Raw genomic sequence first — 72,089 nt, 5'->3', positions numbered from 1 at the left:
TATAAAATGACTAGTGTTTGCCTACAATATCAATGTGGCTTCACCAGTAATATTTTTTCAATAGCAAATTTATTTATTTATAAATAAAAAATAATTTAATAAGAATATTGTGTACAAATTTTCATTAAATCCTGATAAAACGGTAAATAAAGATTATTACTAAAAATGTATAGAAATATACGATAAACAATGAATTGTTGCCCAACACTTAAATATATATGATTCTGATAAAGACCAATTTAGAGTGTAGCACTGAAAAATGCTGTTTGAGATATTTTTATTTCATGACTTTCTTGTAATGCATATAGTACTTGAGATGAGAAAGAGATCATCAAAAAAAAAATGCACCATCTCCTACAATGCATATAATTGTGTTAGGTAACAGTTCTCAATTAACATGTTAATATTCTATGCGAAATTTTGTGCATTAAATTATCTAATTAATTTTAACATTCCTAGCATCCCCGTCGTAGCTTTGCCCGTGTTATGTGGTTATTACATTTCTCGTAGCAGTCAGGGGATATTTAGCCAGTCATGGCTCGCCTTGCCAGAAGGCTCTACCATTTGTTCCCCACTCTGTTCATTAAACTCTTGCTTGTGAGAATAATAATGATAAGTAAAAATTAAAACTGTTTAATTTATTAAAAAAATCAGTGTGTTGTAATTTCTTCAGAGCAATAGTTTGGTCAGTACAGGACCCAAAACTTCGAGTGATCTAAGAATGTGGGTTTCAAAACAGTCAGCCTCCATATTAAAAATATTAGTTATAACTGATTACCCATACTTCATACAGTTAAAAATGTATTTTGTCCGGTTCTTGGCAAAACCCGATGAACACCACTAGGAAGTGACTGTGTTTCTTTTTTTTTTTTCATTTTTTAATTACATTTATTTTATGTTTTTTTAGTGAAGTAGCCTAAGCCAGGTGCAGCCAATCATATTGTACATATAGTAGCAGTGACTGTGTTGGTTGAACCATTGCACCCCTTAAAAAATCAAAATTCAAAAAACCTGAAAATGGTTTTTATATATCTATCTGAAGAGTATTTGCAAATACCAGTCTAGTGAATATCTCGTTTATTACAGTCGGAAATGGGTAAAATTTGCAGTCATTGTTCAAATGTTTTTTACCTTTATCACCCCCTTTCAATTCAAGATTGAATTTTGAAAAATCTAGAAATTGGTTTTTAGATATTTGCAAGAATATATTACACACACAAAAATTTTGTTACTGAGAAATTCAGTCAGGACAAGTTGCATTATAGGCATAGATTTGTTTCAATCAGCAAAGAATATTTATTTTTTTAAATAAATATTACTTTATTCAAATCCTTTAAATACCGATGATAAAAAAAAGATATACTGATATAGACTTTTTTTAGAATTATTAAAAAACAAATGTGGTACAGTTTCATTTATGAATAAAACCATCTTTAAAGTTGAATATTTGTAAACATTTGTAATTGCATAAGAAATTGCGTAAATGATTACTTGGTTTACTTAATTCAGTAAAGTTAGATTAAATTTTCTAAATAAATTTGGTATAATTTTTTTAAACATTATTATCTGTTGATTATATAACAGTTAGTGAAAAATTTGAACATTACTAATAAATTTAATAACTTTAAACACTAGATTGTCATTAGGAATAACTTTGCATGATTGTGTAGGAAATATGCATCTTGTTTAAAAAAAATAATTTAAATACTATCACACAAGTCATTCAACAACTTTATTTGACATAACTACTACATTTTATTATATTATGTAACATAAAAAATATGAAATGAAAAAATATGTTCCAACATCAGAATTTAAAAAAAAATATATCACACATTACTTATTCAAATTCTCAATAATTATTTGTTATACTCATTATAATCCATTTTTATTTTGGTTTGTTAATTATCTATTTTCAAACTAAAAATTTTTCAAACATTATTTTTAATTTTATTAAATTTGGTCTGTTTCAAATTATGTTTGTATTTCAACTTTATTTTAATTTCTATATTTCAATCATACCAGCTGTAGGGTTTTAATAAACTTACAGCTACATAATATTGTTTGATTTATGTTGTAGTATTCCTATTTTATCTCTATTTGGAAAATATTTATTTTAGAAAATTCATTTTTATTTCTTCTGTAGGAAGTTTTTCTTGAAAATGAATTAGTGCTGAAATTACTTGGATAATTTAATTGATTTTCTTGTTAATGTTGAATTTTTCCATTATTTATATAAATTCGGTATAATTTATTAATTTAACTGTTTCCCTAAGGAAACAATTATATTTTATATAACATTATTATAGTAAAATTTCTAGATTTTAAAATCTAGATTATTAATCATGCATTAATTGTAAAATATTTAAAAAAGATTTTTGAAGTATTTAACAATCTTACACTTTATGAAGATAATTTCATTTAAAATTTATTTTAGGGATGGTGAGTTTTTTTTATATTGAATTGTTTATTATTATTAATTAACCTTGTTTTATTGGGGAAGAAATCTGTTTTTACATTAAAGGCTGTGAGTTATGCTCAAATTTTATGAACTATAATTTCCTAACATAACTAAATAGTAAATGTTTACAAAGATTGATATTATAAAAACTGTATTTTCTTTGTGTAGATTAAACCCACTTGTGTAGCTGTATTAGATTCAATTTTCTTTTAGAGTATGAATCTTGCATTTCATTTTTGTAACTGACTGACTGCATTGCTGTTCCTGTATAAATATTATATTTATTAACTATTCTTAAGAAATGTGCATATTTTAAGTTATATTACTTGTAATTGAAATGTAAATGTATTTATTTATTTATTGCTGTACTGTATTTCTTTTACATGTTCAATAAATGGTTTGTGGTTTAGTATTTCTCATTTACTATTTTCACACTTAGCACAGATAGTCTTGCAAATTTATTTACCTGCTATATTACATAATCCTAGCACTATAAGCATAAAAGTAAAAATATCTATTATAGTAATTATATTTATTAAGTACTAATGGTATCTGTATTTTTTAACTAGCATAAAAAAATGAGTCTCAATCTGATATTTATTTTTTTTTAATCTGTTCAACCCATACCTTCACTAACCAAATCCAAAAATTTCAGAACAAGTCATTTTTATTTTCTTGAGGAAATTCCTTTGGCCGTGAATGCTGTTTTTATCAGATTGACTGAATAGATAATTTCTCCAAAAAAAATTACATTGTCTGTACAGGTAATTTGGAGATATTTTCCATTTTTTTATCATCACTGCTTAATAGTGGATTCTCAACACAATGATGCACACAAATTGATTTCATTCTGAATTTCATATCATTTGAAAATTCAATTTGGTCTTTCTACTTTTATACCTTTCCTTTTTTTACTTCCATGTATTTAGTAAAGGAGTATTGTGATCGCAAAAAATTTCGGTTCTCAGGTTTCAACGGGAATATCCATTTTGACTAGTTTCATTGTGATGTCTGTAGATATGTACTGCCGCCGAATGGCTTAGACGGCATGTGGCACTTTATAACTTTGTAGTAGCCCTGAGAAGGACTGTGGTTGTCGTCGATTGGCCTCGACGAACCATTGTAATTTATAACATGGTAGCCCTGAAAATTACCATTTTTTGCGTTAGCAGAGAGAAGAGGGGTCCGGAAGCTGCTCTCCGGCGAAGTCAACTTGGCTGTAATTGGAGAGTTGCAGCTCGTCCATTGAAATCAGACCAGGCTTCCCCTCTATGGCAGTTAGGTCCCCACTGCAGCTTGGCAGAGGTGGCTTTCAGAGCCTCGCAGTGTCGGGTCGGCGTCGGTCGTCTTTTGCTGGTACGGCTCAACCCGAGCGATCCATTGCTGGACCAGCTCCTGCTGCTGAGCCCGCCGGCCAGGACAATTTAAGCCTGGCAAGCTGGAGCATGAAGTTAGCGGCTCCCTCGGCAGGCCAGCTAGGCCTGCTGCTCCGGCAAGGAATGAGCCACATTGAGGTGACCAGAGAAGTTCTGTTTTCTTCCATCTTCTTGTTGATCTTCTCCAGGTAGTGGTTGACGATGAATTAAAAATTCGGAATAGAACGTAACGGTCCCTTGCTGTTGTGTCTTTCTTTTATCGATCGGGTTATTGGTTATTTAGTGGCAGTTATAGATTCTCATTTTTTACTTATGGAAGGATTTATTGTTTTGCGTTCCAATCCTAAAGACAAGTGTGGAATGATTTACAGGGGCTGATTATGGGAGACCAAGCATATTTGAGCCTCACATTCCCAGCGTAATTCCCCTACAGTCGGTCCGCTGAAATCCTTTTGGGCTAGCAGGAATGTGCCTAGTGTGGGCTCTAGTTTTTAGAAGAAGCAAGCGCTCCCTTCTCCGGAGGGAGTCGCATTTGCTGGCTGAAATAAAATTGTAAGGTAGGTAGATAAGGAGAATTTGGGAACTTCTTCTTTGTTATGGCTGTCCTTCGTGCTGCTTCTCTGCTGGGTTTTCTACTGGACTCCAGTCCATGGCGGTGAATCACGTTGAGGTTCTTATTCTTCTTCTGTATTATTCTTCTTTGGCCTGCACTTTCCATGAACCGGCAGTAATCGAATTACACACCATTAACCTCAAAATGTCCCATGGCCTTGAAAAGGGTAGCACGGGGGAAAGTGCAGGTTTCTTCATTCTTCGGCTGGTGGCTTTCTTTTCTTTTTCATGTTTAGCCTCCGGTAACTACCGTTTAGATAATACTTCAGAGGATGATATGTATGAGTGTAAGTGAAGTGTAGTCTTGTACATTCTCAGTTCGACCAATCCTGAGATGTGTGGTTAATTGAAACCCAACCACCAAAGAACACCGGCATCCACGATCTAGCATTCAAATCCATGTAAAAATCACTGGCTTTACTAGGACTTGAACGCTGGAACTCTCGACTTCCAAATCAGCTGATTTGGTTAGACGCGTTCAGCACTAGACCAACCCGGTGGGTTTCGGCTGATGTGCGTTAGTTTCACGGTCGCCGGTTGGGAGTGGCGATCGCCTTTGGAGTTTGTGGGTTGCAAGAAGAGAATTAAAAGTTCACTCTTGTGCATGCTCTTGAGCCTGAGAGTGCAGCATCGCTATGGTGAGAGAACTGCACTGCAGGAGTGATGCTGTGCAAGTGCGTATGTGAACTGTACTCCCGCTGACATCTGAGCTGCTACCATTGCCATCTGCCGATATTAAGTTAGGCACATATGTGGAAACAGTACGTATGTACGTTTCTCGTATAAATCAAAAATGATTAGTTGTAGGATGTTAAAATTTTGAATTTGGATTGTTGTAACATGTAGTTGTGTACCTCCCATTTTGAATGTAATCAACTGAATCAAACTGAAAATTGTCAAAAAAAGACTAAAATGCCAAAACCTTTAGATTTTGCACTTTTTCTTAACTGCGGTAATAAGCCCTTATTGAGAGCTTTTTAACAATATACTGTAAGTGGTACTTATTTTCATGGGTTCCAGAGTTATAGCCAAATAAAATCTTAATGAAATGTTGGAATCTTACAAGGGAAGGCACATCGGTTTGAATTTGACTTCATTTTTTTTTACTTTCTTTTAATTTAAATATATTGATTTAAATTAATAATTATTAACCTGTGATTGTAAAAGATTTTTTCAGTAAATAATAATTCAATAACAATAAAAAAAAAATATGAAACAAAATTAGAAGTTAGTGAAATATTATAGACTTTTAAAAATGTGTATATATATGTTCGTTAAATATTGTGTATTATGGATATTTGTATTTAATAGGCATTATTACACGTGTATATGTAATAGATTTGGTGAAACATGTGATTACTTAATATTAATTGAAAATTATGAGAATAACACACACTTGAGGCATACATGTCCGATCTGTAATAAATTGCAAAAAATTCTTTTTTTTACTTCATTACTCTGATATTGTCAGATAATATTCTCCCTAAGTCAGATTTGATCATCATTTCATTTATTTGTTTTTTGTTGCCAATAACTTAATTGCTCTTTGGTTTGATGTAATTCTTCTGATCTTAATTTGTGTACACGTTCTCTAGTTTTCAAATTTTCTCTCTCTTTATATTTATCATCCTCTCTTAATCTTTTTATTCTTTCTTCGGTTTTAACATTTTCTTTCTTTTTATATTTATCATCTCTTAATTCTTAACTATTATTAACTTTTATTTATATGACACACCAAAAATCTGAAACTTTTGTTAATCAGCAACTCACGAAGATATGAATAATACTGATCCAATAATACGAGTAATAAAGGGATTTTTACTTTATCCTAATATTTCATGTAAGATTCTTGAATTAATAATTGTATAAATATTTGATTTTATGAAAAACCAATATTTCAGCAGTTTTGTAACTGTCCACTTTATTAAAGAATTGGATGATCGTATCTCACTTTCAAATTAATTATGTTGGTGCAGCAAAAAATGTGTATATGTAATTTAATAAGCGTATAAGAAAGTCATGTGGTCCACTTCAGATTTTTTATTTTTATCTAGGTGTTGGTATCTTGATTCTATGAATAGCATTTCATACAAGGAGTCTTTCTGCCGACTGATCCACATTTTAAATAAAAATAAAAAATAGAATTGCCATTGAAAAACCTATAATGATTGAGTAAAGTAAAAGTGACTAAATAAAGTCACCATTTTTCAATTATTTTACTAAGTTTACACCAAACCATAAGGATAATTAAAGTGCTGTTTTTTCCTGGCTCATTTGGAACTGTGTAATTAACAAGTTTTTCACAACAGAAAGGGCGCATTAATTTGTTGCTTTATATTGTCTGCCCAAACTTATTATGGCTGTGACATTTAAAACAACTGAGGTACAAGAGAGATCGATCGGAGCTTTTTTTCTGAGCTAATGATGTTCACTAGACAGTCAGTTCTTGGAGTGAATGTCATTTGCATAGCTAAAGAACACTTGGATTTTGATAGATTTGAAGTAGTGGTACACAACTATGGCTGTACTGGTTGGTTAATACAAAAGGCAACTGAAACTAGTTTGTTCCTCACTTTTCCTAATAAATTTAGCATGTTATGCTGGTTTATGTCATTTTTTAGGAGTGACTTTTCGATTCATGTCTGGTCACATGCAAGTATGACGTTCAACAAACAATCGGGTGCTGTGTACGGTGCCCAAGTCAAAAAAAAACATATCACTGCCTGAATTAAGTCGGCAGGGAGATTATCTTATAGAAAGGACCAAGTGGTAGATTTAACAGCAAGCCCTGAATCTCACAGGCATGCCAAACTTAAAGAAAAATTACTCATATTGCCTAATATTATGATAAAACGTTAACAATATGTATTTTTGATTGGCTCAACCAGTATATGGAAAATTATGTTACAAAGATTTTAAATTATCTCTTGAATACATGAAAGTTCAATTTTTACCAAATCTGTAAAAAAATTAAACGTGTACTTATTAAAATAACTAGAATGGTCTTCTGGTAAAAATGATTTAGTATACTCGTACATTATTTACATATTTTTATTATGAGTGATGATGACTTTCCAGATGAAACACAGATTGAGTTCAGAAGATCATGCTTTAATAGAATTTGTATAAATATCTACATTATATAAAAAAAAGTATTACATAAGTTGTTCACATGATCTAATAAAAAAATGTTAACTTTTGATTATGTACTAGTTGAATCTATTTCAACAAATACAATTTCTTTTCTCTGATTAAACACATCCAAATAAATCTCTGTGTATTCTCATAATCTCACAAATCATTCATCATATTAGCTTGATAATTGTTTTCATAGATTTTTTTGCTTAATATGGGTCACAATCATTATTAATCTATTTTACAGAACTATATATAAATTCTATTTGAATTTCTATAGTATTTTACTTATTGTAGCAGATTCAACTCAAAATCTTTTGTAGTATTAATAAATTAGATATTAATCAAAAAAATAAATTAAGGAATTAATTTTTAATATTCAGTATCAAATTACAATCTCAGTTGCCACAATATCCAGTGTAGCTTTATTTAGTTACTACCTGCAAATAGCTTTGTTTTAGATTCATATAAAGATTAAACAAATAGATAGCCATAGCATTCCAGGTGGTGATGATAGTCAGCAAAAAAAATACATGACTAAATAAATTCATAAAATTACAATTTAATTAATATTGCTGTGATCTGTCAACCTATTAAATGGCATAAAGTACCACAATTACTTGGTGGTTACAATGTTTTTATTTGAGATAACAGAAAAGGTATTGAAGCATATGAAAAAAATAATACTTCAAAGAAGTAGTAAGAATGAGTAAATTTTTTATATTGCTGCATAAATAATGATCATCGCTGTATATAATTAAAACTAGCTTTTTAAGTCTGCAGTTAAGGGTCAAGCAAATGGCAACCAATATATATCTATATCAGCAAATGAAATTTAATCATAGAAATAAAATGAATGGTTTTTAGGTTGCAAGTGATATTTAAATCAAGGTTTTTTTGTTTTATTAGAAAATTTTTTATGGTAATAAGAAATTGACTTGTATAGTACAACTTGTTACTTTTTTCATAAGCCTTTGCTTGCTGAAACAAATTGAGCTAGATTAATCTTCCAGATAAATTCTAATTTAAAATTAAATACTTCAAGGTGGTGTAAATATGATATAAAGAAAACTTTAGTACATTAATCGCAAATACAATTTAAAAATTTGCCCTTATAATGAAGTATCTAAAAAACTCGTAACATAGGCAAATAATTTAAAACTAATGTTATATTTTGTTAAAGAGATTACATTGAAAATATAAATTTACAAATAACATTTATGATATTGTATCAGCTAGGAATATGTTTAATATTAAGCTTAACACATGTTATATTTAACATTACTTTTTACATCCTACTGCGATGCAGTATATACAAGTTCTTTAGTCTTCATATTTTTTATTTTATTTTGTGTTTGGTGTAAACAGCAACCAAATTAAATGTTGTTTACCTTCATTGTGGAGTATTATTTTCTTAAATTAATCAATTTATAAATCAATCAATGTTTTTTCTTACTTTCCATCTTTCTTTTACAAAAACTTGAAATATTATTTGTATACCATTTTGATATCCAGTGTAGCTATTTAGTTACAAGCTGTATGTACTAGCTGCATTCCGTATTCATATAAAAAATTATATTAGAATACACAAGTATGGTAGAGCTGCTTGCATTTGTAAAAAAAATCATTTTTGGTTTATTAATTGCATATTTTTTTAACCTTCCTATTTTCATTACAAAAATTTTAAATACTATTTTTTTACTGGTTTTTTCCCTGTCAATAATTTTTCCATACTAAAAACAATATAATAAGCAATAAAAATTTTTTCTCTTTTAACTGGTACTTTTGAAGGTAACATAGATTTTGTTGCAGGCTTTTTATTAATGTATGCCTTCCATGAAACTACCCATCTAGGGTACTTCATGAAATTTTAAGCCACGTCCACAATTTTAACGATTAGAAATTACTATATGTATGATTTTTTTTTTTTTGTATTTGTCTCTATAGAAACTAGGCAAAATTATTTATTACATGATATTGAATGAAATGATTTTGTGATGTAACAGTGAACAAAAATTTTATTTTATTTTACTTTTCAGGTCTTCTAGTAGTTTTTTTTACTGAACTAAGTTATTTCAGTGATTTATTTAATAATGGAATATATATGAAAGATTAAATAAATTCTGAGTAAATTAAATTCTATTGATAAACTTTATAAAAAGGATAAACACAAAAATATCCTGCCAAATTTTAATGTAAGACAGTTAAATATGGTTGAACTACAAGCAAGTAGTTACCTGGCATCAGGTAACAGAAAAAAATCAACACAACTGTATTAATCAAAACCAGCCCTTAAAAAACATTTGGCAAAAATCTTGCTAAATTTTGCAGCATTTAAATGCAGCTAAACTTTAACCTTTTCCTCAGAGATTTAGTGGCTAATTATCTTTACTTTAAAGAACTTGTTATATGTTGTTGTTTCTTATAAAAAAAATTAATACTAGAAGTTCTATAATGATTACCAAGAATTGTCACCCAATTGCATAAGTAAGATGCTTATTTTATATGCATATGCAATTTTACACATTCTTTATTATTATAGCCAAAGTATGTTCATATATATATGGAGAGAATTGAAAGTAATGTTCTTGAATAATTATTTATAGATGCTGAGTCAGTCTTTTGAGTACCATGCCCTTTCATGTATGATTTGTGTTCTGTTGATTCACAATCTTGCATAAATTATATTTGATAAAATTAGGTTTATTCCTGTTGATAAAATATTTATATTTTATGATTTTAAATTCAGTAAGATTGTACCAGCTTTATTCAGTCAAATCATGTGGGATTTATAACTTATGATTGTAGTTTCCACAGTTTGTATTCAATTGAATTAATTAGTTTTGTTTGTAATGAAAAGTTGAGTTTTGTAAAGAGAAGGGATGGAGTCTTGCTGCAAAAAAGTCAGAGGTGATCATCTAAGCTGGAAGGGGGAAGCTTTTGCGAATCCAGATATGGGTGGGAGAAGTAGTTGAGCCTGTTGGAACAATAAAATATTTGGGAATCTGGAAAGACAAAAGTCTAAGGTTTGGGAGGGACATAGAGGAGCTTGCTCAAAAAGTGCAGAGGACTGCCACAGCATTTTCTAGGTTGATGTCAAAGTGGGTCTTCTATAACTAAAAAGAAAATTGCCCTTAAAACTGTATCATTCTATATGGTCATTTTGAGTGAGCAATGTTTGTAGATGCTATGATGCCACCGATGGACCAGGGTCACTGAATGACTGGAAAGATGACTCAAAGGAGAAAATGTGGGAAAGATTGCTCGCCAAATGGCAAGAATGTTGGGATCTTTCCACAGTAGGAAGGTGGACCCACGAGCTAATACCAGACTGCCATCTGGACTAGGTGGAAACAGGGTGAGGTTGATTTTCAGATTACCCAAATCCTCACAGGTCATGGCACATTCAATGAGTGTCTCTGGAACAGAAGGTGAAGAGAAGTTAGCGATTGCCTACTGCAGTTTATCAGATATGGTTAAACATGCGAAGGTATATGGACAGGCTTAACCCTGCTAATCATATGCAGATGATGGTCCAAAGTGAAGGCTGTTGGAAGAGAATAGCGAAGATGGCTTAGGATATACTGCAGTCCAAGATGGCAGACAAGTGACAATAGTAATGAGTGCTATAAGGAGGCAAGGGGATAACTTGGACATGGAGGTAACTGGGGACCCCATGAAGGGTCACCTTTTGCTGTTTGTGTGTCTGGGACTCTTTGAACCACCCTCTTGAAGTAGTTTCCCACATTGTACAGTGAGCCTGTGTAATGCCAACCAACAGGTATCAGGTTATGCTATAGTAAATGGGGAGTAGTTTAAGTGGGTGATAGACCCACTCTCCTCTTCAGTATGGGCTGTTGGGGGTCTGTAAAATTTCCCCTCTACAAAAAAAGTTATAGTTAAAAGAAAGGCAAAGTATTTTTCTTTTATTAATTTTAAAGTATACATTATTTTTTCTTTAAATAATGATATTTTACAATATTGGAAAAAGAAAGACTTTTTGAAACAATGTTAATCTAATTATCAAAAACTGAAAGTCAAAATGAATATTTATATATTCTAGTGAATGCGACAGGTATAAAAGACATATTCCAATCCAGATCTATCTAAAAGACAAAAATGTTACCATTATTTATAGTGCAGTAACTATTTAATTACTTTTTAATGAAATAAAAATAATTCATCTATCTTCATCACCAATTTTTTTTATTTTGATAACTCCTTAATTGGAATTTAAGGCTAGTAAAAATTGTAAATATTCAAGATTGGATTATTTTCATAAGAATGAAAATTTTTTTTTAATAATTACTGTACAGTTGGCTGGGAAGTCACCGTACCCTTAAAGCTAATGAAAAATATCGGTTAGAATATGTGTTTAGAACATATAGTATTTTCGTTGGGGTCAGTTGCCAACAGTTTTTAAAATCACACACTCTCAGTAAAACACAGTTGTTAAAATGGCTGACACGAAGAGTTACAGCGTTGAGGAGCGGTTAATGACAAGTTTATGGGTTCATGAACAACATACGAATCAAACAATGAAGCTAATTGGCGATATGTTTTAGCAACATTTTAATAAGTCACCACAAAAAGCAACAATGTTGGGTTGGAAAAACATGTTTAAATTAGGCAGTGTTAAAGATAGGTGGCTGGATGAAAGTTAACGCGGTTAGAAACATGTGCTGTTGTTTCAGCTGAACAATCCCCAATGAAATCAACTCGTAAATGGTTAGCTGAATTTCATAAACAAAGGACGACAAAGCAAGACAATATGAAAAAGGACTTAAAAGTTAGGCCATTTCATCTGATGTTCATCAATGAAATGTCAGATGCAGACATGGAACATCGCGTTGCACCTGCTGAGCTTTATTAGAAAAATTCCCCCCCCCCCCTACAGTGCACCATGGAAAGGTGCTTTTTACTGATAAATGTGCAATCTATCCATTTGGCATGCCAGAAATGTGTTATTTTGGGCAAAAGAAAAACCTTAATACCAAACAGAGTTGGAAAGAAATCTACCACACGTCATAATATCGACCTGGAATGACCTCATTTGTTTGGTTCTTATTTTTTTGAAGGGCCAGGCCCTTCAAATGAATGAATGCAGAAACTTGTTTAGAGATGTTGGAGTCATGATTAATACTACAGCTTCAAGAGAAGGATCTCATGGAATGACTATGTTTGCAGCACCTGCACACTTTGTTCTATCAGTCTGCTTGTTTCTGAATGAAAAATTTCCAGCAGTATTCCAGTGTCACCAGTTCTGTTATGGCCACCATGAACTCCTGATCTCACCATACCAGACAATTCATTTTGGGAAATTATCAAGGCAAACGTCGCTACATCACAAATGAAGAATTGATGCTGTGAGGGATACCTTCCGTAATGTAACACTAAAAATGCTCTGTCACATGTTACAGAGGATGTGGTGGCATATAGAATTTTGCATGCAACATGAGGGTGGACATACAGATCCACTGGACCATTAAAATTAATACGATGTATCAGGCGAGTAAATAAAATAATTCATTATGTTGCATTTTTCATTATAACTCATTATAAATTTTTAATTATAACTTTAGGGAATAGGGTGACTTCCTGGCCACTCTTTATATAATTCTGGAGATGAAATCAGGAATTTCAATCAAAATGTTTGTATTTGATATTTATAATGAATAAGGTGTGCAGACATTGGGGTGTGTGTAGTACTGGTTTTTTTAAAAACAATTTATCATAAAATTGACCAATTAAATACAAATATACTGTAATTATGATTTTTAAATATTAAATTAAATTTTAAAATAATTAGTCAATCAGGATGAGTATTAGTTGTTCATTTTTATGCCTGTATGATAGTAATAGTGAAAATTGTTAAAATTACTATTTTGTGAAGGTAAAATTGAACTAAAAATAATTAAAAATTTGTGTTAGAAATGTATATTTACTAGATATAAAAAGTTAACAGATAAAAGTCTAAGGTTTTAATTTTTTCTACAAAAAAAAATTGTCTGGGAGATACACATATCCCTGAAATTTTGCTGATATTGAAAATGATAACCAATATATCTGTAGAGAAAAATTTTTAATGATAAAAGTTTTATGAAAACATTCAGAAGTAATCTTGAGAAAGAACATACTGTAACACTTAAATGACTGGATGCAAAGAAAATAGTGGCAGAAGTTAACTAGCCCTTTTTTAGTATATACAAGACAACCCACCGGGTTGGTCTAGTGGTTAACGCGTCTTCCCAAATCAGCTGATTTGGAAGTCGAGAGTTACAGCATTCAAGTCCTAGTAAAGCCAGATATTTTTACATGGATTTGAATACTAGATCGTGGATACCGGTGTTCTTTGGTGGTTGGGTTTCAATTAACCACACATCTCAGGAATGGTCGAACTGAGAATGTACAAGACTACACTTCATTTACACTCATACATATCATCCTCATTCATCCTCTGAAGAATTATCTAAACGGTAGTTACTGGAGGCTAAACAGGAAAAAGAAAGTATATACAAGACACAATATATACATACACAAGTGAACAATAATTGTACGTATAAATTACTATATCTCAACTCTATAAAATAAACCACCTAGTTCAAAATTTTGAGATGAGACATATCTTATCATAATTAAGGTAATATAAAGTTTATTCTGTAATTAATAGAATTTAAATATAATTTAACAATATAGAGGAATAATATGAATCGTAAAAAGATTATTAATTTCAGTAAAATAAGTATAAATTATGCATATTTTTATTATCTTATAACACAATTATAAATACTTAGTCAAAATAAAAAATATAGATACAATCTAAATTATCAATAGTGGTAGCTCGTATGGATATGGATATAAATTAAGTAAAATTATTGTTTTCCATCAATAAAGTTTATTTTTCTATAAAATATACACAGATTTACAAAAAAATTATTATTTCTATTCAGAATTTATAAAATTGTGTTATTATTGTCATATGGTGTCCAGATTTTAGGAAGTTCGAACCTGAAACAAATAAAATAAAACGATTTATATTTTCATGATGGTGGCACAGTATCACTGAATAGCATTAGATTTACTTTATTTAATAGTTTTAATACATTAGAATTTTACAGTTCCACAGGCATCAATATAAAATTAATATTCATTCATAAAATGGTTACTTTCAGACAAAGAAGGCATTCTGAATTTAATTAAGTTTCCCTTATGAGTTGGCTACAGGTGTGTTTTGTTCAAGCCCTGTGGTAAGTTTAGTAGTGGACAGTGGTGAGCCATCTCTTTGGAATAGACAAAAACAAATGATCTGCTCCTCAGTAAATCACATTAAAGTGCAACCAGATCATCACAACTTTGACTGATGTGGTGTTTTCCAACCGATATGACAAATGGCCTAGATCTACTGCTCCGCCAGCCATCAGAGCTCATTGCCTTTCTTACCTCCATTACCTCCAACTACACAATTACCTCCAGTACCACCTATTAATCAACATTAGTAGCCCCCTTAGCAGCCTTTGCCCATGAATTATTACCTTTAGTCTTGTTCAATATCAAAAAAAGGACACAAACCAAGTTATCTTATAGAAAAATTATTTTAATATTTAATTAGCGTGAATCCAGATGCTACAGTTTATAGAAATGGCTCTAGACATGATAATTCTGTTGGTTGTGCTTTCGTGGTTGGCAATAGGACATGCATGTTTGGCCTTCCCAATATAGCCTGTTTTTGTCACTGAGCTGTTTGCAATTAACAAGGTCTTAAATATTTTCACTCTGCCATCATCACGAACCACATTCTTCAGAAAACAGACAAGATCTTTCAAAACAACACGATTAATGAAAGGAAGCTGCAAACAAGCCTCTTTTGCCACATGTTCAGTGCTCTTGTTGCCTGAAATCCAAGAGAAGCTCACAGTTGTATTATGTTGAGTCATTTCAGAACACCAACACATTATGTTGAGTCATTGTATTACACACGCAATAGTTATAATTTATCTCTTACATTTCTGTTTTAATTTTTATGGTAAATTTTAATTGTTAACATTTAATCATTTATTATGGTAATTTTGTATGGGCGCTGATAATGACACCTCATCATGCGCACAGGAAAAAAAATTATGAGTTGGAGCAGTGCATATAAACAGCACTGTATCACAACAAAATGGAGTACATTCATTTTTCTTGTTACACTCTACCTGCTTCAATGTTTTTTATGGCCACTGTGCAACCAAACTACTGAAAGTATAAGCATCAGTCAACAAAGAGTTGCTTTCTCTTAGTGTAATAGTGTATTGTGCATATTAATGCTAATTCTGGTGCACTGTCATACTGGATTTATTAAGCCACAATTAGGTCTTTGCCTAAAAATGTTTTATTACCTTCTTATCAACCATAATCAAACACAACACTTAATCATCTATCAGACTGTATGAATTCTCATGTTAGTCCACATCACTTTTTGTTATTGCTGTCTACTTTGGAGTTCACTGTTCATATTTTCTTGTACATCTTTCAAACCTTATATCACTTGAAAAACCTGACTTTCACAACATCCACAAAATATGCGCTACCTTCTACCTTAAAATTTCGAGTTGCAGTTGTGCTGATTTTTACAAAATTTGATGTTAACCTGTTGTTTTCACTTTTTAATACTCATTTATGCCAAAGTTTTCATGCACATTTTACTGTTTTTGGAATAGCCAATTAATAAATGACTACACTGGTTTGAGATTTACACTCATATTATTTAAAAGACATACCAATATGACTCCAGTCAAATCACCACATGACTGACATTACACAATGGCCATTTCGCAATTTATTTTTTGACACAAGACTTTGTAGAAACAATGATTGCAATGAGGGTAAAAATAATGAAGTGTTAAAAAAAGTAATAACACAAAACCAAATTAAATAAATAAAATATCATGGTTACCATTACACAGTAGTTCTCATACATAATAATTTCTACAATTATTTATTTACTCCGGAAACAACAAGCTTGCCAGACTGCAGTTACTAATAGTGTGAAGAGTTTTAGACTGATGGGTAATTCTGTTATTCACTGCAATAATATTGGGGTCAAAATTTATATAAAAATTTTTCCAAGTTTATAATGGAATATACAGTGAATTAAGTTGAACTGATCACAGCTTTTTGTCAAGCCACTACATGAAAGAAAATCTAAAAAAATTAATCTTCACAGGTATATAAGTTGCAGTGTTGATTAAACTTTGTATATAACATTTATATAAATAATATCTCATTATTCATAAATAGCAACAACTGTATTTATTTTACTATTGTAATAGTTTGATGATAAGTTTTGAATTCAAATAATGACAATAATGAACAGGAAAGATCTCATTTATCTCAAGTGTGATATTTAATTGTCCTGTAACAAAATCTGCAATACAGCAGTTAATATTATCTACTAATTAGTAAGTTTTGTTTTGGCAGAAAGCCAGCTACTAAGAAAGAAATCATAATTGGTTTCTCGCCATAAAAATAATGATTTAGATCTGTTCAACAAAATAAAAATTACAATTAGATAAGGAATGTTTTGTCTACATTTAATGGCTATTTCTAAATTAAAGATTTTAATTCTGATATTATTTCATACATATGAGGTCTGCTTAGAAAGTAACTGAACATTTTTAATTACGTGCCAACAGAGATATTTAGTGACGTGAAGTTGGCACGTTACAAAAATCACTACTAACACTTAAACAAGTTGCACTTAAATAACAATAACACAAAAACTAAACAAGATATCAACAATCCAAGAACATGTGGTTACAGAGGAGATTATGCGGAACATAATGCTGCCAACCACATGTCACTAAATATCCCTGTTTGTGCGTAATTAAAAATGTTTGGTTATTTTCTGAACAGACTCTGTATATCTCCCTTCAGTTTTGTAGGGCTGAACCAGACATTAAAGATAATATTCTATCTAAAAAAGAAAGGGACTAAAAGGAACCCTTTTAGTAAAGCTAACAGGTCTGTTTAACAATCGTCCTTTGTAATACTGCCTGCTGACACACCTAAACAGATGTTGTTCAATGAAAAGGGGTTATTGGACCAGGGTAGAATTTCATGGGATGTGAGGGCGGACAATCATTCTCACGCTTCGAGTTGGGTCCAAGTCCTGCAGATAAAGAGGAGAAGAGTATAAATACTCCAGGGAAGACCAGTTGATGGTCAGTCTGCGAGGAGAGTGCTAAAAGATGAGTTCGGCGAGAGAGTTCTAAGCAAGCAGTTATTATGCGAGTTTGAAGTGAGAGTATTCTATGAAGAGGTCAGTGAAGAAGCGAATCTCTAGTGTGTATAAGTTTGATGCGATTAAGGTGATGTCACAAGCAATTCAAGTACATGAAAACAAGAAGTGGTTCGATGAGTTACTGTTATGACTACAAGTCATGTACTAAATTTCATTCATAAATTGTTAGGGTAGTTTTATTTGTGAACAGCAAAGGTAATTTCAGTGAATGAAAGAACTTTATGCTTGTCTTATATATTGTACTATTGTTGTTAATACAATACTAGTTGTTAAAAGTGTTAAGATTAGCGGTCACGCTAATGTCTTTTGTCAATTTGACTGAATTCTGGTTTTCAATATTTAACTTCCTGTAAATAAATCCTGATGATTACTTTAAATTCTGTTTTGTGTGTAATCACTGTTTATTATTATTATTATTATTGACATTTATCATTATTATTACTACTGATATGGTTGTGATTACTATTATTATTTGTTTATTATGGTCATTATTACTGATTAGTCCTATTTTACTTACGTTTTTAAATTAATAAAATTTTAATTATATAAACATTTTCAACTGTTAGTTTCTTAATATCCTGATCAAGCCATGAGAACATGCGACAATGCATATAATCTACTTATAATAACTCATAACCTAAATGGAACCAACCAGGTAGACTCTGTTTTTTTGCTTACAAAGTAATATCTATGGGCCATATAACATACATGGTATTACTACTGGATTTATTGAAGATATCTTGTAACATTGTTCATGGTCAAGTACTCTTTAAAGTTATAAAATACACAAACATTAGCAGTCAAATAATATCAAATAATGCCAAACTGATACATGTAACATTGAACTGCTGGCAATTATATTATAGCATTTTTGAAAATAACACTGAAAGACAAAAAACAATTTTTTTTAATGTTTCTCTTAAGTGTGATACCATTTCTTGAATTGCTATTTTGTGTACATTACAGATCTGTAAATACAATTTTTTTATCACCCTTAGTTTTAAATAAATTATGATTAAAAAAAAATTAAGGGAAAATATCGTTAAAATCTATAAAATTTATAATTTTGCAAGGCCATACTTGTGTTAGAATGATTTGCTAATGTGTTTCTTTTATAAATAGGCTAAGGCACATCCCAAATTAATGCCCAACAGTAATCGGCTAGCATGACAGTATTCCATTTTCCTTTATAGCAGCTTTCCATCACCGAAATGTCTTGGTAGAAATGTTCACCGTGTTCATCACGTAAATCTCCAAGGTTGTACGGGAAAAAATCCAGATGCGAATGGAGGAAATGTATTTTCAAAGACATATTACAACACATATCTCTGTATGAAGTAAGAAGTTGATTAAAATTATCATAGTGATTGTCGGATTTTTGTTTGCCGAGAAAACGTTTGCAAATGTCTTTAAATGAAGCCCAAGCAGCACTTTCTACATTATTTAACATTAAGTTAAATATATCATCTTTAACAAACTCTCTTACTTGAGGACCAACAAATATTCCTTCTTTAATTTTTCCTTCACTTACATTGGAAAATTTCTGTCTGATGTACCAAAATCCAGAACTATCTTTCTTCATTGCTTTTATAAAATTTTTCATTAGTCCTAGCTTGATATGGTGAGGGGGTAAAAATATTTTTTTGGGTTCTACTAAGGGCTCATGAATAATATTTTTCCCATTTGGAGTTAAGTTGTCTGATTTCTTCCGCTCTTTGGTAACATAATGTTTATCCCTAGCTTGGCTGTCCCATTCACAAAGAAAACATATGTACTTAGTATAGCCTAACTGCATGACTAACAAAATAGCTACAACTTTCAAATCACCACATATGTTCCAGCTATGTTTTTTATAATTTATTCTTTCAAGAATTTCTTTCATCACATTGTTTGTCTCTTTCAAATTAATACCATAAGCAATTGGTATCGAGGATACTTGTTACCATTGTATAGTAGAACCACTTTTAAATTATATTTGGACAAATCTATGAAAAGGTTCCAATCCACAGGTTTATGAACTTGCCATAAGTGCAACATAAGCTCATCAACATTTGTGCGATAAACCAAATTATGAGAACGTTCTTTTTGTCAGCTTCAAAAGCCCAAAATTTTATTTTTTTTTACGTAAATTCCAACCTTGCAGTCTTCATCCTAACAGTTCACCTTTGTTTTTTGATAAATTTAAATCCCTAACCAAATCATTTAATTCACCTTGTGATATAAGATGTGGCTTACTGGAAGATAATTCAAAATCATTGTTGCCTTCTTCAGTACTGCCTGATTCTTAATTGCTGCTTTTGAAACATACATCACAGGGGGCTCAGGAACTGGAATAATTTCACTGTTTGGCAGAAGCCTGATTGCAGATTGTAAAGAAGAATATTTTACAGTATGTTTAGATTTTTAAAAAATTCCAGATACACTTGTTAAACAAAAGTAAGATTCGGTTACATGATCGTTTGGTTCACGCCAAACCGTACATACACCAAATGGCAAAGCCTTTCAGCAGTGTACCTTTCAGCCGTCCTCTTAAATCTACAGAACAATTAGTGCGTACTATATGAGGAGCCCACGTCTTATGCTGATCAATCTTATACTGAAAGTACAAATGATATGCTTTTTTAATTAAAGGTGTAATGTTTTTTGTATTTGATTTTACAGTAAACTCACCACATCAATAACAAAATGCATCCATATCATTTACAAGATTTTGAGGCATTATGACACTGCTCTATTAACAAACTTAAGACAGCAATAAGATTGAACAAAATTAATTCATTCCTAAATCCAGTGCTTAATATAAACAAAACGGCTGTGTTTTCAGTTACATCTTTTTACCTGCACAAACATGATTAATCTTGCCCATGTCCTCTTCAGTATTAGATATGATGTCATAATATGTGACTATGATATGATTTAATTCTTTGTCCAGTATTGTTTTCTTATAGCTTATAAGTTATATTAAAAAAGTAAAACAATAAAAAATGAGCCAACAAAATACAATATAGGAGGTTAAAATGCTAACTAGATGTTGAAAAATGAATCCTTTCATTAAAATTAAACAATTTTTCAAAAATGGTGGGCGATAAAAATATTCTGAGTTCATATTTGTTTTCAGCATCAAAAAACAGATTAAAATCATGTACGGGAACTTAGGAAACAAAAATTATGTTTATCAGTGTAATTAATATTTTTCTCACAAATTTATGAGGGTTCTGTATACTGTAAAATGACAACAATAAACAATACATCCTTTTACAATGATTTTTGTTTTATCAATAACATTATTAATAAATGAAATAACTAATAAGCGAAATAAAACACAACTCAGAAATAATTTGTAGTCTCCATTGAAATAATTTTTTCTCCAGTGCCATCTGTATAAAATTAATGTTGTTCAGCACTGAATAAAGATGATCACCCAAATGAACATGTGTTCATCCAGATTTTGTAAACAATCTTTTGATGCATGATGAACCATAAAGCCACTTCTTAGAGTCAAAGTGACAGTCTGGTGTGCCAATTCATCATGTACGGGAACTTAGGAAACAAAAATTATGTTTATCAGTGTAATTAATATTTTTCTCACAAATTTATGAGGGTTCTGTATACTGTAAAATGACAACAATAAACAATACATCCTTTTACAATGATTTTTGTTTTATCAATAACATTATTAATAAATGAAATAACTAATAAGCGAAATAAAACACAACTCAGAAATAATTTGGAGATGTTTTGGTCTGTAGACTATTTTTAGTTTTCATTTTTAATTATTACTTGCATTAAAAAAAAAAAACAATATTCAATATAAAAAAATAAATAAAAGTTGTTTAAATCTATATTAAATATAATAACAGTTGTGACAACACCTGATACAGTTTTACCATTGATGAGTGGGGAGTATGAAAAATAATGCTATCTCACAGCACTTGCTTTAACATACAGTCATGATGGAGCCGTGGTACACACTGAGCTTTTGGTATTACACAATGCCTTCTACCCATGCAATAAAAACGTTGGTTAAAACTTTGAGGAAAAGAGCTCCATATTGAAAAGTGAAACTGTTATAAATGTGCATGTATTAGAAAATGTTACAAGAGTAGATACTACTTAACAATAAAGTCTTATCTGGTTAGCACAATGGCATACAGCATCACTAGACACTTCTGACTGTAGTGATTTCACACAAAGATCTCCAGTGCCATCTGTATAAAATTAATGTTGTTCAGCACTGAATAAAGATGATCACCCAAATGAACATGTGTTCATCCAGATTTTGTAAACAATCTTTTGATGCATGATGAACCATAAAGCCACTTCTTAGAGCCAAAGTGACAGTCTGGTGTGCCAATTCATCATCAATGGGCAGAGTTAAAGTATACTCACAATGGTGTTAGCATGTTAGAAAAGATTCTTCAGCCAGAATTAACTCATCATCCTATTAATGGAAACATTTTTTCAAAATACTGCAAGCCACACTTTAAGCTTTCAATGAGCCCTTATGGGCTTACAATTGTGAGAAAATTGCTTTCTAATCATGACATCTTAAAAAAGACAGTAACATTCTGTGGCCCATAATATCACTAGATCTAGTCTGCAAGTGATTTTTCCTTTGGAGGTGTTTGAAATCACATGATTCCCTAATACCACACCATGCGACCTCACACATTAAAGAACAAACTGAAAGAAATATGGCTTGAATTCAAGTGTCCTCGCTGTAAAATGTGATCAGTAACCTTACTATAAGATTGTTACAATGCGTGAAATAAAATGAAGGCCAATTTCAAGACATTATTTTTAAAAATAATGTAAGTAATGTATTTTTATTTCATATATAATAATGTGATAAGTATTACATTTTTACTTATTTGTGGCACAATTTTAACTGCCTGATTCATTGCTGCACCCATTATAATAATAACAGTTATTATTATTATTATTACAATCATAAATATTACTGAAAAATTAGACTATTCCTTTTTTTACTAAGTTATGATAAAAATCAAGAATGAAAATGATCTGAAAGCTGGAAGGTACATCAACTGATAAATTGTCTTCATTAGATAGTTCATTACTGGGGTAGTGATAAATCTTATAAAAATAATAAATAAATATGTATATATATATATATATATATATATATATAGAATTTGTTCATTATTTTTTTAAAATGCATCCCACTGCACAAGTTAAGTGCCTCTTTTGCATTTTAGATTATATAATGCATAAACAACATTAAATTAATTGTAAATTTTAAAACTAGGTACATACCATTGTAGTCAACTGTTCAAGATTAATAATATTTCCAGATTCATAATTCTGACTCTGTAGAGCATTATTAAAATGACAGGCAGCTTCATAAATAGGAACACCAGGATTTTTAATCTGACAAAATATAATTTCATTAACCTCTTCTTTCAATTTAACTGAACTAATATCACCTAAGTTTTCACTCAATAAACTCCACACAGCTTGGCGTAACTTTTCTATGCGACAAACAAAGTTCAAAATGAAGACACCTAAACAAAACAAAAAAGATACATTTTAAATAAATTAAAGAAATGATTAATGTAACTGAACGATTAATATAACCTGATTAATGTAAATTGTAATGGAGTAGTTAGTTAATCTATCTTAAAGTAACCACCAATTTACACTTAGTAAACTACATATGGCAATAATTATTAATATTAATAAAAAACGAGAAAGGTTTTCAAAGTTAACTTACAAACTTCATTTTTTCAATTTTTCGAATGTAAAACATAAATTATAGAAATAATTTGATTTGATTAATATTCTTCATAATTATAACTTTGAATACTGAATTATACAATCATAAATCAAAATATTGTGTAATAAAAAAAAGTGGAATTCTTTTGATTCACATGAAAAATTGTAGCAAATGGTCCACAACTGTTATAAATACAAGCATGTACTAATAACCTGAAATATGACATTACATAATGTAGTGGTGAATACTGTTTAAACCATAAGTTATTCCACCCATAATTTCTTCTACAGTGAACAGATTTTGATTTTGGTGCAATTTGTCTTAAATATTTCCACAAATAATAGTCTGGGTTTAAAATTTGGGAATCTTGTTCCCCACATATAAGATCTATTTATGAAAATAAATAGTTATAATTAGAATAGTTATAAACAATCATTTTAAATTTTTTAGTCAAGTAACCAGAAGCAGGTATAACCAGTTGCATTACACATACTGTAACAGTAGCAGTGGCTGTTATGGTTGAGTTGTTGCATAACTTAAAAAATTGAAATTCAAAAAACTCAAAAATGGTTTTTTGATATTTATCTGAAGAGTATTTGCAAGGCAAAATCGAGTGAATATCTTGTTTAGTATATTTGGATATGGGGAAAATTTGTAATCATTGTTCAAAATATTCTGCCTTTCTTCACCACTTTCAAGGTTGAACTTTGAAAAGTCTAGAAATTTGTTACAGAGAAATTCATAAAACAATAATATTCAATGTTACCCCATTTTAACTTTTTAAACACGGAATTTCAAAAAATCCTTTCTAGTAAGCACCATAAGAACTTGTATACAAATTTTCATCAGTATCTTCTTCAGTAATTTTTGCTGGACACTGAGTCAGTCAGGACATGTTGTTTTATAGGAACAGATAACTGTAGAACTTTAAAAAATTGTCAAAATGCAATTTTTTTTTTGTTTTAGCACAGATTCATGATAATAAATATATATTTACTTAAGTCATTATTTACATACAATTATAAGTACTTGTAAAACAAAAGATAAACAAAAAAGAAACAATATCTATGATCTTTAAGAAAATAAATAATTAAATAGTGTAAAGCATGTTTGTAAAAAATGGTTTAAAAGTGTAGTTACAAGTGAAGTGCAAAGAAGTGTCTTGTATACTAAGGAGTATGGAAGTGGCAGCTTCATTCATTCATGATTGGTATTGAGAATTATTGTTTGCAACTATTATTAACGATAAATCATAGTTTTTTCCTAACCTTTATCTGATAAACATTTTACTGTATTTTTTATAACTTCAGGCTCTAGAAAGTTCTCTGGTGGGCAACTTAAACCCTTGCTGGAATCTTTGCTGTCAACATCAAATAAAACTGCATCAAATTTCTCATCTGAAAAAGTAAAACCAAGGAAATTCATAGTTGAAAATTGCATTTATTAACCTTACACAAATAATCATATTAATAATAAAATAATTAAGTAAAATTCTTGTCACTGCCTTTTGTAAAAATAATCTATCACAATAAAGACACATTTAATAATAGAAACAGTTAAAATACATAACTCCACCACAGTTCTATAAAAAAACAGAAGTGATGGTAAACAATTTTTTTAATGATAAAAAAATATTGGCATCAAGATAATAAAAATTAATTACTATATAGTACAATCTCATGAACCCAATGTAATCAGGTCATGAGGAATCATATTCCTGAATTCCAGGTTTAATGAAGTTATTAAAAATGTTATTTATATAGCACAGTAAATATTGATAGCAAGAATATTAAATATATTAATTAAATTATTTGAAATTTTAAAATAACGATTCAGTTCCAAAATACTAGAATGTAGCCAACAAGTACTTCTAACAAGTATAACCAATAATAGCAAGAGACTGTGAATGGCAAACATAATGATAACAATGTCATGAGAGTAAGCTTACCAAACTACTGAATTTGGACTGGAAAGCTCCATGAAGTAATAGCTGGAGAAATAGAAGTATAGGAAAGGAGAAAATATCTTAAAGTACTAAATGTAAATATATCTGAAAACTGTCTGTAAACTTTGTCATATGTAAGCTGAGTTTATCACTATTCTGGTCAAGATCCTACATCTAATTATATATAAAATTTCCAAGATTATACTGATCGTACTAATTCACAGATCTATGAACTCTTTCATATAATATAGTTAATATAAAACTTAATAGACACTGTATAGATGAATTTTTATTGTAAATAATACAAAGTACAACAAAGGTGGAAAAAATAACTAAAAACAATTACAACAAAAAGTGGTAAAGTTTGTATATTAGTCAAGTAAAGCATATAGGTCTGTTTTACTAAATCATGATATTATGTTTTGTAAAAAGCAATCATATTTCCTCTTCCTCATCTGATCATATCTTAGAAGTCTAATATCTCTTAAGAAAATTTACTTGCTCTCATTTTAAGATAACATTCTAAATTACGTTTATTTTTTACAGAAAATATTTGTTTATAATTTAGATGAACAGAATATTTTTCTTAAATCTTCTTGGTTTGTTTTACCTTCTACTTCTCACATGTTGCCCTAATATAGATGAGAAGTCATTGGTTATCCCAACAAGCTTCAAAGTAGTTCTGAATTTACAATACATTCAAAATGATTTAGCAATTTTGATAAAATAATCTTTTTAGATTAGTTAAATTAACATTTTAATCAACTGATTAGTTAACAGAGAATTTAACTGATCTACTAAAGGTCATCCAGAAAGTAAGAATTGTTTGTGCATCGCATACATGCAGCTTTACTCACAACAGTTGATCACCGCCGGCTGGTCTCAGTTGTCACTGTATGAAACTCATAGCTGTTGTACTGTGACAAGGAGTGATTTCGCATGTTTATAATGAATAAAAAAAAATTAATGAAAAAATTAATTAATACGATTAAACTAAAAACTTACCATTCAGCTTCAAAAAAAAAAAGAATGCAAAAATTGTAAGATTTAAATATTAATATTAAAGAAAAAATAATAATAAATTGAAAGTAAAAACAAGAGTTATTAAAAAATATTTTAGATACTTTGCAACTTTTAATCAAAATAATTAACTAAAAAAACAAATAAAACTAAGCAGCTACTACCTGTGTTTTTTATGTACTCAAGACCATCAGAAATAATAACTTTAAGATGATCATCTTCTTTTAAACAAAAGTAACTGACAGCAATATTTTTAACTTCAGGATCAATATCAACGACAGTTATGAAAACCTGAAATAAATATAAATGTTTTAATTATACGTTGTATAATACGCTAAATACTAAATGGGTTCTTCAGAAATATTATGAAAAGAAGAACCAAGAATAAAAAACTATTAGATACATCAGACATAGATATTACATTCTATGACCAAAAAATGGTAGTCAATATGAGGCGTTCTACACAAAAAAAAATTAAATAATGTGATAATACATTCAGGTATTTAAAAAATACACATGTACACATTCAAATTGGCTTTTTTTTGTTCTATTTTCAATTAAAATGTTACAATTGAAATTTATTTTAATTATAAAGAATAGAAAAATCACATTAGATTGTTGGTAAAAATGCAGTACAAATATGTTGATTTGAAAAAATTATTATACATTTAAATCTGTTTATATATATAATATATATCTATATATATATATATATATATATATATATATATTGTTACCACATATATGCCTAATTTAATATTGGCAAATGAACATGGTAGGAACTCAGACGTGAGCTGGCACACAGTATATGTATGCGCTGGTACAAGCATTACTTCCGTCATGCAGATGACCATGCAGTTCTCCCACCATAACGGCACTGCGGCTCCATAACTCTCAAACTCCAATAAAAGAGCATGCACGAGAATGAATTTTCAATTCATTGTCGACCACCACCAGGAGAAGACCAAGAAGAAGTAGACGACAGTAGTTCCCTTCAACGTGGGACCTCCTGGCAGATGCCAACATTCCTGCCGGAGCAGTAGACCTGGCCAGCACATTGAGGGAGCCACTGGACGCAGATGCTACCTTCCCACTCTAGCTTGCTGGGCTTCAATCACCCTGGCTGGTGGACTCAGCAGCAGGAGCTGGCCAAGCATGGGTTCACTCAGGGAGAACCGCCTTGGCCACGCCGGCGAAGGACGACAGATGCTGAACTGACACTGCAGGGCTCTGGGGACCACCACTGCCACACTGAAGTGGGGACCTAACTGCCACTGAGGGGAAGCCCGGTCTGACTTCAATGGATGAGCTGCAACTCCCTGACTTCACCCAGCAGACCAGCTTCTGGGCCCAACAGCTTTTCTCGGAGCTAACACAAAAACGGCCCTTTTCAGGGCCACCAGAGGTTATGAATTATGAGCCGTCAAACCCATTTGATGACATCAGCCCCTCTCAGGGCTACCATAAGGTTATTAATTACAACGAGTTGTTAAAGCCAATCGACAACAAAAAAACAGCCCTTTTTGGTGCTACTACAAGGTTATTAAGTGCCATTTTCTGTCAAAGCCATTTGGTGACAAAATATATATATATATATGCTATTAATTTCATAAAAATCAAAATAATTTTTTTTTATAAAAATGAGATACAGTACCATAAACATGATTATAAATAAAACTTGAAGAAAAATGTCTAATGAATTTTAATCTATTCCAATTGCCCAAATGCTATGCTGAACTGACTTATGTCAAAGATGGTAAGATACTAAAGAATTATTTTTGTTATTTCATGTCAAAAATCTGAACAGTCAATAATATACTAAAAGTACCCATGCATACTATTCATTAATTCTAGATTAGTTTTTCCACAATCTCTATATTTTTAGGCTTTATCTAAGTTGTGCAATATACTGTGTAAATAAAAATTTCACAGAAAAATAAAACAATATCTGTAAACAATGTAAGTATACAAAATTAAATCCATAATCAGCATAATTGTAAACTATGAAATATGAATGCCCATGATTTTTTTTATCAAAACAAACGTAGATTAACTAAAGGATGACGCTCTAAAACCAAGTTTTTAAATATAATTTGAACAGCTTTGTTACATTCAGCTTGGTTTTACACAGTTAGATAATTACAAAGAATGATTTAGCACCACTAAATTACTACACTTAAGGTTAATATAGATAAATGTAGTAATTGTGTTCAGCAATTTTTTAAAAATATTCTGATACATTATTTACTAACCTAACATTAATATGGTAAGCATTAACACATTTGAAAGATTAAAAATATTCACAAGAAAAAAATAATCAATGAATGGAATTATGTAAATGATATAAATTACTTTGTGTACAACAAAATATGAAATTTGGCTTTAGAAGCTCATCAGCATATAATCAAAATTTTATAATTTACTTTTTTTTAATATATCAATGTAAATTTTTTTAATGACAAAACTGCAACTTATTTTGTTTTTATTCACTGATGTATTCTGTTGCCATAACATACATCTTGGTTATGAGAAACTCAGTTATGTGTTTTTTATATTCTAATCTTTGTTTTCCTTTACTATTTTTAGCCTCTGTCTTTTATGTACCATAAAATTCACTAGTCCTAGATTCTTTAATGTAGACCTTCTGGTCTTGTATTTCTTTTAACAGATTACTGTCATAACCTTTACTGTCCTTAAAGTTTTTTAAAACCTGTTTATTTTATACTCTACTCACTTAATTTTCAACAAATCAGAAGCCTCAAATCCCAAACATCCTATACTCTATTAAAATATTTTTAAGGATTCCTTTGTTTGTAATCCCTAAATCCAAGTTTGATGCCAGTAAATTTCTTTTTCACAAAACAGCTCTGCTAAGCTTGAGTATGTGTACTTTTGATATCTTCTTTACTTTATTCATATAGTAATTTTAAAACCTAAATAACAAGATTTGGAGTTTATGGTATACTATTCTATTAAATTAAATCTTCGTTAACTTCTTTATAGTTTCAGTTTGCTACTTTTGTTTTCTTTTAAACTGAATTATTCTCCCAGCGGAGATATATTTCTTAAATCATTGATTCTCAAACTTTTTCGCCCACCACATTGAGAATTCAAAAATTTTCTAGCATCCCAACATTTTTAAATTTACCATCTATTAAAATAATAATAAAACTAAAATTTTAATAATTTTAAGATGTACTCTTAAAAACAGCAATTGCAGTTATTGTTGTTAAACGTGGCATATCCGATTTCTGAATTGAAACTTACATTTAACTTTACATTTTAGTCTAAAGTATCAGAAAAACATAATTTTTGCTTTTTTTTTAATCAGCCATTGCCTTCCTAGACCACCTGAATGCCCCAAATTTTCTGTGGGCATTCTACCACCTCCCCTGAAGACCTCCAGCGCCCACTTTGAGAACAACGGCTTAAATTATATTAAACCATTCCCAGTCAGAAGTAAACCAAAAAAATAATCAGAAAATCTTAACATACTTTTTTTCCCTTTCGACTTGTAACCTCTCAAATTTCTAAAAATCTGTTCACTGCTTTTTCCATTTAAAAATTAAAAAGTAAAATGGTAGAGCTACATACATTTCCACTTTCCTTGTTGCAGCTAGCTTTCTCACACTTTCTACTCTTTTCCCAACTACCTGATTCTTATAAAAATGACAAATAATCTCTTTTTCAGTAATTCATTCCTATTTTTTTTATAATCTTAAAATATTTTATTCTATTTTACCGGGTGTAAAAAAAGAATATATATGTTTTAATCTGTTACAGTATCTCTTAAATGAAGCATACAGTGTTTTTGTAAGGCTACAATTAAAGAACAAACCAACAGTTCCAATTGTATGCACAGCCAAAGATTGATTTCCAATTTTTCCTCTTGTTACTGCCATTAGCAAAAACAGTAACCCCTGAACAGAAAGGCTTCAGTGTTTTAGTTTGTTTAAATGTGAATCTGTAGTTACAATTCAATGTGTGTCATGTAGACAGTTTTATTGTGATCCTCTGAGTAACAGTAACATTCAGCAATGGCATAATGAGTATGAAACAACCAGATATCTGTGTAAAGAGAAGAGTACAGACCAAGGATGTCTGAAGATAATGCTGAACATGTCAGGGAGTACAACTGAACGTGTCTGGGATAGTCCTAAATTTGTTAGGAAGGCCAGCCACAAACTAGCAATGTCGATGATAACAGTATGGAATGATTTAAGTAAATACCCATGCATCCATACTGTTTACAGTTTTTACTGGGTTTAAAGCCTATCGACTATACTGTGTATGCCAACTTCACAGACAAAATGTTGCAGAATGAAGAATATGAATTTTGTTTTATTGTATTATGTTTAGTGCGAGTCAACATTTCATCTGATTGGAAAAGTTACCATATCTGCGCACGCTTTAGTTGGAATCATTGATTTAAAAAAACAAAAAATATTACATTTAAATAAAATGATAAATATTTTTAATTAAGAGTTGCATGTGTTGTGTAAGCCATGCATAAAAAAAAACATGATGGGAAAGTACTAGAACTACGTTGTCAGCTTTTTTATATGTACTTTCTATCTCTTCATCTATAATGAATATTAATTCATTCATGTACATTACGTTTTTTAAGTTACTTAGTAATTTCTGTTAACAAAGTTTTTTCCAATTTCAAGCTTTTTAATTCTGAGGCTATAACATAAAAGATTCTCAATAATAAATATCCCTTCACCAGAGTTATTATAATATATTTAAAAAAATTGTTTTAAATATAAGTATCTCAGGAATGGAAATAACTTTTTTAACTGTAATAACCTCTGAATCCCTGAAACTGAACTAGAAGAATTAAACATTGCTGAAATACTAAAATGTGTGCAAAATTATTTCAATGAAATGGGAATTTTTTATGCTGCAAACGACTCAAAAATGATATATTTGAGCACTGACTAAAAAATTGGGTTGTTAATATTTTACGAATATCTGTAAAGTTTCCAAAATATTTATATTTATATTGTACATGACTAAATTCAAAAAATTAAAAAGTTTAAAATAAGTCATGTATCAAAATTTATGATAACACTGATGAGCTTCATGGTACATAAAGCTAGGTTTCATCTTTTATTGCATAAAATCTTTAGCTGATGGTGCCTGTCGTTCAAAGTAAAGAATAATAACATAACATAAGAATACTGAATGTTTAACATAATTGTCTGGATTAACCATGATAGAATAAGTAGAAAAAATAAGAAACAATGACATATATTGATGGGAGTAAATGTTTGGTGTAGAGCTGATACTTCCAGAAGAAAATTTACTCTAAAACAAATTAAGCAAAACCAATGTCAATATATTGTGATTCATAAATATACTTCTGCTAACCTAAAAGTTGAAAGAATGAATCATAGTGATCTTTTAATTAAAACGCTATCTTATCAAAACTGATAAAATACAACCAATATTAAACTCTGTGAGAGTGCAGATGGACAACTCCAGTTTGCTGAATCAGAATTTATATATACTACCTTTTTTATTGCAGTTACAAGCAGTATTTGCTTCTATCAGTCACTGAGGTGGGTCTCAGGGTTTGCCCTAGTTACAACATCAGTACAGTACAGGAGACTCCATTATAACTGGTCCCTGTGGGACCGAATCCTCAGCTGGAAAAATTGATAGTTCATCACATCAAAAAACAAATAAATACTAAAAAAAAAAAAAAATATGGAACATGTCATAACTAAAATCAAGAAGCTAAAAAAGTATTAGTTAGAAAATCAAGATATTAGTAACTAATTCTTATAATACTAAGTTGAAATTATATGAAATCACAGAACAGAATAACTTGTGTAAAGAACATAATGTAATCAGTTTTAGACCAAATAGACAAACTTAATTTCCTTAATTGTATATATATATATACAATTACAATATTATATATACATAAAATATTTCATTAAATAACAAAAGATAATATAAACAATATATAACTCAATAACTTTTCATTTTAAATAAATGGTTGAGGGAGAAAAAAGTTTTGTTATTAAATTTTACACACAATAACATTGGTTGCAAGTCAAAGAATATGTTATTATTGAAGCAAAAATACCAATAACTGTGAAAAAAATGAAATTAAAAAAATAAGATATTTTGGAAATTTTTTTTGAGTACTTATATTACACATAGGACTTTCAGATTATCCTCAAAAAGTTTTTTGATATGATAAAGCAACATGCCAAATTTCAACAAAATTGGTCTGACAGTTTTACACAATAATTTCGCAATCCAGATTAAAAAAAAGCACCTTTCCCAAATTGTGTAGAGACTGAAATAAAGTCTCTAGATGGTTGAAAATTTAATCACATACAAAATAACACTCAAACTTTCAAATATATTTTGAAAAATTTTAATCGGTTAATTAGGAGAGTCTAGGAAATTTTTTAAACATACTTGCAATTTTAACAAGCAAAACTGTTTTTTTTTTTTTTTTAATCGATGGTTTGTAAGCTCTAAAAAGTTCAACTATCATACTGGCAAATGCAAATTATATCAGTCTATTAATTTATCGACAATAATTTATTCCAAAAGTTGCACAATGGTGGTCAACTTTGATCAGTTATATCTTTGGAGATAATTAACGAACCAAAATTTTTTTTTTAAAAGAAGTGTCTTTCCAAGTACTTTTAAGCTGTAATTTTACAATTAATTTAGATAAAAATTTGTGAAGACATTTAATTTGTTTGAAAGCAAAAAATTGCAAATCATATAAATTGCGATCATATAGAAAAAGTCCTAATATGTCCATTTTAAAACAGATGCCATCTGGACTACTGTAGTAGTAGTTTGTTATACTAAGCAAATTGTGATTAATGATTCTTCTGAACAACACAATGCTCTAAACTGCAAAGATGAGACTTGGCACATCTAAAAAAATGTGATATAACCCAACACCAGAAAATGTTAAATCAAGGTGTGAAATTCTACAAAATTATTGTAATATTAAACTGTTTAAATCATAAATGATTGAAAATCATGTAACACTGTTTACAAACCAAAATTAAACACACTACAACTTGCTACAACTTACTCACTTTTTAATAATGTAAACTCATTAATTATACAAAATAACAGGTAAGCACAGTAAAATATTCTATTAAATATAAAATGCAGAAAATACATAATATTACATTTCAACTATTGTGGTGTTGATTAATGTTGAAAACAGTAGGTTCTGAAGATTAATTTTTATTCCTACATTCCATAAATTTAAACAGAAGATTACAGCATTAGAAATCAAGTATGGTACACAATTGTATTCAATTGCTGAACACTGGGTTCAGCAATGATGTTACAAATTTTAACACGTATACTACAAACACAAAAGTCCATTAAGAAATTTAAAAAAACACAACTATGTTGTTCAACAAGTACATAAATAAGTCAATGATCAGCAAAACACAAATTATGCGGTATGGGTGTTCAAGACCATGAAACAAATGAAGAGAAATTACAATACAAAAATGTACAATATCATATATTAATCTGACAAAAAAACACAGTTATAAATTATTATTGAGTTTAGGAGTTACTATTAATATTTATAAAACATTAAAGAACACTCTTAAAAAATGCCTTGTCTATATTTTACTACACTTTTAAAAACAGATTATATAAATTAGAATACATTCCAATGACTTAATGAATTACTGACACGTTTTCAAAAAAGGAGATAAATTAAAATTAAAAGGAGATAAATTAAAGACTTTGTGCAACAACAATACAGCTCTAGTAAATAAATAATTGATTATAATTATATCATATATATTACATGAATACCGCTGCTTTTTAATTTGATAAAATAGTGCAATCATTTTATCCTGCACTATGTGCATTACTTGAACAGTCTTTAAAGAAAAGTTTGCGTAAATTATAATCGCAGACAGGAATATCATACAGGAGTGCACAAGATGCCACAAATAAATAAGGTCTATATGTACACTGAATACATTGTGTACAGGAACTGAAATCCCCATACACTGTTAAAAGAATAAGGTACTGCCAGTGGTTTATCAACCAGGTGGAAAGTAATGGAATAGGCATACTGGATGTGTTTTTTAGTGATGAGGCATATTTTCACCTTAGCGGTTATATCAATAACCAGAACAACAGATATTAGTCAACACAAAATCCACACATCATACAAGAATTGCTGCTGCACTCACAGAAGGTAGGGATTTGTTGTGCAATTTCTCGATGATGAAATAGTGGCCTGATGGAATAGTGGGCCTGATTTTTTTATTTTAAATCCTTGAAAGTCTGGCATACCAGGATAAAATTATGCAATCTGTAGCTCTTCTCCAGCCTGATGAACACTGTTACTTGCAACAAGATGGGGCAACATGCTACATATCCAAAAACACCATGCAATTTTTGGAAGAAATGTTTGGTGATCGCATCATCTCAAAAGGTCTGTGGTCCTCTCATTCCTGTGACTTACCATCACCAGACTTCTTTCCCTAGGATTTTTGAAAGGACGTATATATCGAACAACCCACTTACTCTATAAGATCTGGAGTGAGCCATTACTGCAGAGATGAATTACATTAGTCTATTGCCCTACAAAGAGTGTCAAAAAATATGGTGTTAAAAAAATGGTTCTTCCTTCAGAAAAATGGTCAACATTAACAACACTCACTGTAGGACATTACCAGTTATGCATAACTACATTCCATGAATCAAATGAAATGTGAGTATCTCGGTATTATAGTGCATAGAGGAATTACAGTGTATAATATCATGATGTGCATGATAAAATGATTGTACTGTATTATCCACATAAATGTATATATCTAAGCAGTAAATATTTAAGATAATATTTTACTTTAATGATTTCTTTTATTCATTTTAAAAAACATGTTTTAAGAGATATCTCTTCTCCAATTCTTTCATAAGAAATGCCAACTTTTATAAAATTACATGAATCAATAAAATAAAATACAAAATGTAAAGTATCTGTGTTATTTTATTAAAAGTTTATACGTATTAGAAGAAAAGCATTTATTATAGCCAATGTAGCCAGAATTATATGTATAACTTTCTACAAGAATGAATACAATTTTATTAAATTTTTCACTTTTTACCTCAATTTGGACATTTACTTACTGAATTTTTGTAATATTTAGGGTCTCAATTACTTAATAAATTGGATGATTTTCTGAAAAAAAATGCATAAATTTATTGATTTCTGTAATAAAAAAGTCATCTTCATTATGGGCTAACAAACTACCAAACCCTTTTGAGTAATTCAAAGGGAAAACTTCATGCGTTTCATGTTGTACTGAAGTAATTAGTGTTAAACTTCAAGTTTCTATCTTTCTTAAGGAACAGTATGCACCTATTTTCACTACAGCAGCTTCTCTGAAAAAGAGAGCCATTAAGTACAAGCGAGTCAGTGAGGGCTTACTCCATCAGTATGAGTAGCTGTTTACTCTTTAAAATAAGTTTTTCACAGGTCTTCCAATCCTAGCATCCCTTTTTAACCCTAATTAATTTAATCTCTTTGAGTTAAACAATTTTTCCTTATTTTGACTAGATATCCCTTGGGAATAACCATGCTTAATTTCAGTCTTCTAGCAATTCAGAAATAAAAAAATTAGTGATTAGCGAGTCAATTTACTTTTTATTAATATTGCTCACACCATTTGAAGGTGAAAAAGCAATCTGAAGAAAGAAACAAATGCAGGCAAACGATTTATGGGGTTGCACCATGATAACGCTCCAGTTAATATTTCACTATTAACTGTGATTTTTAACTGTGAAGTTTAGGCACAGAAGTGTGATTCTTTAGCCACAAATAATGCTAAATTTATGCCGCAGCCTTAGTAATTTCTCAAAATGACATTTTGTACCTTTCTACTATTCGCAGTAATTAAGATAACATTAAAGGACAACAATTTGTGATGGCAGATAAAAGAATTACTAAGTAAACTTAAATAAAGAAAAAAATTGCTAAGTGATTTTAAGGCTATACCAACAAATACTTTCCACAAATGTTTTGAGGATTGGAAGAAATGCTGGCATACGTGTGTTACAACAAAGGAGACTACTCTGAAGGAGAAATAGCAATATAGAAGTATAAGTAAATTTTTTTTTTATAAAAATTAAAATTCTCATAATTCTTTGATCACACCTCATATATTTTTAATATCTACTTCATGGAATAAATATTTATGAACTAATATATTTTTGTTCTCTGTTTGAAATTTGTATTAATTTTATTCAGACTTATATAAACAAGTTCTTATGTCTGAAGGATGCAATTATATATGGTAGTGTAAAAAACTGACTGATAGATAATAAAGTTAATTTCTTGAAATCTAAAATCTAAGATGTCACTCTCTGAAATTTTTTTTTTTTTGAAACTAAAAAAGAAAATAAATGTAATTGCATTTTCCTGAATGTAATTTCTGTATTACAGATTATTATAATTATTATTATTATTATTAATGATTAAACTAGTTAAATAGATGTTATTATTATTAATGAATAAAACTAGTTAAATAATGTAATTACAAATTATAAAAATTATATTTATTGATTTTATTACCTGAGGCAGATATTTGCGAATAAACATACACAATCCTCCACCTCCAAGTCCAATTATAAGGACTCTGATATTTGAATTATTACTATTTATTGAAGCCATTGATATTCCTGCAGTCATAAATACATGATGATCACAGGAAAGATATAATATGTCAACTATCTTTGAAGTTGGATTTGTTGTATCTAAAAGAATAATATTTTAATGTATCATATCAAGAAAAAATAATGAATTTAAGTGACATACAAATCTTACAACTATGTCCCCCTCCCCCCCAGAAAATATTAAATTATCTGAGCACCGATAATTCTTTTAACTAATGTTTTCAGAAAGTGGTTTTCTTTTTCCAAAAGGATAAGTACTTGTAAATGTAAAACTGTTCCAAATTAGATTTACTTTAATTCTAAAGTTTTCTTTATATTATCAAAATGGATTCTAAAAGAGTAAAATCAAGAAATCTTTCTGAAACAAAGGGCAGATTAGACCATTAACAGCTTTGTTTTCAAATATCAGAGAATTTTTCCTATGTAAGTTTAAAGTTTTACTTGCTAACATTTTTACCCTTAGATTTTTTGTTAAAATGTATCCTCAGGATATGTAAATAAATTAAAAAAAGAGTTTAAAATACCCATCTGGTAGATATCATCCTAAGATCTATTCAAATTTTACTCTGCTACTACTTTCTATTATTGAAATATTGAACTAAAAATCCATCTGAAGAATGTAAAACACAAAAAAACAAACTGACCAAGAGGAAAAATCTTCATTTTGAATTTCAAAATGGCTTAAAATTTCTTGACTTACTTTTTCATGAAATCATTTATTCAAATCATTACTCAATGGGTAAAAATATTTCTTCTGGTGTCCTATAGCAGTTACTGCATGCATTTATGCACGGCCTGATGATTGTAATACTGAAATCAGGGCATAGAAGCTAAACAAGCCTGAACTTAAGACTATTGGCTAAGTGACAAATGCTTGTACAATTTGTTCACTTGTTTATCACACTATCTTGTGTCAGAGGTTAAGCAAAATATGCATATAAAAAAATACTTTTATGTTTGTACCTTTTATCATTCTAGCTTCTGATTGAACAACATTTTGATTATCTAGGAATATCAGCCTCCTATACACAGTGCCATTATCGCCTTCTGCATCTTCAACGATGTATTCTCCAGATATATCACTAGTGCCTCTTACTACTTCCTGCCTATTACCCAAATCAGGACCAACAGAAAGAAAAGGTATTTTCTGCAATAAAAAAAATAATAATAATAATAAAAAACAGCATCTATATTATTACAATAAATCCAAAGTAAAAACATAACTAAAAGTTAAATGTTTTTTTAGTAAAAATAATATATAAGGATTTTTGTTAACAAAATATCACAATTAAAATTCAAGTAATCAAAAAACAATGGATGTAGTCATATTTGGCATGATTATATACATGATTATCATGATTTAAATAAAGTAAATGTACCATTTTGCACTGGTCTACCTTAATGTAAAGGAAAACTTCATTTACATTGTATACTGCTGGGATACTCTAATAGCATAAGAAGGGGATCTAACTGTAAAATTTTAACATTCTTCTTACACTCTTAGTTTCTATACAGAGAAACTGAGAAGAATAAGTGTGAAAGACAGTAAAATTAAATTTTCTGTATGTTGAAAAAAATTTTTTTTAACTTTTTACCTAACACTACTTTCATATAAATAATTACTGATTGTAATCATTTATACAGCAATTTAAGCCATCTCTTAATTAATATAATCATAGAGAGATTATTATCAATACTGTATTGAGATTTCAATCACTTTAGAATCTTTATTCATCACTATATTTGCTAAAAAACAAGAAAAGCGTTTTGTCTGGAAGTTCTGTCTGTCTCAAGGTTAATTTATACCTAATTTTTATACTCAGGATGTATTTTAAGTAAAAATGGTGGAGTCTACAGGAAAGGGAGAAAAGTGATCTGATACAATAAAATTATCAAAAATGCATGTCAAAATTTTTTCTTTGAAATTTGAAAGACAGATCAGTTGATAAATAAGCCATTGTTACATTGCTATGTGGGAGGCAACTTTCACATGCCATCTTTAATTCTCTCACAATAGATTAGGAATTTCTTACAGTAAAAGTGGAAATGTCTGGTTAGATTTATATTATACGAGGTCTGTTCAAAAAATAACCAAACTTTATTAATTATGTACCAATGGAGATATTTAGTGACATGCGGTTGGCAGCATTGTGTTTCACATAGCCTCCTCTGCAACCACATGTTCTTGGATTGTTGATGTCTCGTTTAGTTTTTGTGTTATTGTTATTTGAGTGCAACACATTTAAGTGTTTGTAGCAATTTTTGTAATGTGTGATTTTTTGATGATTGAACTTTTGTCTCAATGTCATAACCGTAAACCCAAATTTCATCTCCCATTGTGATCCTTTGCATGAATGTTCCATTGTCATCGACTTGTTCAAGGAGTTGCCGGCAATTGTGCATTCGATGTTCTTTCTGCTGTTCAGTCATCAAACGAGGAACAAACTTTGATGTAACTCGATGCATGCTCAATTTTTCAGTCAAAATATCATTGCTTGATCCAGTCGAGATGCTAACCCTTTCTGCAAGTTTTTTGACAGTGAATCGACGATTTGCATGCACCAGATCATTGATTTTCTGACGTGTAAGTCATCAGTTGAAGTCAAGGCCTTCTTGGTCAAGGGTCATCTTCAATTGACTGATGATCACTTTTAAATCGTGAAAACCATTTGTAGCATTGCGTATGATCCAGAAAATTATCTCTGTAAGCTTGTTTCAAAACTTGAAAAGTTTCTGTGAAAGTTCTCCCCAGTTTCACGCAATTTTACCTTGTATTGTTGCTCCCAAAAAACGCACATTACAAAATCGCTACTAACACTTAAACACATTGTACTCAAATAACAATAACACAAAACCTAAACGAGATATCAACAATCCAAGAACATGTGGTTACAGAGGAGGATAGGTGGAACACAATGCTGCCAAGCACACATCACTAAATACCTCCATTGACGTGTAATTAAAAAACTTATTATTTATTATTTGTAAAAACTTGTTATTTTTTCAACAGACCTCGTACTTTTAATTGGTACCATATCCAGTGGATAGCCAGAGAGAAAATTATGCAACATTCAGGGCTACACAGTGAACTTTAATGTGTTCATAGAAATACGGCTTATGATAATTAGATTTTTCACAAAACAGAATCAATACAGCTCCTTTTTCTAACTGAACAACATGTTTATTAAAAACACTTCATAAAAATATAGAGTTGTTATGAACACTTTTTTTTCAAAGAGATTTTTATTTTTATTTATGTAATAATGAAAGTTTACTGGTTCACATACTGATGAACTCATCCACGAATTCAAAAATGTTCTTGTACATGATCTGTCATAAGCTGAGTTAATTCTTTTACTATGAACTACTAGTAATTATGTAAGTGACGCTGCAACAATATGCCATATGGCAGAATGACACAAAATTTTGAGGATATCATATCTAATGTCAAGATATCAATTTTAATTATTTCATTTATTAATTATTTTTTTTTATTACTAAACCAGTTTTTTTTTAGGTCCAATACTTAGTAAAACTATCCTTCTACAGGGAAAATGGTCACCTATGTTGATGATCAATGTTAGATACACATACTGGAGCTTTAAGAACAGATCCAATATTTTCTAAAAAAAAAGAAAAAGAAAATTGTTATTTTCAAAATTAATTGCTGCACACCCCAATATTCTACTTCAATAAAAAAATTACAAATGAATACCAGAAATTTGCTAACAATTAAACTAAGGTGAATTTTTTAAAATAAATACCTGTTTCTTTGACAAGATATCGGCAGGTGCAATGCTACGAATTGCATCACGTACTTCATCCTGTACTTCTTGTAGGTTTGAATATTTATGACCTCTGTGTAATAATATAACTGCTAATCTATCCATTCCTGAACTATCTCTCAAAAGATCACGTCCTTCTTTGGTACCAAACAGCCATTCTCTTTCCCTGAAAAAAAAAGCGTAAGTAAACTTTAATACTGAATGGTTATTATTATTACTTTATTTTATCCTAAAACTCTGGTTTTAAAAAAAATCCCTTGCGGCATGCTGGAATGTGGAGGTAGATTTCATCAATGCTAAGTAGAGGATAAAAAAGATTTCAAAGAAAAAAAAGAAGAAAAACTTCAAATTTACTCAATATGAAAATGTTGCATGTGAAAAAAAATTCTCATGTTTAGCATATGACAAGCCCCATCTTCTTACAATTCCAGTAACACTTTGATCATCCTTTGCCATAAGGGTAAGTCATATCAAAAATTGTTTCAGACAAAAGTTTTAGGTAATGTTTAGACTAACGACTACTTTAAACCGATCTGATATTGTGCCTATTAAGGGAGGTATGATTTTTTTTTGCCTTCAAAACCCTATTTTATCCACCCCTGGGCAAAAGGTTGGTGATATCAAAAAACTTTACTTAGATGAGTTTTAGACCTTTATCCAAAGAATAGTAGAAATTTGAAATAAATTCAATATTTTACTTAATAAGAAAGTTATAGCAATATTTTGTTTTTTCGAAAAAGCCCCTCATTTCAACCCCCATGGTCTAATTTTGGTCGTTAACAAACTCAACTGAGATTTTGGGACAAGTTATTTTTAAGGAACAATTTGAAAGTGATTGGTACAAAATTACGGCAGTTATCATGTCCACAAAAAAGTGAATATATATATGTACATATATATATAAAAACATATACATAAACGTTTGAGCTGACAGTGGTTTTGGGGTCTGGGGGATGTGAAATGCGAAGATATGTCAAAATTTTCTGGAAGTTGAATCATCACATATTAAAATGTAATCCCATTAAAAAGCTAATGGTAAAACCCATATGATTTTAACTAAAAAGCATAAAATTTTTCATCTTGTTAATCATTATATTGATAAACATGGAACAACTCTTAGATTAAAGACTACCGATCAAAGTTACTAGAAACAAACTATTTAAAAACTAAAAAAGTATGTACCATAATACACAAGAATTTACAAACACAAATTAGAAAAAGATTATTATTCAGTATATAAAATAAAAAATTATTAAAGATAATAAAATTTTTCTTTCCTTGTTAATAATTTCAGCATGTTTTTTAGATCATTCTCAAAAGAAATACATGAAATTAACATAGAAACTAAAGAAAATAAAAGAGCAGTAAATAAATTAAAACAAAAATCTGGAGCACAATTTCTAAATCCAGTAGGCAATTTTTTCTCAGTTTCAAAAATTTACAATGCTGTTTACAGCTCAAGAAAAATAATAAACATAAAAACCTTCCTTCACAGATGTTGTAGGAACTAAAACGTATTGTAATTTCTCACAAGAAAAATAATATTTCCTATCCATAAAGATTTCAAGATTAAATGCAAATGATATGCATTGTAGATGATCTGGAGAATACTGTTCATTCTAATAGATTCAAAATGAAATATTTTCAAGTAATCCTAAATTTACTTGTACTACAGTGAACTATGCAGATAAGTGAATGATGTGGCATATAAATTACTGAAAAGAATGCTTCAGAAATTCATGGTTTGCATTTAATGACAGCCGATAAATAATAATAGTAGGGGAAAAAATTGTATTTTTCATTAAGTTAGTCCCAAATAATAATTTAAAGCATACAAACCACTTATAATGTTATGTAGGAATTATACATAATGAGGGCCTTGTAGTTTATGATCCTAGCCATATTTCAACAGTACGGTTATTATTAAAATGTATAAAAATGATTTCAAAAGCACAATGCACAGTCCATAAGTAAATCATCTAACAAATGTTAATCATTAAAAGTAATTACTGAACTGTTTTATCATCACCAATTAGTCTAAAACTTTAATAATTTTATAAAAATACTTTTCTCTATGACAAAAATAATTTGTTTGATTTCTTTCCAATGATAATTAGAACATACAATTCTAAAACTAAATGAGAAGAGAATTTGTATGTAAATATCAGATATGGACTTTGTCAAATCAATCCAATCTTTAAAAAGAGGATTTAGCTGTTAGAATAATTCAATTAGAAAAAACAGACAGGTGATTTGATATTTATTAAACTAACACCGGGGCTAAAAAACAACCCTCCCATTAAGTTGCTTTATACAACCAAATAGCTCAGAAATTTTATATTACAGACTGTCATAAAATGTTAAGTGGTATAAAATGGGAATTTTTTTCAAACAAAAAATTTAGAGATATTAAAGAATCTGTATATTTAAATACAAATGGCTTGAATTTTATAATGAAAATACTAACCTGCCCTGAGGTACTATAAAAGCTGCATATGTCATTGCCTCTGCTAATTTTTTACATTTTTTATCTGTTACAACAATACTATAACGTGGAACTGAATTATCTGGTAAAGCTAAATCAATAGTTACTTCCCCAGAATCAGAAATATTTTGCTTCGCTAATCCTGAGCAAACCAAAGCAGCTTGCTGACTCATACTAATTGCATCAATCATTTCTTCTTGTGATGTAAGCCTTTGTACAGTATCAGCAGACAATACAACTTCAAATACCTAAAATACATCACCAAATGTACTTTATTTTGATAAGCAACATATAAAAACATTAATATCCTAGCAAAAAAATTACCCACAACTGTTTTTCTTTTTAAAACAATCATACCAAAAGATATTTTAAGATAACTTTTAAAATTATCTTTCAATTTAAAATTTTGTAAGATCATTTTTTTTGATAAATATTAAGTAAAAAGTTTACTTATTTAAAACTTGATATCCATTTTGATCATTAAACAATTATCATCAGTAGATACTACGAATGTATATATATATATATGTATATATATAGTAAGTATGATAGTAGTATATAGTAGTACGTATGATATAAGTAAATAAATAAAATTAAAAAAATAAAAATAAATAATAGTATTAAAATATATTAATAACATTTTAAAATGAGTAAAATATCTTTAATGAGTTTAATAAGATATACTTTTTTTTTGTTTATTATTTTATTGTATCCACTTCTAGCCATTAGCGTATTTTTTGTTTTATAATTTATTTCAATAATTGAAACATCAGTCTTAATACAAACATACATGTATATATGTTGCACTACAGACATAAGTTTACATCTTTAATTAATTACAAATATAAAAACTAATCAATAAATTAAATCAATCAAATAATTCTAAACAAATTGAGAATTAATAAATAAAAAAATACCAATTTTTATACCTGTTCTTTGAATAAAATATTGAAAATACCCTTCACATTACTGAATTGAACTGATAAACAAATGTCACTACATTAACTTGTGAACTGATGATAAACATTATGATCTGGCCATTTAATACTGCATCATTTATTAAACTCACTGATAAGAATATTTAAGATATAACTGAATCGGGTAGCATGATTCAGTCCAAAGTTTCACAACAATCTTTTAACTTATTATTAATAATAATAATAAAATTATAATTAGTAATAATGTACATTATAAACATAAATATTTTATCTAAGCTAATTTTTTAAACACAAAAATTAAATCACATAGTCATAAAAGTTATCTTTTAAACAAAAAGATAACTTCTTTTCTTTTAAAAGAAAAAAAATTGTTTATAATAAACTTACACTAAGGGAATAATTGATAAAAAAATTAAACATTAATACTAACGATCGTTTTACTCCATTATTGCATAAATATAATTAAATAAGAAAATGTAATACAGTTTACATAAAGATGTACAATATAACAAAAATTATAATCTAAATTACAAAAATTTTTTTAATCTTATTTGTTTTCAAATGGATGATTACAGTGGGACCAAATGCATACAGAAAAAGTGTAAGAAAGAAATAAGATAAAAATAATTTTTTTGTAGTAAATCAAGACTTTTTCTGTCTCAACTTCTTTCAGTTGAGATTTCTAATAGAATATCAGTAATTTTTTATTTTGTTTCTACACCTAACTACATTTAAAGCAACAAATAAAATTAATCAAGCAAGACAATTCATTTTTTTATATTTTTTCAACTAAATAAATGACCACTTAAGTATATATAAACACTACTATATTTTTACTTACAATTAACCATAAAAATTATACCCTGCCATTAACATAGCACAGTATTATAAACAAAAGCAATACAGTAGGCTTTCGATAATCCGACACATATTGGACAGCCTTGGTGTCTGATTACGGGAATTTATCAGATTATTGAAATTACTCCAAATTTCAATGTAATAACCAATAGAAAATATTATGTAACGTTTTTTCATAAGCATTTATCAATTTGAATAACTGATGTAATTTTAATAAGAAAATAACAATAATAAAACTACTTACTTACTTAACAGAAAGATACTGATGAATAGTTTTTTGTTTTAATGGGCAATTTAAAATTATTTTCTCGTAAACGTTTTAATGTTAAAATATCGGCAGCTGCCACTTCATTTTCTTCAGCCCACTTAATACACACATTAAAATCATTCAAAGTACTTTTGTAGCCTACAGTACTAATGATGGCAAAGGTGTCACATTTTTGCTGTCATCATCATCATTTTTGTCCTGATCCAGCACATCTTCAATTATCTCCCAGTGATAATTTTCATCTTTGGTTCCGGTCAGCCATTCATTTACATCATCATGTCGCAGTACTTCTGAGTTATCCTATCTGTACTGTTGGGCTAGCGACTCCCCTAATGTCGTTTATTTCAGAATCAGTACTAAAACCATTACTTTCAGATGTCATTGGTATTTCTTGATTTTTCACTGGTTTTTTGCATTTTTTGTATAAATGTAATAGAGAATGAGTTAGCCACAAATGTTTCCAAGGGCACACTATTGTTTTGGCAGGAATCTTTTCCCATGCTTGTGCAAGATCAAACACATCTTTTCTTTAAAATCTATTTCTTTTAAACATTTTAAAATATTCATAACAAAGAAATAAGACACGGATAAACTCATCTTTACTTTTCTAAGTCTTCCTCATCTGGGTGCCCCGTACAGTTGCCTAAAAGTAACAATGCTTTTTCTGGTAATTTTAGTTGTTTAAGGAATTTTTTTACCGATGACACGAACTGCTCATTAAACCATTCAAAAATACTTTTCTTGTCATCCACTGTATTTTACATTGTATTGTATTGTCATTCACTGTACTTTGTATCCCTTGTATTTTCTAGGAAGTCTTACATTTTTAAAAGCCCTAGGACTTTTAGACTTGCCAATAACAACCAATTCAAGTTTATCGGTACCACTCGTGTTTGAACAAGACAAACATAACTATATTTTTCAATGTTTTGCGACCTGCAGCGGTCCTTTTAGCACAATGGACATTTTATTTTGGCCCCAAAATAACCCACTCTCATCGGCATTATAAACCTGGTCAGATCAAGACTTAACTCTTGGACTATCTTTATAAATTTTTCATTATATGGCTCAATGGCAGTAAAATCACAAGAAAGTTTCTCACCTTTAGTGGTTAGTACACAGATTCCAAGGCGCTTCTTGAATTTGTAGAACCACTTGTCACTTGTGCGGAAATCTTCTTTCTTCATCATTTCTTTATAGATAAGCTTAGCTTTTTCTTTGATGATTTCACCAGAAAGAGGAGTATGTTTGGAATGCTTCTGGATAAACCAAGCATAAAGTGGATCTTTTATTAATGCGAATGTGCCAGATTTTAATATTTTCCGATCACTTTTACCACTGACATTATCTTTTACAAATTTTTCTATTTTTACCCGATTTTTTTTGCAAATCATAAATTTTTGCAAGTCCAATTTTGTACAGTAAAGTTGTCACCATTTTTTTTGTCTACGTCAATTCTATTAATAATTTCTGCTTTTTGAAATAAACTTAGCATGATAAGCTTATGTTTTTGCGATTTCGACATCTTCAAAACTAAAAATAACAAAGTTCTGATACGATTTAAGATATGGAAAACTGAACACTTTAAAATAAGGAAAAGTAAACAAATTGAAATGAATATGACAACCAAACATGGCACACGATCATGTGATACTGAGACACATAGTAAGACACTGTAATAAATTTAATGCTATCTGTAAACTCCTGTACTGTACAAGTCGCCAGCCATGTGCTCAACAGCAGGCACAGCTAATGACATTAACGGTGATGATCAGAAGTACTGTATTGTAGTTTACTGAGTATTCTACATAATCACGGCCTACTCACTTAAAACATCATATTTATCACTTGACCTTGATGTCTCTGTTTTATCAGTTGTGACGGCATGCATAAAAGTCAAATAGTGGCATTACACAAGTTGCCTCCGCAGTTAGATGTAAAATGTCGGATTACTGGAGGTGTTGGTCTAAAGAATGTTGAATTATTAAGAGCCAACTGTAATTTTTATTCTATTAATTACTCTATGTATATATATGTATGGTTCAGCTGCCTTGGCATTTGCGTCTCTCTCGTCAGTAGCATTATTCAGAGCAAGAGAGATCATTGTGCAATGTATTATCGTGAAACTTCTCATAAATAAGGGTGTCAAACCCTCAGAATATTTGATCAGACCTCATGTGCAGTTTGAAGATATGACATTATCAGGTAGCCAAGCCTATAAATGGGCCAGCAAATTTAAAGGACATGCTGTAGAAAAAGAATTACATTAGCTGGTCAGATGTAAAATTGCTTAATGATGAAATTGCTCCAGAAGTGGTTATCAGTCATGGAGTGCTCATTCCATTATCCATTAGTATATTATGTACACTAGTGTCAGCTCTTGAATAGAATGAAAACTGCCTACGGACAGAAAAGGTTAACAACCCACATACAGTCCTTATTTACCCAATGAATTTTTTGTTTGTTTGGGTTATTGTAGGAGGCACTTGGAAGATACAGATTCCAGAGCAACAACAAAGTAGAGAAGTTCCAACTGGCGCAACCAAGTGCGCAACTGGTTTGTGACACATCCTCAAATTTTTTATGACGAAGGGATCCACAAGTTTCTCACATGTTGAGAAAAATCCTGTAGTATTTCAGAAAGACTTCAAAGGTAAACCAATAAATAAGTTTTATATTTTTATTGTATATAAATAAATGTTAAAAACAATAGTCTGGTTCGTATTTGGCAGGCTCCCGTGTTATATCTTATTTTATACAATACTATATACTTCTCAGCTGCACACAATATTTCAATACAAATAATAACTGTAATCGTATAATGGATAATTACAGTTTACTTTTAAACATTTATTGAAATGTAAACATACTTCTAAACTTCATCAGGCTGAAATTTCATTAATCATGGTTTCAAGTATCTTAAACTAATCAATGCAAGTTACTTCAGATAAAAGAAGTTTTAATAAAATTAAATTTTTAAAGGCATCTTTAATCAAATTTTTAGCTCTTTATTGTAAATGTTAATTGAAATATTATCTAACAAAAAATATTACAAGGTATAGTTTCAAATATAAGATTCATTAAAATGTGGAATAACACAATAAACTTCCAAATTCTTTATAAAAGAAAATTAGTTTGAATATAATTAATTACTTAAGTTTAACATTAAACTTAATTCTATAAATTCAAAACTTACAGGTTTGAAGTTAGTCATTTTCTTAAGTTTAGTGCAAACAACAATAAAAACTGGTAAGCTATGACCAACAGGTTCAACATCATGACATCGACAAACACGAATCATCCAACCATGAGATGAAAAGTATTCTAAAACATATGCAAGGATATGTTTTTGTAGAAGTGATATACAGATATAACGACCTCCCACTTTGAGAACTCTATTAATTTCCTAATAAAATCAATGAGAACAATCATTCTATTAAACTAAAAGTAATGAAAAAAAAGTACATTTATTTGTATATTCATTCTAATGATACTTAAAGCTACACCATGACTCCACAGCTAGGCTCTCTGGGCAGGTTGCCCTGGCAGGTGGCATCTTGGAATAGGATTATTAGGTGTTCAAAATTGATTACCTCTTGTGCTAAAATATGTTTTTTTTTAATGATGAAAACTGATGTAATGTTAGTTAAATTAGAAACTTAACTCTAGAGATTGATACTAACAAATCAGGATTTTCTGGAAGTGATTGGTACATTCCGGTGCCTACTTTTTGGTTATAGTTCATTATTTTATGAAGAAAAACAATCACATAAATAAATAAAAAATATGTAAAAATAAATTTTTAAAACACCACTCTTAAATTACATGCACTGAAAGGTGAAAAATAATTTTATGATGGTACCTCAGAATGGATTTGACAACAAGTTTTGATGGTGATATGTAAGATTATATGGAAGTCATACCTTCAAATTAAAAATTTTATGTTTTTGCCAATTTTTTTCTTATGTGTATTTGCACCCCACTCTTTATTCATCATACATAAGAAAAAATTGGCAAACACATCAAATTTTTAATTTGAAGCTATGACTTCCATATAATCTTACATATCACCATCAAAACTTGTTGTCAAATCCATTCTGAGATACCATCATAAAATTATTTTTTACATTTTAGTGCATTTAATTTAAGAGTGGTATTTTAAAAATTTATTTTACATATTTTTTATTTTCTACTTTTTAGTGCATTTAACATAAAAGTGGTTTTTAAAAAGATTTTTTATAATTTTTTATTTTCTACTTTTTAGTCTTCAAAATTTTATTCTTTACAGATGTGCTAGCACATAGGTTTGAGCATATGATCGAATCGGTACATTTTACAGTGGGTGAGTGCAATCAAAATATAGGGTTAAATGATTTAATTTCCGGATAACCAATATCTGATCAATCAAGAGTGTTCCCAATGTGTTAAAACAGTTAGCGCTTGACCTGCTGATACATACGCTATTGAAATATACATACGATTTGAATCGTGAAAATTGGACGAGCGGTTGCAGAGATATTACGGTAGCACTCCATCGCACCCCCCTCACCAATTTCCAAATGACGCCCTGGGGACACTTAAAAATATTATCATCCAACAGGTACCACTTAGAGCAGGTGGAATGTAGCCAAGGGGGTCGAAGAAATTTTTCAGAGAGCTAGGATCCACTGTTTTCGAAATATTTGTGAGTTTCACCTGAAAATTCGGGTCTGTTTAAATAGTATTAAATTTTCCCAAAACTTTGATATATAAATATATATATATATATATATATATATATATATATATATATATACGGTATATGGATATATAATAATATATTGTCTCGTGGTGATACCTGACCACCACGAGACAAGTACTAACGAATTGGGATTTTCCGCTAGTAATCAGTACATTCCGGTGCTAAGCTATGGAGGATGCACACAAAGACACACATACAAATGCCATTTAGTAGGGTAGAATAAATAGGATAGTTTCATAGCATATTCTTTGTCGCATTCTAAAAGCCATGCAAAAGTGTGAATATGGTACACACTTTTCATGGTACCATGTTCTTTTTTTAAAATTTTTTCTTTATTATTTGTATGTTTTTATGTAATTAATCCAAAAATATATGTCAGATAAAAGTATTATTTTAGATAAAAACAATAAACATCATTTCATATTTTTATTGAGTCAAGGTAATTTTTTAATAAAATGATTATTATATTTGTAAAAAAGGAAATGTTTGTGATTCAGGATATTTTCCTTATACAGATTATGTAAATTTACATGAATGTATACTGACAACTACAACTCACTATAATCATTTTAGACAAAGAACATTATTATAAAGAAAACAAAGACAAAACATTAACTACTCTTTGCATGAAAGTTATACATCAAAATTCAGTATATGTCATGTAACTAGATGCATAAAGTTTTTTTTCCCAGGAACACAATGAAGTGTCATTATCAGCATCCAGACACAAAATTACTATAGTAAATAATTAAAAATCAATAATTAAAATTTACCTCAAAGGTTAAACATACAAGGGCTGTTTTTTGTTCAACTTCTGATGGGCTATAAAAAAAAAACACATTGATTTAACAAAATGATTTTATTACTAAAAGTCGGGTAGTATCTAAATTATTTTTCTTCATAATCGCCAAAATGATTGGGGCATTTGTCGTATTGTGACACCAGCTTTCCGATGCCCTCTTCAAAGAAGTTTTTCATCAGTGAGGTAAGGTACATCTTAACAGCCTCCTGAAGTTCTTCATTGGTGGTGAAGTGTTATCCGCCCAACCATGCCTTCTACTCTCAAAAGAGGTGAAAATTGCTAGGTGCTAGGTCTGGACTATATGGTGGATGGTCAAAAACTTCCCACTTGAATTGTTTGAGGTCTTGCATCATGTTACCACAGTGCGGTCGTGCACTGTCATGGATCAAAACCACACCGGATGCGAGCATGCTTCTTCGTTTGTTCTGGATCACTCTGTGGAGGCAACGTTAAGATTCACAATCAACTTCCTTTGTTATTGTTGTCCTCTGCTCCATAAAGTACACCAACAAGAAACCTTTATGGTCTCAACAAACTGTAGCCATTGTTTCCTGTTGCTCAGTGTTTGTTTGAACATTTTTGGCTTGTTTGGAGAAGTATGCATCCACTGCTTAGACTGTTCTTCCGTTTCTGGATTGTTATACTAGATCCACCAATAACGATATACTTTAAAATCTCTTCCCGCTCATTATCGTAACGCGTGAGAAACATTAAGGCTGATGCCACTCGCTGAGTTTTACGATCGTCACTCAACTTTTTTGGGACCCGATGTGCACACAGTTTCTGGTATCCTAGGTCTTTAGTTACAATTATGTACAGAGCAGACTTTAAGATTTCTGGGATTTCTGCAGAAAGTTCACTTATCGTAAAATCAACATGCTCAACCAAGCGTACAATTGTGAAAGACTTGAATCCTTGCCCACCTTCGTCATGGATGTCCATTCACCCTTCTTTAAATTTTCGACACTATTCCTATATACTATCATCAGTCATAAGGTTTCCACCATACACTAGGCTTATTCTGCGATGGATTTCAGCAGCGCTACATCCTTCTGCTTGCAGAAAACATATCACACTTTGCAACTCACACTTGGTGGGATCATCGATCATGACGGCCATGTTCAATTGCCTGTAGCTCGGTTCAGACTGATGCAATAGAACCAACAATGGCAGTGGTTGTGTGGGGGGGAGCGGTGCAAATTGCATGATGTGCAGATTTGGCTCCCACCTATCTCTTGTTTACTTAGATGGATGATTGGAGGTTGAAAAAAAAAACAGCCCTTAAATGCCTATGCAGTATACTAAATTTTAAATAAAACCAGAATAAAAATAATATTAAAAATGTCTTATAAAACAACGAAATTGCTATGTCAAAAGGCAAAAACATACTACAGTTTTAATCAAATATTTGAATCCAGATGCATGGCCTTAAGATAATGTAAGGCATTAGATAATTGATACATTGTTGCCTTCGATATTTTGAATCTAGCCACCAGTTTAAACATGTTTAGTACATGTCTAAACTGTTTAAAAGTGAAGGTGTTTCCCCTTTTATAGAATATAATTAAAACAAAAACTTCAAAATAATATTATTTTGAAAAAAAAATTGATTTATTAAAATTGAGGAATTAAATGTATGCTAGGTTACTGGCTTAACTGTATTTTGGGTTTACATCAATGTTTTATATAGTAAGTAATCTTGTATAAAAATTTAGAAATGATTATACAAGAAATAATTCACTATTACAAATAAATCATCTGGTCGTTATTAATCTGAACAATAAACATTACCTAGATTTTAGAGATACAGTAACAAGAATTAGTCATTTTCAAAACATAACTGGTAATGGAAACTGCAATCAGGAGTTATCAGATCACAGATATCAAATAATTAACTTTCCTCATAGTAACCGTATATTTTAACATCAATACTCTAGGAAGAAATAACATAATGAATTGAAATTTTGATGAAAGAATACAACCATAAAATGGAATTCAAGGTCCATTCAATGTCACTCATTCACCAAAATGGGGTTGTTAATAGCATACTCTTAAACATCTGGATTTACAAATAATGATTGCTGTATTTAATATAACACATCGTGGTTTTCAATTGAACAAAAACGTTCCTAAAGATATATTTTATGAGCAGTAAGATATCAGTGTCTTTTAAATAAAACAGTAAAATGTACATAAGTATGGTTACATAATTAAAATTTTTATGTGATTAAATAATTTTGAAAATTTTTTTTCAATATATATATATATAAATATATTCAATCAATTTTTACTTCTTTGTATGAAGTAAAGGAAGTATTGTGATAGTGAAAAATTTCAGTTTTCAATGAAAATATCCATTTTAACCATCCTTGAATCTATTTTGACTAGTTTCAGTGTGTCGTATGTACGTACATATGTATCTTGCATAACTCAAAAATAATTAAACGAAGGATGTTGAAATTTTGGATTTAGAATTGCTGTAACATCTAGTTGTGCACCTCTCCTTTTGATTGCAATCGACTGAACCAAAAGTGCACAAAAAAACCCAAAATCCAAAAAAATTGGATTTTGGACTTTTTCTTAACTGCAGCAACGATATATCACAAGTAGTATTTATTTTCATTGATTCAAAAACAAATGTAATTTGTACATAATATATTTACCAGATATTAGTACATATTAACAGAAAACAGTGCATTAATCAGGAAATGAATTTCTACATAATTATTGAACTTTGTTGATGAGCATGAAGAATGTATGACATTGTTTATATTCCCTTTATGAATAAAAAGTTGTAAAGCATTTTATTCACAGAGTGATTTTTAAGATCAAATTAACCTCATAAATTAAAGAGAGAAAACGTAAAATAACAGGTAACCTTTCATAGTTCACTTTAAGAAATTCTTCAAGGCTTATGTTCAAAAATTGAAAACCTAATAGTTGTTCTTGTATCTAAGTTGTTAGTAGGCATTAGATGTAATATTTATGGCTGTCAGAATACAACAACTTCAAAACAATTAATATTTTTAATTTCAATCATTTAAACAAATTAAAAATGTTAATAGAATAATAAAAACTAAATATAGTTACCTGAAACATATTATCAACAGTTTTCCTGGTTTTTTCTTCAGAATCGGGCATAAGAGCATCTAAGGTTCCTTTATCTAATATGACACTGAATTTTGAATCCTCAAAGAGCAATTTTTGTACATCCATCTGCTTAAATACAAGACCTGTACGTTTTTTACACTTCCTTTGCATTTGTTTTATTGCTACATTACTTATATCAATATTCATCATGTCTCTGAAATTTATAAAAAGAAGAATGTCAAAAAAAGATGCTATAAACATGTAAAATTTATTAATACATTCTTCAGAAATTTGTAGAATATACAAGGATGAACAAGATTTAGATCTTCAAAAGGTTTTTAAATAGTTTAATTAATGAATGAAATTATGCAAACAAATTTTATATTTGTAAAACACTTTTTTACTGAAAAAACATTAACGCAATTTATCATATTTATAAACATTTAAACATAAACTCTTAACAGATAACGATGTCCTAAAATTAACAATAGATTAAATTATAACATAAAATTACTCTCAAAGTTATGAGAATTAGTATCTGAATTTGTTTAAATATACATTTTGTCTGAGTTTAAATTTTATCCTTTCAATAAAACATTCAACTGAAAATTCAATAATTTGTAAATTATATTGAATTTCTCTATCTCATAAGTGCAACATCGATGCTACATCAGTAGTTTTTATCAAGTTTAAGTACTTGCCTGTTTATGATTTTGTTTTTATTACTAACATGCTTTTTATTGGAAAAAATCCTAACCTACCTAAAATGGAGGGCGAAGTCCTATTTTACTCCCAAGCAATGAAAGAATTAGTTAAGAAAGATTACAAAAGTTATTTTTATATTTAAAAAAAAAAAAAAAGGAAGTGATCAGTACAATTAATTAAATCATAGTTTTTGAAAGTTTCTATCTCTAAATTAAATGTACCTCAGTACCTCTAATTACATCAACGAAATAGCAAAATTAAAATTTGGATACTTCCAAAAGTCATTTATATCTTCTAAATATCTATCTTTTAGGAAGGATCACTTAAACTTAAAATTATGACAATCCAAACAGTTGAAATCATAAAATCTGATGGTTAATCGGTGAGATGACAAAAATAATGAAGTTTTTAAGAATAAGTGTAATTACGTGAATATAATTACACTGATGAACATAATGATTTTTATCTGGTTTTTTTTTTATGCTGAAAACGAATATGAACTCAGAATATTTCTATCACCCACCATTTTTGAAAAACTTTTAAATTTTAATTAAAAGATTTTTTTCATTTTCTAACGTATAGTTAGTATTTTATGCTTCTATATTGTATTTTGATAGCTCATTTTTTATTGTTTAACTTTGTTAATATGTTTGTAAGCTATAAATAAAAAATACTAGACAAAGAATTAAATCATATCATAGTCACATATTATGACATCATATCTAATACTGAAGAGTGAGCCTTCATGGACAAGATTAATCATGTCTGTGCAGGTCAAAACATGTAGCTGAAAACACAGCTGTATTGTTTATATTAAGCACTGGATTTAGGAATGAATTAATTTTGTTCAATCTTATTGCTGTCTTAAGTTTGTTAACAGTGCAGTGTCATAATGCCTCGAAATTGTGTAAATGATGTGGATGCCTTTTGTTATATATGTGGTAAGTTTACTGTAAAATCAAATAGAAAAAACATTACACCTTTAATTAAAAAAAACATATCATCTGTACTTTCAGTGTAAAATTAGTGATCAGGATAAGACATTGGCTCCTTATATAGTATGGACTAATTGTTCTGTATATTTAAGAGGATGGCTAAAAGGTACACACAACGCTTTGCCATTTGGTGTACCTATGGTTTGGCGTGAACCAAACTCTTGTTTAACGTGTTACTCTTGTTTAACAAGTATGTCTGGAATTTCTAAAAAATCTAAACATACTGTAAAACATTGTTTGCTGTAATCTGCAATCAGGCCTGTACCTCACAGTGAAATTATTCCAGTTCCTGAGCCACTTGTGAATGTATGTTTTGAAAGCAGCGATGAAGAATCAGGCAGTACTGAAGAAGACAACAATGATTTTGAGTTTGAATTATCTTCCAATAAACCACATCTTACATTACAAGGTGAATTAAATAACTTAGTTAGGGATTTAAATTTATAAAAAAATCAAGCTGAACTGTTAGGATGAAGACTGCAAGGTTGGAATTTACTTAAAAAAAAAAATACTTTTGAAGCCGACAAAAAGAACTTTCTCAGTACTTTATTGATGAAAATAATTTGGTTTATTGCACAAATGTTGATGAGCTTATGACAACATTTAGGACAAGTTCACAAATGTGAGGACTGGCGTCTTTTCATAGATTCGTCCAAGTATAGTTTAAGAGTGGTTCTGTTACACAATGGTAACAAATATCCTTCAATACCAATTGCTTATGATATTAATTTGAAAGAGACATATGATGTGATGAAAAACGTTGTTGAAAAAATAAATTATAAAAAACATAGCTGGAACATATGTGGTGATATGAAAGTTATAGCTATTTTGTTAGGCATGCAGTTAGGCTATACTAAGTATGTGTATTTTCTTTGTGAATGGGACAGCCAAGCTAGGGATAAACATTATATTACCAAAGAGTGGAAGAAGCGAGACAATTTAACTCCAAATGGGAAAAATATTATTCATGAGCAAGGGCTGATGTATAATATTTTTACCCCCTCTCCATATCAAGCTAGGTCTAATGAAACATTTTGAAAAAGCAATGAAGAAGGATAGTCCTGGAAATTTGTAAATCAGGCAGAAATTTCTGAATGTAAGTAATATTTGTTGGTCCTCAAATAAGAAAGTTGGTCAAAGATGAAGTATTTAATTTAATATTAAATAATGTAGAAAGTGCAGCTTGGGCTTCATTTATAGAAGTTTGCAAAATTTTTCTCGGCACACAAAAATCCGACAATTACCACAATACTGTTAATCAACTTCATATTTCATACAGAGCTATGGGATGTAATATGTCTTTGAAAATACATTTCCTCCACTCACATCTGGATTTTTCCCGAACAACTTCGAAGACGTAAGTGACAAACATGGTGAACGTTTCCACCAAGACATTTTGGTGATGGAAAGCCGCTAAAAAGGGAAATGCAATTCTATCACGCTAGCCAATTACTGTTGGACATTAATTCGGGATGTGCCTGAGGCTATTTACAAAAGAAAAGCATCAGTGAAATCATTCTAACATAGGTATGGCCAAGATTTTAACTACATTTTCCCTTAATTTTTTTTTTATGGTGCTAGAAAAACTGTATTTACAGATCGGTAATGTATGAAAAAAAGCAACTCATGAAATGGTATCACACTCAGAGAAACATTAAAAAATTTTTTTTTATCTATCAGAGTTATCAGCTAAACAGTAGTTTCAAATAAAATAAACACTTTGATGTATGTGGCAGATATCTTACCTATAACCAGCATCAAACATATCTATACTTAAATTTGAATTTCCACATCCAACAACTAGTATAGTATCATTTAGCTTCATATACTTTTGAAGAACACCACTTAGTTCATTATATTCTCCATACCTATAATATGAGGAACAATATAAATTTTTTAATTCCTTAATAATTGACTACTATTGATAATTAAAAAATAGGAAACTGTAATTTTTTTTTTAAAGATATTTAACAATATTTTTTTTATTCATTATTTTTTTTACAATACAATCATGCAACATAAATAAATAAAAAACAATGCAATGTAATTCAATGAAATGCAGTTAACTAACTTAGTGACACAATTACATCAGATCCCTTTTTTTTTAGTGTTTTTCTTGTACAATAACAATGATAAACATTATGCAAGGTTTTTGTTTCACATACTGTAGTTAAAAACAACCCTATATTTATTTTGAAATTAATTGGTTATTTCATAAAATTTTGGTCTGTTATATAACCTTTTATTTTGTATTTACATGAGCATATAATGGAATTGTACTGTAGTGGTGACACAGCTATTTTCCAACTTTTAGAAAATATCTTAAAAATATATATAACAAATTCAGTTTTTTTTTAAATTTACTTTCATTTAAAATTCAATTTACTTCTGCAATTAAATATTAGTAATTATGGAAGGTTACAGCCAGACAATCACATATTATAAACTGTTGAAATTTCATCTTTCAGTTACAGAAAGATAATCAAATTTAAAAAACCATAATCTAATTTAAAATATATAATGCAAAGTGCTCTAGACAAATGTACTAGGCTTACTTATTTACAATACTCTTTCTTAAAACACCACACCATTCATTCTTATCCTCGTAACATATGATACTACTGCATCTAACAGCATTAGAACAATTTCTCTAATTTATTTATCTCAATTCATCATAAAGATCTATTTCAGCTTTGCAGATGACAGAGAGAGCTGATTTACTAACATCAGTTATATGATAGATATAAATAGGGGAATAAGAAATAACTATCAGCTCATTAATTTCACATCAGTAATTATAATAAAAAAAAAAAACCATTGCGAAGAAGCAATTTAAATAACTTGTCAAAAGTGACTCTGCCTATAAGTTTTCTTAAGAAGAAGAAAATGATTCTTGAAATTCACATTAGAAATATTATATAAAATTTAGTGAAATGTAAAATTAAATGTTAAATCTATGTTTTTTCTAGTAAATATGATTATTAATGTAGACCAGTTGTACGTGGATTAAAAATTCTAACATTTCTTTGAGCACATATTTATGAATATCCTACAGTTACTAAAAACATAGGCCTAGTCATTTATGACTAAATATCAACATTTCATATATTTAAAATTAAATTAAACATTTTTTTCTTTCACAGAAACAATTATTCTGTTGATAGTTATAAACAATAATGTTAGCATATTAGCATAAACTAGAGTTTTCTGTATATTTAAATGAACACCCTTAAACTATTAAAAGTTTTAAAAATTGATGTAGGGATTTTCTTCATGTATTATTTATTACACGACTGTCCAAAAAGGAGTCTAATGTATTTAGAGTGTATGTATGTACGTTTGTTCCACCTTAGCAGCTCAATAGGTGAACTGATTTAGATGTATGACCCCTTATTGTAATCCTTACATTACCGGGAGTATCATAGCCTATATATATATATATATATATATGTTTAAAAAAAAATCATGATTTTTTTGACAGGCAGATGCTCAATCATGTAATTATGTTCTTTCTTCTTGCTCTTACTTGTTGGTGTTGCTTATGCAGTATTTAATTAAATAAAACAACAGGAAACCAATCGACTTTTAGACAGTTTTAATTTGTATAATATATTTTTCATGTTATAGAGATAGCAGGCATTTAAAGTTGTCCAATGATTAAGTTCTCACCTGATTCTACATTGATAGGAAAATTTGACCTTTGATGAGAACTTTTTAAAGGCAGTCAAGGGACTCTGAATAGTAATTATCGTAAATTAAACAGGAATGTTTGTCAGCAATGTTTTTTTGGCAGTCATGTGTTTTAATATTTATCTCTTCTTTTTAAGCATTAATCAAAAAATAAATTTTTATTGATTAATTTTGCACTTTGTAATGTTGTTCTGAAGAAACTTTCCACAGTCTCCTTGATCTAGACAATGGTATGGAAATCCCTTTTTTCATCAGTGGATTAACACATATACCATTTCTGATCTAAGATCTATTTAGTGTAGCATTTCTCAACCTTTTGGTATTTGCGACCCAGTTTTCAATCATAATTTTTATCGCGCCCCCCCTCTCACACAATAACAATGTATTTTGATTATTTTGATGCTGAAGCTACACTACGAACTTAATAACAAACCTTACAAAATACCAAGAATAAGTAAATTTATTGATATTTGGGAATACAGATTTGCTGCATTGACAAAACTGTAATCGATGCCTCTCTATTGTTTTCTGTCTTACGTCCATCATTATCAGACATTCTTTGCGAAAAGTTCCAATTAGTCTCGAACAATCTGGAAGTCTGTGTAAATGTGTATAAATGCTGCACCTCATTCAATTCCAGCTAGTCTCAGTCGAGTCGATCCTTCTATTGCTATCGAATCTATCATGAATGTGTATGTTGTAATTAGTGTGTTAATTGTAGTTCACATTATATTCATGACAGTAGATTTATACAGAATCAGGTTAAATTTTTAAGTGGGTGTAAGAGAACATTAGACGTTAGTAAAGTATCAAGTGCATAGACGAGCGAAAAAAAATGGCTCTGAAAATAAAATCAAGAAGATATTCTCAAGAATACATAAACTATGGATTTACCAGTACTTAAGTAAGTAAAAAAGAAAGGCCCCTGTGTGTCAACTGCTCAAACATTTTGGCTCCAGACAACATGAAACCTAATAAACTTAAACAACATTTTGGAAAATTTCAGTGAGTATGTTAACATACCCCGAGAATTCTTCAAATTAGAATTAAAATCATATGAAAAGCAAAACATCATTTTTAAAAAAACTTTGTGAATGAAAAAGCTTTACTTACTTTTTTACAAAGTTTCACATAAAATAGCCAGATGTAAAAAGCCTCACACTATTGGTGAAGAGCTTATTTTACCGGCTGCAATTGAGATTGTTAAAACTATGTTTGGAGATAATTTTGCCAAACAATTGCATGCAATCCATACCTCTATCAAATGACACTGTTGCCAGTTGAATTAGTGATATAGCTGAAGATGTACAGTATCAGTTTTTTGGGAAGTTGCATGACAAATTGTTTTCAACTCAGCTTGATTAGGCAACAGATAGCAATAAAGATGCTAATTTCATTGCCTATGTTCGATTTTGTGATGGTATATCAGCAGAAGAAGAACTATTTTTCTGCATACCAAGAGAACTCAAGGAAACAGCACTCACATTATTTGCTATCTAGAATGACTTTATAAATTAGGCAAACATAGAGTTGAAAAATTGCATCAAAATATGTACCGGTGATGCTCGTTCAATGACTGGAAGATTCCAAAATATACAAGCACTTGTGAAACAAAAATCTCCACACTGTGTCTGGACACATTGCATGATCTACAGAGAAGCTCTAGCTTCTAAAGAAATGAGTCCTGGTCTGAATATTGTGCTAATGATGGCTGTAACCGTATTAAATTATATAAAAATGAGACCCCTAAAATCAAGAATTTTTTCTGCACTTTGTAAAGACATAGGTACACTACATTCAGCATTACTATTTTCTTGTGAGGCAAGATGGTTATCATGTAGAAATTTCTGCTACAGGTTTATGAATTAAGAGATAAATTGCCATTTTTCTAGAAGAGGAAAACCAACTGGAAGCCAAGATGGTTTATTTGTGATGGAATTGAACAACTTGGTCGACATATTTGAGAAATTAAATACCTTGAATCTTCAACTCCAAGGAGCAAATATACATATGTTGGATATGAGTGATAAAGTTAATGCTTTTTTTAGAAAATTGGATTTGTGGTGCAGAAATTTAAAGCAAAAACCTAGTAATGTTTGCAAATGTGGATGAATGTGTTAAAACTTACAAGGCTGAAGAACAACAGGTGAAAGTTGTTTTTGTAATCTTTGAAAATCATTTAGCCATACTGGCAAAGAATTTTAAAAAGTATTTTCTTGCTGACGACAACTTGGTAGCAAGTTATGAGTGGGATAGGGATCCATTTTAAAATACTCCTAAAGGACTCACGAGTCTCATGGGTTATACAACCACCACTATAAATATCTGTCCATGTTTGGTTATGAGATAACCAAATAAATAAATTATATATATAAATTTATGTAATAAATAAATCTAGAAGTATAAATATAATGTAACCAAACTTAACCTATGCTCATGAGTGTAGGTTAAGTTTGGTGGGTCTTATAATATATATATTTTTTTGGTTATCTCATAACTGAACATGGACAGATATTTATTGGATATTTACAGTGGTGGTCATATAACCCATGAGACCCGGGCTCTCAACTGCCGAAGAAGAAATCTTCATAGACTTCATGGCAAGTAATGAAATCAAAGGACAATTCAGTAATAAATCATTCTTTGAATTTTTAGGGGTGGATGATGAGTTTTCTGCACTGAAAACAAGAGCATTTCATATACTATTACAATTTTCAACATCCTACCTCTATGAAACCAGATTTTCTGTGGTGGCTGCTTTTCCACCAAATGTTAGAAGAGTTGGGTTTGTACAGAATAAACGAACTATCTTTTTAGTAATTGCATATTATTTTTAATTTTCTTATTAATTGTTATCGTGGTAATTTAAAACCAGGCTGTTTTAAAACTTTTCTTCTTAGCTGCTGCCGCACATTATGTAGAATATTTTTCTATATTTCTAACACAAAATATAGATCTCAGCTAAATATAGAAAAAGAACTCAGCAGAGTGTCTATTACTAATAATAAACTTTCCTTCGAAAAACTTTGCCCTGCAAGTCAGGCTCAAGAGAGTCACTAATAATTATTAAACTTGTTTTTAATTTATTATTGATAAGTTAATTATTAAATACATTGTACAGTACTGATATAATCCTACTTATAGTGTATTGTATCGGTGTAAACATTTTATTATAATTATATTTTTTATTTTATTATTAGAATATATTTTGTTTCACTTTCCTTTCAGCAAATTAAAAATTTTTTTTTAATAATATTCAATTTTTGATATGCTCACGCCCCCTTGAGGAGCGCGGCCCAAAGGTTGAGAAACATTGATGTAGTGCATACTTACATTCAGATATAAATAAGACGTAAAAGGAAATTTTAATGAAAAATTTAACATTTTCGTTTGAGGCGGCCGAATGCCTTTCAGAAACCAGATTGAGTTTAATAAATTAAGTATTTTTTAACTTACCATTCAAACGCTTCTTTCCCTCTTTTTACGAAAAAAGAGTCCCAGTAATCTTTTTTTGTGAACTCCACATTTGACTTCGGTAAAACATTCATCTTAGTTAAATATTTCAACTAAAAACAAAACTTATACAATATTAAAAAAAACCTTTTTAAGACATAACCAAATGCAAAAAATAAAGAGTTAATCAATGAAACACAAAATAAAGCAACACATTCTATCACGGTTTAGATAAGTAAGGTTAAACAGTCAACATGTTACAGATGTGCACGTTGTTCGTTAGCGAGTGGGTAAGTAATTTGATATTTGATTCAATAATGAGTCAGTATATTTTCAAGAGCTGAACTATTTATATGAGTTTGATACTATGAGAATTAAAAATAAATCATTAATCAAAGTTTAACCAATCTTTCTAATATGAGTATTAAGAATAAATGTAGTGGGTCATGGATCTGTATATTTTACCCGTTTCATTCATATCGTAAGTACAAGGAGTTTGGATTCCTTGTACAGTACACATAACCATGATTTATCAAATTGAGAAATCTCACTAAAAACAATAAAAAAAAGTGAATAATTTAAACTTCGATTAACATTATATACTGAAATAGAGGTCATCGACGTTAAGATATGTATTTATTTGTCTTTTCAAAAGAAAGATCTTTTCTGCATCTTTGCTAATTTTAGTATTATCTGTCATTCACGAAAGATGACATCAAGTTCTTTATGAGATGGGTGGGAAACGAATTTTGAAACAGTGTGTTTTTTGACTGAATGAAATACACAGCTCTAGCACTTATTTATATTTCTTAGAATAAATCTAGAACAAAAACCTCTTCAGTTGGTACACCTCTAAATGAAACACCTGCTGCACCAGCAATCCAGCAAACTACTAAGATCCCAATGAAGGGATCTACTAATTCGTCGAATGGTACAGTGTCATTGGCTTCCAAATCCTCATTACCATCTCGAGACCTTTTCAAGTATACGGAGGCAGATGAAGTTCCCGAAGAAGCAAAGCACTTTGTGAATGTTATAAAATACAAAAAGAAAAACCGTTTGATAAGTAATCTGTATGCAGAGATTTTATATATAACAGGAAAAAAGTATTTCCTATGGCTAAAAATATTATTTAGTGGAATGTTTGCGGCCTCCGTTCTCGTCGTGAGGATACTGAAGGAAGAAAATCCTTTAATACTCTGTCTGCAGGAGACTCGCCTCCGTTTCCAAGATAATGTGTCCTTTCGCGGATACGTCCGCGAAAGATGCGATAATCAAACCGAGGAGAGGACGCGATGGTGTGGCTGTTTTCCTGAAGAAAATCGTGTTAGCCGTGCGTATTCCGCTACTGACAGACATCCCTGCAGTCACACTGAAAATATTGGCACCATTTAAAATGAATACGGACATTTAAAACGAACATCTGCGACTTATATCTATCTCCAAATTTCGATATCAGTGAGGATGATCTGTCCAGTCTGTTTTCACAGATTCCTTTACCCTGTCTAATAATTAGGAATTTCAATGCCAATCACTATTCATAGGGTTCATTATCATGTTCTTCCCGAGGCACTGTAGGTGATCGACTGAGGCAGAATTTAGATCTCTGCTTATTGAACGATGGGTTGTACACGTTTGTATCATCTTCATCAGGTACATTTTCATGCATCAATCTGTCCTTGTGTTCAGCAACCCTACTCCCACGTCTTACCGGGCGCGTTTCCAAAAACTTCTTTGGAAGCGATTTTAGACCGATTGTAATCTCAGTCGGTAACAGTGATTTACCTCGGAGTCAGCCTCGCAGATGGGTAGTTCAGAAAACGGAATGGATCGGATACAAGGATTCTTTTGGCCAATATGACAAGAATGGTAGCGCGATACGCCAACTTTCCACGATTACACAACAAATTCTCGATAGCGCAAATGAATTCATCCTTTTAACATCTGGTAAAGGAGGCCTGCTGTTTCTTGGTGGGATGAAGAATGCAAGCGTGCACTAAGGGATCGTTGCAGGACTTAGCGTAATTTCAGTTGAAGGCCTATGACTGAATTGTTCTGCGCCTGTCGCAATGGGACTATTTGCCGTCGAGTATTTCGATGTGCTAAACGAAAATCTTGGCGGAATTATGTTGATTCCATTTCTCGGACATCACCATCATCTGTTGAATGGAAAAAAGTTCGGAGCATGCCTATTGCAAGGGCTGCGATCAGAACAGATCACCGCAGCCGATTGGTTTGGAGTACAACGGCACCGCGTCAATTGATGAGGCGAACACGTTTGGTATCTCGTTTAGGTGAGTGTCACTCACATCATCTTACTGTCCTGAGTTTGTAAGGTATAAGTTGCAGGTAGAAAATATCCCATTTGTGATTGAAGATTCGCGAAATGAATTAAACATACCTTTCTCTTTTGAAGAGCTAAGGTATACCTTAAATAATTCGCGTGACACTTCCCCCGGAAATGATAATATCGGGATCAGTATGTTATCACACCTCGGATACAACATTACAACATCTTTATTGTATGTATAACAAAATAGTTTCTTATCAGGTTTTTCCAGATTCTTGGTCAGAAGCATGGTGATTCTCGTACTTGAAACCTGGTAAAGATAAATCATGTCCCTCAAGCTATCGTCCTATGTCCTATCTCCTTAACCAGTACCCTGTGCAAGTTGATGGAACGAATGATTAACCATCGTCAGGTGTGGTACCTTGAGAGAAAAGCCCTAACTGCTCCCGAACAATGTGGTTTCCGCCAAGGTAGATCCTCTATCGATTATGTAGTTGCCCTTGAAACTGTTAATCAAAATACCTTTTTACTTCGCCAATCCTTAGTTGCTGTATTTTTCGATTTGCAATAGGCGTACTAAACAGCTTGAAGGATAGGAATCCTAAATACACTACATGATTGGGGTATAAAAAGGAATCTTCTTGCATTCATAAGGGGTTTCATCAATAATCCGTCCTTTCGAATTCGAGTTGGAACGATACATGTTTGGCCTTCCCATTATTGCCAGTGTTTTTGTCGCGGTGCTATTTACAATTAAAAAACCCTTAAATATATTAGTCTAATATTCCGACACATACTTGTCTGTTCAGCTTCCATTAGTACTTTGCAAGCCATTGCAAAGTTATGTACTCCAGATACTCTGTTGACTGTGATATACAGTCTATCATCTCTGAAATGAATCAACGTAATACAACTATGAGGTTCTACTGGATCCCCAGCCATTTTAGAATTTCGGACAATGAGCGCGCGGCAAAAGAGGTTTGTTCGCAGCCTCCTTTTACTAATCGCTTTGTTTCGAATGATTTGTCCGTTTTTTGAAGAGTGTGGTTCGTGATGAGTGACCGAGTGAATGGAGTGCTACCATCATAATAAACTTCGTCCGGTTAAGGACATTGTGTCACTCTGGAGCTCTTCATGTAGAAATAAACGTAGTAAGGAGGTTATTATTTGCCGTTTTTGAATAAGGCACACTAGGCTCACTTATGAGTATCTGATAACTCGACTAAAGCACCCGTTTATGTTCCCTGCGAATGCCAAATGACGGGTACACCACATACTATTAGTGGACTGTGTCTGTTACGCGGCACTGCGTCGGAAATTTAAATTTGGGGCTAACATCAGAAATATATTAGGTAACGATCTGACTATGTTATCGAATACCTTACGATTCCTTAAGGCTGTACATCTGTATTTAAAAATTTGTTTATTCATACAATCTTTATTCATCTATTTATGCCATTTGGCGTATGTCAGATAGCATTCTTGTTCTTTTAAGTAAAATTTTAATTATTGAATTTAGTTATGGTTTTAATTTACTTTTAGCATACGACATGGGCATTTTCCATCAATTCTGAGTTTATATTTTACCTTTGTTTAATTTTTAGGTTAATCTTTTAAATTTAATTTTTTTATATAAATATCGTGTTCGGGCGCTAATGATGACGCTTTGTTTTGCGCCCACGAAAAACCTATCAGTTGTATCATTATTGATAAGCCCTTGTTGCATATCCCCTCTAAAAAGTCTAGTTTCTTTTTTATGAATTATAAATATTGTTTGCTGTTCTGCGTCTTTTCATTTTATTCAGCAACAGACCTATAAAAAGTATCTGGTTTAGTTTTTACCTCATAATCGTTTCTGGTAACTCTTCCACTAATACTTTATATATGATTTGTCACCATCTCTTGCCTTTCTTTCTCTTTCTGTCTCCTCGCATTCATCTATAAACATGATTTTTTTTATTCTTTTCCTTCTTAACATACATCTTTATTGCGGCATCCATTATGATATTGTTAATCTTTTTTCATTTTCTTTTATCTTTTAAAATTGTCTGTTGTTTTAAAATTATTCTGATTTTCCAGTAGTTGAAATTTATTTTGTAATTTTAATAACAAGTTTTCCGTTTATTTTATGATAATATTTCAATTTTTTAACCTTCCTCTCCATTTACCCAAATTCTTAACTGTTCTTTAAATAGTTTTAAAGAAAACTATTAAAGAACATATATCGTCATATAGCTTGAAATACATTATGTTCATTTTATGATATACATATCTACGCTTGTTAAATACTTCCCAGCTGCCTGTGGTTTCTTAAAAGAATATTAAATGTCTTTTTTTTGTGTTTTTTTTTTAAATATTAAAAATAAAAATACTGTCAGACATTAATTCGTATATCTGGTGTATCACTAATTAGAAGTATTTATATATTCCTAATTAATTTCAGAACATTTGTGCTGTAAACCACAAGTAAAAGCTGCTAGAAAACGATGATACAAGGACAAATAATCATGATCAATTAATTACATAAATACACGCCCGTGCGCGCGCGGGATTGTTTTATATATTTAGAAACATTTAAAGATGTTTTAAATTAAAATTATATGTAAATTAGTTTCCAACAGCTCTGTAATCCAATACCATAAATAAATTTAATTATTTGATAAAACTGTTTCTAATAACAATTTCAGTGACAATGACAGAATAATATCGTTAATAATAATGAATTCTATTTCAGAATTTCCAAAAAATTTGGCATACTTGTAAGTTTTATTTGAATTAAAAAATTAAAATTCGGTTAGTAATAAAAATATTTTTATTCATACTATGATATGAAGTAACCTGAGAATTGAAGTATCACATCATAATTGATATTAAAATCCTTAAAAATGTATAAATTTAGTAAAAATGTGTGTTTTTAGTTAAAGATGCTCCCGGTAAGAGACTTTTGAGAATTTTTATTGGTAAACAAATACGTAACCGTTCAGATCGCAGAGAGTATTATTGGCCGAGAGAGGGAATTTTTTTTATGAAGGTAGTAAGTACACTTTAGTCTTCTTCCCTCGATAAACCCTAACTAAAATGGTGAATTAAAACAATTTTTGTTTTTACCTCAGATGGTAAGATTTTTTTTAAAATTTAACCTTGATTTATAGAATAACAAACAATATTGTTCAAAATGTTATGGTAATTTATATATATATATTTTATATATATATGTCGGAGAATAAAGTACAGTGGAGTATCTTCCGACAAAACGATGAGAATATTCTTTAGAATATCTGTATTTTTAGTAGTTTTAAGAAATGTACTATTACTTGTAATATTTTGTAAAATAAGGTTTAAATTGTTTTATTGCGGTAGGCTTAGGCCTAGGTAGGCACATGGTTGTCAACGTAGTCGGGATCCCAGGACGATAGGGGTATCATAAAATTAATAAGGAAAAGGAAATATGCAGTAGGTATATTATTTGAGAATATTGAGAAAAGGCAGTCTTGCTTTGGAACCCAGATCGAACAGACGTCCTGGTGATCGCGAATTCGTTATTTCCCTGAGCCTCGGTCTATCGCAAGTTGTTTTAATATTATTTGAATTCTAAATTAAATTAATCTTATATTATAATTCGTGTACTACTGAGTTATTGATAAGTGATAATTATCATTTGTAATTATTTCATTGTACGAGTTATCTACTCATTTTTATTAATTGAACTTTATTATAATCTTATATATTCTCCACTTGTAATAATAAAAATGAGTGAAACACAAAACGTTGAATCCCTGGCAAATCTCCTCGCCCCTCCGACATATATAAATTTTATATATATTATATTTTATATATATATATATTTTTTTTTTGGGGAAAAATTTTTTTTTAAGCTCTGCCGAAATGACACCGATATAATGATGATATTCTGCGTTTTTAAAAGGCTTCTCCTCAATATTAGCTTAAATTTCATGAGATGTAATGTAGAAACGTTTAAAAAAAGAAGAAAAGTAGTGGAAGAAAGAGTAAAGTACTTCTTACATAACTCTTTTCCTTAAATACGGTATTCTAAGTCCCCTAACAGAAACCTTTGTAGAAGAAACAGGTTTAGGGTAGGTCTATACTGTACTAAGGAGAAAGGCTCTAATTAAACACCAACTAAAATAGAGCTACTGCGTTACATGGCTTCTTTCATCCTTCACTTCATTTGATGTCCATTTTTCTTTTACGACTTCCGATTTTTTATAATCTATTTGAGAAATAAATGGAGGATAGTAAATACAGTTTCATATAAAATTAGGCTCAACTTTAAGTATTATATGTGATTAACCTATTATTTTATGATACCGGTTGAATTTTAGTTTATGTAATGATCTGGTTTAAAGAATAGGAACTCAGTACACAACTCCGCTCATAAATAAATAAAAATAACTAAAAAACACAACCGCCAGTAAACAGTTAACCGCCCGATAAAAGAATAACGTAGCAGCGAGGGGCTTTTGTACAGGATCTGCAATTAGTACTTAAATCTCCAGCTATCTTTGCGTTCCGTTCCGTTTATATAGTTGCGCTCTCTAAGCACCACTAAACAAAACAATCTGTTTTTTCTGCCCTAGATTTTTCAGTAACAGTATCGTAAAATAACGTATAACATATTAATTCTACTATTTTTAAACTTGCACAGCGTTTCTCTTGAGACGATCGAACTTTGTTCTCAATCAACGTAGAAAAAACATCCTTCTGGCATCATCATTAATTATTTTAGAATTTATGTTTGTAACCGATCAACTAAAAAAATAAAATCATTTTAAAAGTCAGCGTCATCTAAACCTTCGAAGAAAAAGTAATGCAAAATAGCTGTATTTGTCGATTCAATATTTCTACAAATATTTAACATCCTAATTCGCTTACGTGTAATAGTTATTTTGCATTCTTTGGTTGTATTATATAATGTTTCTTTTTAAATAAATTCCTCTAACGTAATCTTTTATTAAACAGTTGTACTTTTAGTTTAAATGTTTAAAATCGTTCCTAAGTTAGTCATTTGAAAATATATTAACAAATTACAATAAACTTGTAAGAAAAGTAGAATAAAGAAGGAGTAAGTAAAATATCAGTTTTAAATATTTTGTAATTTTATGTAATTCAAGATAGAAGTTTAAATACTGTTATTATTTTTAATCTGTTATTAAACAATATATTTTAAATATAAAACTTTTTCCGGAAAATTTGACAGATCTATTTGTCTGATTAAAATAATGAAAAAAAAATCGTATAAAAATATCGATATCAAAGAAAATTATATTTTAGTTTAAAATTATAACCAAGTTTCTGAATGTTTTGGCCTGTTTTGTTCAAACTTTACAGTTTTTAGTTAAATAAAAAACTTCCTTGCTGTAGCTATTTTGATATCGCCTTTTATGAATAAATGTTTAGAATTTATAAGATATTAGATATGAAAATATTAATACCAAATTGAAAATCGAATCCATGCGGATTAAGTTTGTTGTTTACCCTGATGGAACTTCTTAGTTCAGGAAATAAAAAACTACTGCGTGATATTTATAGGCGTGAGGATGAATTCTCGCGGGTCGTGAGAATTGACCCACCGGGTTGGTCTAGTGGTGAACTCGTCTTCCCAAATCAGCTGATTTGGAAGTCGAGAGTTCCAGCGTTCAAGCCCTAGTAAAGTCAGTTATTTTTACACGGATTTGAATACTAGATCGTGAATACCGGTGTTCTTTGGTGGTTGGGTTTCAATTAATCACACATCTCACGAGTGGTCGAACTGCGACTGTACAAGACTACATTTCACTTACACTCATACATATCATACTCCTTCATCCTTTTTTTTTTCTCTCAGCTCCCCTGGGCCGGACCGACTTGTTGGTATTACGCCACCCAGGGGAGTGTCTTTATACTCAAATAGGCCTTCCCGCCTACCAGCTATATACTGGCATGGCAGGTCAGCCTACCGGTAGCTCTTTTTGAGAGTAATCTTTTATTTTATATGCCCCTTTCAGACACCACGCCATACCTGGAGTGTCGTGACGTGGTGTCTTTTCTCTATATCTTGTGTTTTATTATTCTGTTGTTCCCTAAACTATATCCCCAGGAGTCCCCAGCGGCTCATTGGAACCGACACACCTCGGCATGCCGGCCCTCCCCGCTGAGGCTGTCCTTCCTTCCCTAACCTAAATCAAAAACCCAGTCTCCTTTCGTCGATGTTTTTCTGCGATAAGATCTGTCTGGTGTAACACGCTATTTTCTTCCAGTTGGATTCCCGACTAGTCATAAAAGGTACTATAGCTTCGGGAGTCATCCCGTCGATCGCCATGTCAAATCTGAGGGCGGCCCATCTTTCACATATGAAGAAAGTATGTCTGCATCGTCGATCTCTTCGCAATACATGCAGATTGCCTCTGTTCTCCTTCCTACTTTATTTAAGTAATTATTAAATGAGCCATGCCCGGTGAAAAATTGCGTTAAAAAGTGATCCATCTCGCCAAAACCTCTTCTTATCCACGGTTCGATCTCCGGGATGAGTTGTCTTGTCCAGCGACCCACACCGCTATTAGTCCACCTCTCCTGCCAGGTAGTATTGACTTCATCTTTGGCCTCTTGATCTGCTCTGCCCTTCGATCTTTCGACTCTATATCTCGCGATGAGGTCTATCGGCAGTACTCCGGCGAGAACACAAAGGGCTTCATAGGACACTGTCCTATACGCGGCCACCACACCTAGGAG

General features: G+C 30.3%; 1 protein-coding gene across 2 annotated transcripts; it reads right to left on the bottom strand.

Annotated features, from left to right (window-relative positions):
* Positions 1–14,456: 14,456 nt before the first annotated feature.
* LOC142320574 (eEF1A lysine and N-terminal methyltransferase homolog) lies at positions 14,457–63,332 on the bottom strand. 2 transcript variants are annotated; one of them, XM_075358513.1, is made up of 12 exons: positions 63,074–63,332; positions 57,673–57,795; positions 54,228–54,441; positions 48,791–49,000; positions 43,513–43,778; positions 41,025–41,211; positions 38,224–38,407; positions 37,160–37,341; positions 26,730–26,856; positions 24,869–24,997; positions 23,141–23,388; positions 14,457–14,592 (listed from the first exon to the last, which is right to left on the bottom strand). In XM_075358513.1, exons 1-12 carry the CDS (start codon positions 63,163–63,165, stop codon positions 14,578–14,580), a joined length of 1,977 nt encoding a protein of 658 aa, XP_075214628.1. In that variant the 5' UTR covers positions 63,166–63,332; the 3' UTR covers positions 14,457–14,577. The 2 variants fall into 2 exon arrangements, with proteins under 2 accessions (XP_075214628.1, XP_075214630.1); XM_075358515.1 differs by lacking the exon at positions 48,791–49,000 and having other exon boundaries at positions 63,074–63,330.
* Positions 63,333–72,089: the final 8,757 nt, after the last annotated feature.

This window comes from Lycorma delicatula, chromosome 2, assembly GCF_047948215.1.
Source record: "Lycorma delicatula isolate Av1 chromosome 2, ASM4794821v1, whole genome shotgun sequence".
In the NCBI taxonomy this organism is placed as follows: Eukaryota; Metazoa; Arthropoda; class Insecta; order Hemiptera; family Fulgoridae; genus Lycorma; species Lycorma delicatula.
Note: the sequence above shows the minus strand (reverse complement) of the source record. Positions and strands in the feature narration are given on the sequence as shown.

Excerpts from the sequence above, each read along its gene's own strand:
- LOC142320574 (XM_075358513.1), bottom strand. The coding sequence starts at position 63,165 with ATGAATGTTTTACCGAAGTCAAATGTGGAGTTCACAAAAAAAGATTAC. Across the intron at positions 24,998-26,729 it reads TGAGTACATAAAAAACACAG|ATGAGAAATTTGATGCAGTT; the intron begins GTAGTAGCTGCT and ends TTACTTTTTCAG. Across the intron at positions 23,389-24,868 it reads AAAATGTTTATCAGATAAAG|GTGTCTTCATTTTGAACTTT; the intron begins GTTAGGAAAAAA and ends TGTTTTGTTTAG.